At 42.4% G+C, this 72089-nt stretch overlaps 2 protein-coding genes across 2 annotated transcripts; both read right to left on the bottom strand.

Moving 5' to 3' along the window:
- Positions 1-25239: 25239 nt before the first annotated feature.
- Positions 25240-41504, bottom strand: LOC306928814 (uncharacterized protein; the record flags this gene model as incomplete). Its single annotated transcript, XM_079509085.1, has 5 exons — positions 41381-41504; positions 29211-29288; positions 28944-29151; positions 28392-28733; positions 25240-25250 (listed from the first exon to the last, which is right to left on the bottom strand). Exons 2-5 carry the CDS (start codon positions 29226-29228, stop codon positions 25240-25242), a joined length of 579 nt encoding a protein of 192 aa, XP_079365211.1. The 5' UTR covers positions 29229-29288; positions 41381-41504.
- Positions 41505-61124: 19620 nt separating this feature from the next.
- Positions 61125-65293, bottom strand: LOC306928815 (uncharacterized protein; the record flags this gene model as incomplete). The annotated part of the gene is made up of 10 exons (XM_079509086.1): positions 61125-61442; positions 61746-61876; positions 61981-62155; positions 62632-62858; positions 63182-63296; positions 63525-63618; positions 63742-63878; positions 64171-64325; positions 64527-64670; positions 65206-65293. The coding sequence occupies 10 exons, from the start codon at positions 65291-65293 to the stop codon at positions 61125-61127; spliced, it is 1584 nt and encodes a 527-aa protein (XP_079365212.1).
- Between the last annotated feature and the right edge of the window lie 6796 nt (positions 65294-72089).

Raw genomic sequence — 72089 nt, forward strand, 5'->3', positions numbered from 1 at the left:
ATTGTGCCAGCCCTACAGAACAGAACATATTAAAGAAAGGAAGAGAACATGAGACTTACGGAGGTGTGGCTGGTCTTCAACTTCCTGTTTAATAGAAACGTCTTCAGCTTCCTGTTTAATAGAAACGTCTTCAGCTTCCTGTTTAATAGAAACGTCTTCAGCTTCCTGTTTAATAGAAACGTCCCTGGCTGAGTCTGGAGAGTTCATCTTCACCTGGGAGTGATGCATCATGGGTATTGTAGTTCTTATGAGTCTGGAGAGTTCGTCTTCACCTGCACCTGTCTGGACTCCGGTCTGAAATCAAGTGAATAAGGAAGGACTTTAATAACTGGAGACCTATAGTCCGGCAGCCGGGGGTGTGGAGTGGGAAATGCGTAACATATTGCCTATTAATGAGTCCACTTGCTGACCAGCTGTCGGTATTGAGCAATGTATTTTATAAGGTTTTATATGTGACCATACCATTTAGTAAGGGCATTTTATCAGGTATTTGACCAATCTGGGAACTAAATCGTTACCAAGAAGTTTGTTCACCAATGTGTTTCTAAAGGTGTCTAATAACATGTACTAAAAGTTTGAAATTCAACTCCCGTGGGAAATTGAGTTATTAGCATAATATGTGACCATACCCTTAACATACTATATAATGCAAAAAAGTCCAAATTTCATCATTCTTTAAGTAGCATGTGACATATGAAACTAGGGGGTTTTCATGATTCTGAATCCATTCCAAGCATTAGTTTTGCACAAAAAAACACTCCTTGGGCTAAATTAGGCCATATCCACTTGACCAAATGTGCTGACCTCATCACGTTTGTGAGGCCGTTTTCCTCCCAAGGAGTGTTTTTGTCACATATTATTGTCATTTGTCATTATTTTGACACATATTATGCTAATAACTCAATTTCCCACGGGAGTTGAATTTCAAACTTTTAGTACATGTTATTAGACACCTTTAGAAACACTGGTGAAGAAATTTCTTGGTAACTATTTAGTTCCCAGATTTTCATAGATTTCTCTTACTAATTACCTCTATATGGCAAGATGTTAACATTTAATTATGCTTTAAAACGCTTAGGCTGTAGCCAGACCGGAAGTTATGATCTTATGTTAGGGTGTGTGACGATGCATCATCATTCCATGTTTACTGCGGGTGCTGCTAAAACATAATGGAGGCGCATCACAGCGCCGGCTCTGGGCCGTGGAATAAACCTTGTTTGGACCAAAAATGCCATCTGGGACAAGGATACAGGTGATTTAAAGAAACAGATAGAATGGGTGTTTATGGGCACGACGATCAAGATGGCGCGATTCAGTGTTATTGACAACACCAACTAGCAACCAGATGCTAACGTGAGTAGCATTATGACTTGATCAATCACAAGCACTATAAAAGACCAATTGCCGTTGATCTACGGCAATGGCGGACTAAGTGTTAAGTAGTATGTGATGTGTCAAACTAGGGGTTTGTCATGATTCTGAATCCATTCCAAGCATTAGTTATGCACAAAAAAACACTCATTGGGCTAAAAACGGCCATAGCCGTCATCACAAATGTGATGCTCTTTCACTCATCATCACAGATGAGTGAAAGAGCGCCACCCTTTGGTCAACAATTTGTTGAAAGATTGTTGGACAACAACTTCAGAAACTTTATACATCCACGTATGTTAACAGCATCCTAAGGTTAGCAAGGAATATCACCTCTAATAGTAAGCATGTGTTGTATGGAGAATATAGGTTGCTACCTTCAGGAAGGAGATATGGTGTACCAGCATACAATACGGTCAGATTAAAGAGGTCCTTTGTCCACCAGTCGACCTTGAGGCTGTTGAGTGTAGTAGCCACAGGATAATCTAAGCGGTGGATATTGTTCTGTCTTTATGTATGTAAATTGTCTTGTTCTTTGGGTTGTCAAATGTGTGTATATGTGTTCTGCATAGGCTACTTGGCTGCCGTGTCACAAGACAAATTTCAGTGTGAACTGACAATAAAGTACTATATCATATCATATCAATAAAAGTACAACCAATTAATCTATTTAGAAACACTTTGGTTTCAAGGAGTGTGGTGAGGAACAAGAAACCAATACCGTGTTAAGATTTGTTACAATGGTGTGTGTTAGGGTTACATTTCAATGGTGTTTGTTAGGGTTACATTTCAATGGTGTGTGCACCACAACACAATAGGGCAGTAACCAAAGTCGACTTTTCAACAAGTCAACTTCATTGTCACAAGTCAACTCCCACCAGGAGAAGTCGAAAAAATAGTTAAAAAATCAGATTGACTAAGATGTACGTGTTAACGTTACAGTGGGTAACACAATCCTGCTCATTTATAAACTACGTTTTCACCTTTGACAAACTGCAGCTTGAAAAGGCCTTCAGCTCAGCTCTGAACTCAGTAGAATCTGCACCTGGCTAGCTGATAACAAACTATCATTACACCTGGGAAAAACTGAATCCATTCTCTTTGAATCAAATAGTAATCTCAGCAAGGCAGATGTTTACAAAGTTTGTGGGTGACAATATTATCACAAGCAAAGAGGAAATTACCTACCTAGTACCTAGGTTCCAATCTGAGGGAAAATCTTTCCTATGATAAAATGTAATGTAAAAATGTAAAAAATAAATTAAAAAAGTCAACAAAAGAACAAGATTCCTGTACAGGATCTCCTCACTGGTCAACAAAAACACATTGAAGACCCTAACAGGAGCCCTCGTACAAGGTTTCTTCAACTATGCATGCACCTCTTGGTATCACAGCACCTCAAAAGGCCCTTAAAACAAGGCTCCAGGCTTCACAAAATAAACTGGTCAGCTACTACTTGGCCTCACTCCCAGAACCCACCTCACCCCTGCCCATAGGTTGCTGCTGGAATGGCCTACAAGATTCACTACACCTTAAGCCATGTACCTGTCTAAATACTTCCTTAATTAATGTAAATGAAGTCCACAATGTCAACACCAGAGGGAGTTCAACAAACCACATGCAACCCAGATTTGGCTCAAACAATAGAATAAATTAATTTAGCTCCTATGCCACTAAAATGTGGAGCGCCCTACCAACAGCAATTAAGAAATGTGAATCTCAAATTCCTTCAAAACCTATGGGCGTCTGCAGTTCGAAACTGGTCCCCACATCAGAACATGTAGAGACATACACAGATACACTTCTATATAGTAACCAAAAACAGGAAATCATCATAAAAGGAGGTAAAAGTGGAAAAACATCTAGGGCTCCATCTTGCGCCACCCTTAACCCTTATCCCTAAATGTATTTGCCATTTTTTACTATTTTGAAAAACATTCTAAAATAGTTCAACTAGCCGATCTACATCTACACGTTGTGAGCTTGTAGATCAGCTATTTGAACGATTTTAAAAGGTTTTTTATAAATAGTAAAAAAATGGCTAATTAGTTTAGGGATAAGGGATAAGGGGTGGAGCAAGATATAGCCTATAGAGCGTCGCAGTCCCGCCTCCTACCCTGGACCAGGAAATGAAACCCAATGCATTATTCTCATAGACATTTCTTAAAGTATTTATTTAAAGACGGTTACGCCGCGGACAAAGCCAACTCGAGTCGTGACAACTCATGACAACACAAACAATATTTTGGACCAAACAAATAATTACAAAGAAGAAAAACAACAAAAAAAGTGTTGTAACCTACCGTTTTTTTCTTCTTTGTAATTATTTGTTTGGTCCAAAATATTGTTTGTGTTGTCATGAGTTGTCACGACTCGAGTTGGCTTTGTCCGCGGCGCAACCGTCTTTAAATAAATACTTTAAGAAATGTCTATGAGAATAATGCATTGGGTTTCATTTCCTGGTCCAGGGTAGGAGGCGGGACTGCGACGCTCTATAGTGAGGGGAAAAGGGGGCCAGTTTCGAATTGCAGCCGTCCGTAGGTGGCCTTAAAACAAGTTACAATATTATTACTTACTGCTGCTAGTATTAACTACTGCTTGTTTATAACAAGTTACAATATTATTACTGCTGCTAGTATTAACTAGTGCTTGTGTTCAGGATCATTTATAACTAACAAGCAGATATGAGGGAAATACTCGTCGTGTTGTTCCATGTTAAAAGATGAGTAAATAATATAAAAGATAAATGTAATAAAAACAAGTTGAATCAGTTCATCTTACCTGCTGTGTTTCAGGGTTGAGCTGCTTAACGACCACTGTTTTCAAACTAGCACAACAATACTTCCCAACAACAGTATCTGTTAATCAAACAACATGGATGGCTAATTTAGAGACTTATATCAAGTGGATTATTCAGAGAGGGTGGATTTCACTCCTACCTCGCAGCGAAACAACATCATGAACTAAAATGGCCGCCCCCAACAATGAGGTCACCAGCTGCACAGAACAGAAACAATGGAAAATACCACAGTGCCCTCTGGTGGCAGAACCAGTCAATTCACCTCCTTACATTTGTATTGTTGTAATTAAATGAGGTGAGATTAACTTTATAAACCCCACAAGGTTTTCTAAATCTCACCTGCACAACCCTACAATATGCTCTTGTTCCAAATGTGTTGTTTTTAAATGTGCAAATAATAAATAATAATCTATGCAGCATAGGAATTGTATGATAGCGAATACATTACACCAATATTTCCTTTATTCTAACTCCAGCTAATCCAGCTCTTTCCATTCCCTCCTTTCTTCTGTATACTTCCTGCAATATAGAAATATATGCTCTACTGCAGTGGTTTTCAACCAGTGGTCCTTGAGGGGTTCCAGGTGGTCCCCAGCTCAATGATGGAGAGTTGCTAACCAAATGGACCCTTATTACATATTTAACCCTTATATAACTTTAACTCTTGAATAAAATGCTCTGAACCCAGCAAGTGGCAGTGTGCGGGTGTCCCTCCTTTCACATTGTATATGCCTTGTCATCATCGCACCTGCTCCAAACCTACCGGGTGTGCGGAAGTCATCTCTCTATAACTCTTGGGAGTGTAAAATTAAACCAAATGGACCCTTACGCGTCCATTTGGTTTCACTTCATGCTCTGAAGAGTTAAATGATTGTTAATGAAATGAAATGAGGGCATATTTACCCAGGGTATCTGGGCTAAGCTCAAGAACTTGTTTCCAGCCAGGCCCTGCTCATAGAACACATTTCATCGTAGTGGTTGATGCCTTGTTCAAGGGCATTTCAGCGGTGGTAATTTTTAACGTGTCGGACGGCTGGTTCGAACTGGGAACCTTCCGGTATCTAGACCGCGCCGCTATCCGTTCGGCCACCGCTGCCACAAAACATCTGCATTACTTAATGTACAAGAAGTCTACACAATTAGAGAATACAAAATAATTGTTATTTTGATCAACGTTTGCCTGTTATCTCTCCTAATGGTACCAACATCAATACAGCATGGAAATGTGGACAAAATCATATCCAACCACACTAACCTATTCTTTAGTTTGGGGTCCAAGAGGCTAAATGTCTCTCATCAGATGGTGGTCGTGGCTCAAATGCAGAATAAACTAGAAAAAGTGCCCTTCTGGGCACAGGTCTCCACCAGGAGGATAGGACTGTGTGAGATGTTTGGCAAAATGTTTAGGAGTAATATAAATAAGTAATATGTTTGCCTTTGATGGCAATTGGATGATTTGAGGCATTTTGTTCCAAAAATGTGTTTTGCAAAAATCAACCTGTTGGTGGCGCTATAACAGGCCAATGTGAAAAGGGTGGGATATATTCCTCAGCCTAGTAAGAAAATGTGTGAAAGATTTGACGTAAATTGCATGCTGCGTTCATGATTTAAGGCTTTTGTTCAAAACGGGGCAATCTTGCAAACTGTGAAAGCCAATTATAGCCAATTAGGATGGAATATGAAATATCGGACAGATCCGACTTGAGCACATGACCATAGAGATACTGTGTAACGATTTTTGGACAGAATCTGGAGGAGTAATATCCAAAAATGTGTTTTACAAAATTCGGCCTCCTGGTGGCGCTATAAAAGGCAGATGTGGAAAATGCAGGTCAATGGTTTGTCCTTGGCCTCTAGGGAGTGTGCATGCAACGTTTCACGCAGATCGGTGCAGTTTTAGGTAAACAATGTGAAAAGCTGGCTCATGGTGGCGCTATAACAGGCCGTTCTGGAAAATGCGGGGCAGAGGTTCATCGTTGGCATCCAGGGAGTGTGTGTGCAAAGTTTGGCATCGACCGGGTTAACGGTGCCGGAGATTAGCTGGTAACGGACGGACGGAAGGACACACACACGGACGGACACACGGACGGAGTGCAAAACATACTCTCTCCCCATGCCTTCGGCCTGGTGGAGACAATAATGGGTAACTGGATAACTCAACCCTTTTCCAACTCAGTCAAAAGTGCGGACATCTCAACCTGAAAGTCTGGATAACTCACCGGTCATGTCGCCCGAAAGGCCAGAAATGTCGCCCGAAAGTCTGGACATGTCGCCCGGGGTGAGATGTCTCTACTTTCGGGGTGAGTTATCCACTTGTCCCAAAAAAAACAGTGTGTGTGACAGAGAGAGAGGGAGAGAGAGTAGTATTTTGTTTTAATAGTTTACTGAATATTTCTACTTTTTTCTACTCTACTAGTTCAACACAGATATATCAAATATGATGTAATTGGATGATCAAACTTTATACAGAGATCCTTTCTCCCCTAATGAGGTATGAGTAATATTTTCAGATATATTTGCATGCGTACAATTGCAATGTTTCATTTCAACAATGCTGTGCATTTCATTTCCGCAGGTAAAGTATAATGTAATATATTGAACAGGTCGAACCAATCAGACAAGTATTAATCTTAATGAATACACATACTAATGTATTAATCAAAACAATGCATTGGAGGAAAAAAAACATTTTAAAACAAATTAGTAACAATTTAGTAATTTATATGTTCTATTGATTGGACATAACAGCAACAGAGTTCAGTCAAACACTGATTCCAAAAGGGAAAACACAAAAAATAAGTCCTGGCAGTCTCGTTTCCATTCAGGTCCTATGCAATCAATTCATAGACATGAAGAATAACAACAATACACTTGTGTGAAGTGCTCTTATCATCAGGGGTGCACACAAGTGGTACGCCAGTGCGCATGCGTTGTCAAAATGTATTCTGCGCTGTCAATCAAGCGCCGGGAATCGCTTCTGCGTACCTGGGGGCTGGGGCCGCCCAGAATGATTATTATGGCCAGAATACTAGTACATTCTGTGGCGAGAGCATTTCCCACCGACTGCCACTCAAAGTGGCTACTGGCAAGTCACAGCACGTCTTGCACTAGTGCACTGGCCATTGTGGCCAATCACAGCAGGTCCTTACTCAAACGAGGGAGGATTCCATGCTGCTCTGCTCGCTGCTGGGAGGAGAAGGACGACAGGAGTTTACTAGTACGGAGAAAACCTGACACAAATGGTTCGGCTTCTCCGGTGTAAAATGGCATGCTGGTGGATGCTTTGCACTCTTCCCATTCGCCGCTGTGCTTGTTTGTTTTCCGGGTGCTGGAGCAGCATGGTTGCTCGTGTGCGATTCCGTCTCTCACAGCCTAGGCACCGACCACCTACTTTTTACGGGTACAGGTTTTAGTTCCGACGTAGTGGAATGGGAAGAGTTTAAAGCATTGCGGACTGGCACTGCTCCTGCACAACATGAAGCTTATCAACACCGTGTCCCAACATACTGTCCCTTATTATCGTAAAGTCGGGTAGTGTACACTGTTTATTTTTGCACTGAGGATCCATGTGTGTCTGACTGTCTGACTGTACGTCACCTCGGCTAAAAACGAAAGGGAAGCCTGACGTATGCTTCGCCGTACGATGTGTCGCATGTTAAAAAAAATAGCTGATCTGCAAGCTCACAACGTGTCGCCTCCGCAACACGCTGTGAGCTAGTAGATCGGTTATTTAAATACAAAATAAAAAATGTATCTAAATATTAGTATTAAGTATTACGTTGTTTTTATTAGAATATGCATTCCATAGGGCTGGACCACACATGGACCTAGAGGCAATTTGCAACTCTAGATTTGTTTTAATAATGGGATGAATCTAGAATTGCAATACGGAGGGTATTGCAACTCTAGATTCATCCCATTATAAAAAAAATCTATTGACTCCCCACTCATCCAATAAATATCGTTTTGCTATAAGTTATTCATGCATCCCTCTTTTATCCATCCGGCGAGACGGGTCGCCGCATTTTAGGAGGACCAAGTAACTCCTCCTACTCCTCTGAGTACTAGACCAAAAAAGTTGTGTGCACCCCTGCTTATCATCATACATTACATACCATGCTCAGCCAATCAAATCATCACAAATGTCATTCCAGCCAATCACTTTTGGCGTCTACACTTTTTCTGCCCTCACTGTTTTTATCCTCAATATGTACATCAGCCAATCAAATCATCGCTATGGGATGATGATCAGCCAATCAAATCATCGTGTTTGTGTTCACACAAAGACAAAGCCCAATAGGAGGAGCTAGTCACCTGTTTAAAGGAGAAGTGATCATTTCCTCTCCATTGGGCCTGCTGAAAGGTGGACTTTCAGGCCTGTTTTAAAAGTGAGTGTAAGTGATCTGCATTTTTTGAGGGAAGGGTGAGGGCATTCCACACCTGGGTGGCCGTGCTGTAGAAGGAAAATGTAGCCATATTTGTTTTGAAATATAGGAGCAGTATAATAATCCATAATATTGTCCTTGTCTATCGACCTCCCTACGAACATACAGCTGTTTAATTTGATCCTCCCAGTGAGCTCATTTTTCATTCATTGAAGTTTTGTTTATTCTCGAAATTACACGGAGTAATCAAACTCATGTTCAGTGTTGTCAAGTAATACAATATATAGAAAAAACATCACAATACATCAGAAGATCAGGAAAAGAAAAACTAAAGATATACATGTGAATTACATAGGTTCACAAATAAAAAGATAAGACAAATTTCAAAACAATCTAAAAACAGTTATATATTGTGGGGGTCTGTATGCTCACCAAGGTTTTAAAACGACTTAACACTTACTAATTCACGCCAGCATTTTCCCATTGAACTCTGATTTTGAAAAGCCACATTTCCAGACTACCGGTACTGTACATAAACTAGGAAGTCAAACGGGTGGGTGATTATGGCCACAATGATTTTAATGCCGCGATCCTGTGTTATTGAGAGCACCAGCAGCAACCAGATGCTAACGTAAGTAGCATTATGGCTTGATCGATCAAAAGTGCTATAAAAGCGCAATTGCCATTGATCTACGGCAACGGCGTTGAGGGTTTTATTAAATTATGAGCTTTAATTGACGTAGATCTCGGCCAATGGCAATCTAAGTGTTAAGGGTACCAATGTCAGTTTCAATGTCGTTTGCAGGTCATTCCATGTATTAGGGCCACAGAAGCCAAAAGCAAGTTCAGAGCTAACTTTTGGTACCTTGAATTTGGGGAAACTACTTGACCGGGTGCGGGTGTAATTCAGAAAAGATGAGATGTATTTAGGACAATCTCCAAGCAGGGCTTTATACAAGAACAGGTGCCAATGCAGTTTCCATCTCTCTGTCAGGGAGGACCATCCAACCTTGTTATATAAGATACATTGGTGAGTACCATAGCTATCACCCGTAATAAATCTAATCGATGAGTGATAAACAGAGTCTAGGGATTTAAGAGTGGATGCTGCTACATGTCTATAGATTATGTCTACATAATCCAAGACAGACAGAAGCACATAGTGGAAACTTTCTTTTTTTACCCCATGGTGTGAATGCAATGGTGTCTTAGCAAGTGGCCCGAGTTATTTAAACTTAGGTGACATCGTTTAAAGTGGACATCTTTTTTATTGTCCTGTGAGAACTGTGGACACAAAGGTGGTAACGGAAATTTCTTGAATCCTTGTAACTCTTGTCACAATGTTGACATTGGAAAGGTTTTTCTTCAGTGTGGACACGAAGGTGGCTCTTCAGATAACTTGAACACTTGAAACTCTTGTCACAATGTTTACATTGGAAAGGTTTTTCTCCAGTGTGGACACAAAGGTGTGAATTCAGATTACTTGAAACGTTGAAACTCTTGTCACAATGTTTTCATTGGAAAGGTTTTTCTCCAGTGTGGACACGAAGGTGTCGCCTCAGGTGAGATGAGTCACTGAAACTCTTGTCACAATGTTTACATTGGAAAGGTTTTTCTCCAGTGTGGACACGAAGGTGTCGCTTCAGGTGAGATGAGTCTCTGAAACTCTTGTCACAATGTTTACATTGGAAAGGTTTTTCTCCAGTGTGGACACGAAGGTGTGACCCAAGGGAACCTGACAAACTGAAACTCTTGTCACAATGTTTACATTGGAAAGGTTTTTCTCCAGTGTGGACACGAAGGTGTGACCCAAGGGAACTTGACACACTAAAACTCTTGTCACAATGTTTACATTGGAAAGGTTTTTCTCCAGTATGGACACGAAGGTGTGTCTTTAGGGCACTTGACTGACTGAAACTCTTGTCACAATGTTTACATTGGAAAGGTGTTTCTCCAGTGTGGACACGAAGGTGTGTTTTCAGGGAAGATGATGCAGTAAAACTCTTGTCACAATGTTTACATTGGAAATGTTTTTCTCCTGTGTGGACATACTGGTGTCTTTTCAGGTCATCTGGCCTACTGAAACTCTTGTCACAATGTTTACATTGGAAAGGTGTTTCTCCAGTGTGGACACGAAGGTGTGTTTTCAGGGAAGATGATGCAGTAAAACTCTTGTCACAATGTTTACATTGGAAAGGTTTTTCTCCTGTGTGGACATACTGGTGTCTGTTCAGGTAATCTGGCCTACTGAAACTCTTGTCACAGTGTTCACATTGGAAAGGTTTTTCTCCAGTGTGGACACGAAGGTGTATTTTCAGGTAAGATGACCCTGTGAAACTCTTGTTACAATGTTTACATTTGAAAGGTTTTTCTCCAGTGTGGACACTCTGGTGTGTTTTCAGGGAAGATAATGCTTTAAAACTCTTGTCACAATGTTTACAGTGGAAAGGTTTTTCTCCAGTGTGGACATACTGGTGTCTGTTCAGGCCACCTGATAGACTGAAGCTCTTGTCACAATGTTTACAATGGAAAGGTTTTTCTCTAGTACGGACACAAAGGTGTGTCTTCAGGTTACCTGACTGTTTGAAACTTTTGTCACAATGTTTACAGTTAAAAGGTTTTTCTCCAGTGTGGACACGCTGGTGCTTCTTCAGGGAACCTGAGTAACTGAAACTCTTGTCATCATCATCTTCACTGGTCTCCTCCCAATCATCACTGTCTTCCGTGACTTCAGTGTCAGATTCAAGTTCAACTTCAACCTCAGAGCAGTGGGAAGATATGTATTCTTCATCATCATTTTCTTCTTCAACTTTCACTGCTAGTAATGTAAATGTTGACCCAACAGGTTCCTCTGGTTTTTGAAGTAGTTCTTCCTGTTCCTCTTTAAGCTCCTCCTGTTCCTTTTTAAGCTCCTCCTGTTCCTCTTTAATGTGTGGAGGCTCTGGCTCCTCCTGGATCAGACTGGGGCTCCTCTCCTGTTCAGGAAAAACCTCCTCTTTACACACAACCATGTGCAGGATGTCTAGGAGCAGAAACATAACATGATGGTCAAAACTGGATTACTAAAATGTAAATCCATTCTTCTTCCATGTTCCATGTACAAAATGAGCTATTACCTACCAAGATAAGATTGACTGAACCGTTACTAACTGTATTATTACTGTTCTGGAATTTTTAGCAAGATCTTAGCAACATACTAAAAAAGTAATGTGAAGTAATATATTTAGTTACATTAACACCAAGATGAATAATGATGTTAAAGCAAATATTTCATTTAATTTTGAATCATGAAATTCTGAAACAATGTTAAAATCATGATACTTCTCACCTGGGCTCTGATTTGGAAGTAAATTAGTCATGCCACTCAGTGCATGACGTAGAAGCACTTCTGACAATGAAAGCTTGAAATGTGGACCGATGGTAGCTTAACAATCTATGTAAAATATTTCCACTCTTTTACATAGATTGTTAAGCTACCATCGCTACAGCAGTTTGTGAGATTTCATTGACCTAAATGGCTGTTATATCAACAAGCATAGTACGTCTGTAAATGTGTCTGTGAGTCTGTGAATCTGTCTGCCTGTGTGTCTGGGTGTCTGTGAGTCTGTCTGCCTGTGTGTCTGTAAATGTGTCTGTGAGTCTGCCTACCTGTGTGTCTGGGGCAAACGGGGGGGCTGCGCATCAGCGTACCAAAACCCGACTGTTGACTGGCCTAAGTAGCCTACCTGCTGCGCTGCTATAATATTATATCAACATAATGTCATATCGTTGACCTAAATGGCTTTATATCAACAAGGATAGTAGGATTCAAATAGGGTTAGGCAGTCTTTTGTCTTTTTTCAGAAATTACTTTGGTCATGTGGAAAACTTTGGTTAAACATGCAGCACTCAGGTAAAGCGGTTACATTTTGTTCTGATCAGTTCAATGTTTTGACATCAAATAATAATCCCGTACCATGTGGTGTTTTGTTTCATTAGCTCAAGCGTGACAAAATAGGCTACAGCTTGTTGTTGTTCCGCTGCTGCTGCTCTGAACACACGTGAACTGTAAATATACAAAGGATTCGACAGTGACGTCACTGTTATGCTACGCAACACGAAAGTAACACGGACTCGAAGCAGTTTATAAACCACAGTCAGTGACGCGTTGATGACGAATCCTTAGTATTTTCATTCAACCGGACAGAGTCAACTTTGGAAAAGGTCCTGGTGACGGTCGGGAAAACGTGGGATATTGGATTCCCTTCTCGCGTACCAGTGGGACATGTACCGGCGTTTGGGAACCTCTGGTGTAAACCATTGGGAATATCTTATCTACAAGCCCACTGGAGCCAGGGGGAGCACCCCACACCCATCCCTCCTGCCCCCCATACCCCTCCACCCCCTGAGCCAGGGGAGCACCCCACACCCATCACTCCTGCCCCCCCATACCGCTCCACCCCCTGTGCCAGGGGGAGAACCCCACACCCATCACTCCGGCCCCAATACCCCTCCACCCCCTGACTACCATCAGCTATGCAAGCAGGTGTGTAACTGATGACAATTAGGATAATGGAAACAGGTGCTCCCAATCTGATTAGCCAGAGGAGGCAAATCTACACCCTCTGTACTTAAACACTCTATACTTAGTGAACTAACCATCAACCACACAACACACAGACAGAGATACCAAGTCAAACTGAATTTGTACTATTTATACTACTATGTTTTGGCTTGCAGCCAGCCCACATTGTTTCTTCAGGAACAATATTTTCTAGTTTGACATTGTTATTGTACAGTGAAAATAAGACATTGTGGCAGCCATACAGAACAGAACAGAACAAGGAAGAGAACATGAGACTTACTGAGGTGTGGCTGGTCTTCAACTTCCTGTTTAATAGAAACGTCTTCAGCTTCCTGTTTAATAGAAACGTCTTCAGCTTCCTGTTTAATAGAAACGTCTTCAGCTTCCTGTTTAATAGAAACGTCCCTGGCTGGAGAGTTCATCTTCACCTGGGAGTGATGCATCATGGGTATTGTAGTTCTTATGAGTCTGGAGAGTTCGTCTTCACCTGCACCTGTCTGGACTCCGGTCTGAAATCAAGTGAATAAGGAAGGACTTTAATAACTGGAGACCTATAGTCCGGCAGCCGGGGGTGTGGAGTGGGAAATGCGTATCATATTGCCTATATACTTAAACATACTTAAATTAATGAGTCCACTTGCTGACCAGCTGTCGGTATTGAGTAATGTATTTTATAAGGTTTTATGTGAGACCATACCATTACCTCTATATGGCAAGATGTTAACATTTAATTATGCTTTAAAACGCTTAGGCTGCCAGCATTTATAGATAACTTGTGATATAATTCACTCCAGCATTTTTCCCTGTTTAACTCTTATCTTGAAGAGCAAAAAAACCAGACCGGAAGTTATGATCTTATGTTAGGGTGTGTGACGATGCATCATCATTCCATGTTTACTGCGGGTGCTGCTAAAACATAATGGAGGCGCATCACAGCGCCGGCTCTGGGCCGTGGAATAAACCTTGTTTGGACCAAAAATGCCATCTGGGACAAGGATACAGGTGATTTAAAGAAACAGATAGGGTGTTTATGGGCACGACGATCAAGACGGCGCGATTCAGTGTTATTGACAACACCAACTAGCAACCCGATGCTAACGTGAGTAGCATTATGACTTGATCAATCACAAGCACTATAAAAGACCAATTGCCGTTGATCTTCTCCGCTCCCTCCATTGGCTCCCGGTCGCTGCCCGCACAGAATACAAAACTCTTGATGCTGGCATTCAAAGCAACCAAAGGCATGGCCCCCCCATATCTCACAAGTATGATCGTACCCTACAAACCCTCCCGCGCACTCAGATCAGCCAACGCAGGGAAGCTGGAGGTACCTTCACTAAAAACGCCGGGACAACGCTCCACACGTCCCAAACTCTTCTCCCTTCTGGCTCCAAAACTATGGAATGCACTTCCCATCACAGTCAGAACTGCAGCCTCACTCCCAATCTTCCGCCGTAGTCTGAAAACCCACCTCTTCAGACTCCACCATGGCCTGTAGCACTTGCCCTAGCCTAGCCCCTTAGATAGCACATTATGTAGACTTAGATAGTATTTTAACACATGTATAATATATTATATAGTATAGTATGTATAGTTAACATAGATACTCCACTGTTACGTTCTTAGTTTACGCATGATTCATGATAACTACTTTTTATATATGTGATGTATGCCATGCTTTTGTTATTGCTTAATGTAAGTCGCTCTGGATTAAGAGCGTCTGCTAAATGCCTAAATTGTAAATTGTAAATTGTATCTACGGCAATGGCGGACTAAGTGTTAAGTAGCATGTGATGTGTCAAACTAGGGGTTTGTCATGATTCTGAATCCATTCCAAGCATTAGTTATGCACAAAAAAACTCTCATTGGGCTAAAAACGGCCATAGCCGTCATCACAAATGTGATGCTCTTTCACTCATCATCACAGATGAGTGAAAGAGCGCCACCCTTTGGTCAACAATTTGTTGAAAGATTGTTGGACAACAACTTCAGCAACTTTATACATCCACGTATGTTAACAGCATCCTAAGGTTAGCAAGAAATATCACCTCTAATAGTAAGCATGTGTTGTATGGAGAATATAGGTTGCTACCTTCAGGAAGGAGATATGGTGTACCAGCATACAATACGGTCAGATTAAAGAGGTATTTTGTCCACCAGTCGACCTTGAGGCTCTTGAGTGTAGTAGCCACAGGATAATCTAAGCGGTGGATATTGCTCTTGTCTTCATGTCTTTATGTATGTAAATTGTCTTGTTCTTTGTGTTATGTTAAATGTGTGTATATGTGTTCTGCATAGGCTACTTGGCTGCCGTGTCACAAGACAAATTTCAGTGTGAACTGACAATAAAGTACTATATCATATCATATCAATAAAAGTACAACCAATTAATCTATTTAGAAACACTTTGGTTTCAAGGAGTGTGGTGAGGAACAAGAAACCAATACCGTGTTAAGATTTGTTACAATGGTGTGTGTTAGAGTTACATTTCAATGGTGTGTGTTAGGGTTACATTTCAATGGTGTGTGCACCACAACACAATAGGGCAGTAACCAAAGTCGACTTTTCAACAAGTCAACTTCATTGTCACAAGTCAACTCCCACCAGGAGAAGTCAAAAGAATAGTTAAAAAATCAGATTGACTAAGATGTACGTGTTAACGTTACAGTGGGTAACAAAATCCTGCTCATTTACAAACTACGTTTGCACCTTTGACAAACTGCAGCTTGAAAAGGCCTTCAGCTCAGCTCTGAACTCAGTAGAATCTGCACCTGGCTAGCTGATAACAAACTATCATTACACCTGGGAAAAACTGAATCCATTCTCTTTGAATCAAATAGTAATCTCAGCAAGGCAGATGTTTTCAAAGTTAGTGGGTGACAATATTATCACAAGCAAAGAGGAAATTACCTACCTAGGGCTGGGTGCAATAACCGCAATATCGCCATACCGCCGGTATACAACGCATACCGCGGTATCGGGTTCATTACCGCGGTAAAAAAAAAACCCTAACCCTAGTTCTAACCCTAACCCTAGGTTCTAGGCCTAAGTGCATATGGTTGATATGAAATAAAGTGTATAATAATAAACAGTGAGGCTCAGTCAGTCTAATCATGCCAGCAACACCAGAGGGAGTTCAACAAACCATGTGCAACCCAGATTCGGCACAAACAAGTATTGATTGATTGAACTATTTATTAACAGTTTGCAGAATTACAGTAGCCTACATTTCAAGCACAACCCAATACAAAGACTGTTAACTGCGAGTGGACGACCAATAAAGCATTACACTTGTTTACAAGAGGGTCCACCTAAATTCATTTCACTCCTATGCCACAAAAATGTGGAACGCCCTACCAACTGTCATTGAGACATGTAAATCCCTTGACTCCACCCACCCCTTTTCCCCCTCACTGTATATGTTTTTCCCTCTTTTTACCTCCTTTATGATGATTTCCTGTTTTTGGCTTTATAGAAGTGTATAGTGTACAAAATGTTATGATGAATTGAACAAGGTGGACCCTCTTGTAAACAAGTGTAATGCTTTATGGTGTCGTCCACTCACAGAGTAACAGTTAACAGTTTTTGTATTGAGTTGTGCAAATGTACTGTAAACTGTTAATATAAACTTAAATCAATCAATCAAGCAATAATGTTAACTCATGGCTTGGGGACTGGGGATGCGCGCAGTTGCTGCGTGGTGTGGAGCGGCTGGAAGTTGAACCTTTCAATTCATCATATATTAAATCTATCAGTTAACTTGGAATTTGTTTAATATGTTTAAGATTTTAGGTTCCATGATGAGGGGACGTTTTTGAATGGTGAGGTGTTTGTTTCATGCGATGCGCTGCTGAGCGGGCATTTCATTGGAGTGAGAATGGTTGCCATTGCGATTCCAAGTGAAGACAGTGTGCGGGTTTCTTTTTACCAGCTGATTCGAAGAATCGGCAGGTCAGTATTAGCATGGGAAACTTGCAACACTGGTAGTCGACCGGTAGATCATTCTGCTGAGTGTTGCCAAGTCTGCATATTTCCAGCCTGCATATTTCCAGCCTAACGTGGAGGCTGCTTAGCTTATTTCTGTCACGACAGTTGGCAACACTGGCAACCATACTGCAGAGTACTTCTTGCTGAGTGTTGCCAAGTCTGCATATTTCCAGCCTAACGTGGAGGCTGCTTAGCTTATTTCTGTCACGACAGTTGGCAACACTGGCAACCATACTGCAGAGTACTTCTGATTGCTGATTGGCTGCCTCGTCTCCAGCAAATTACTCCAGCAAATTACTTCACCATACTGCCGAGTACTTCTGATTGCTGATTGGCTGCCTCGTCTCCAGCAAAAAGTCACAAACTCCAAACGCCAGCATTGAAAGCAACAACACAAGAGTCACATTGCCGTTCATTGCCTCGTCTCCAGAAAAAAGTCACAAACTCCAAGAAAAGTCACAAACTCCAAGAGTAACGCCAGCGACAGCAAAGCATTGAAAGCAACAACACACTGGGACTGGGAATTTGGCCAACAGTCACATTGACGTTCAGAACCACAGGTTAGTGTGACATACATTCCTCCCTTCCAAATGCTATGTCCTCCCTCCTTAAGCCCCCTCCCCCCACCCAACCTTCATCCCTCACTGCTGATGTTTTTGTCAACTACTTCGAGAAGAAGGTTGACGATATCAGCAGCTCCTTCCCCCCCCTCCCCCATAAAGTGGCATCTGACTCAACCAACACTAACCCCAACACACCACGCATGTCCTCCTTCTCTCCTCTTTCCCCAGACGAGGTCCTACAACTAGTGACTTCCACTAGACCTACCACCTGTCCTCTCGACCCTGTCCCGTCTCCAATCTTCCAGACCATCGCACCTGATCTGCTCCCCTTCATCACCTCCATCATCAACACCTCAGTAACCTCAGGCTGCGTCCCATCTGCCCTCAAGTCAGCCAGAGTAACACCACTCCTCAAGAAACCAACCCTTGACCCCTCAGATGTCAAGAACTACAGACCGGTATCACTCCTTTCATTTCTATCAAAAAGCATTGAACGTGTTGTCTCCAACCAGCTCTCTCTCCATCTCTCACATAACAACCTGCTAGATCCCAACCAGTCCGGATTCAAAAAAGCCCACTCCACAGAAACTGCCCTGCTGGCAGTCACAGAAGCACTACATGCTGCCCAGGCTGCTTCCCACTCTGCAGTCCTGATTCTCCTAGACCTATCAGCAGCATTTGACACAGTGAACCACCAGCTGCTCCTAGACACCCTAGCGAATCTAGGCATCGGCGGGACGGCACTAAAGTGGTTCTCCTCTTACCTCACCGACCGGACCTACCAGGTCTCCTGGAAAGGTCTGTTATCATCCCCCCGAACCCTCCAAACTGGGGTCCCACAGGGATCTGTACTTGGTCCCCTCCTTTTCTCACTGTACACTAAATCCCTTGGCACTATCATCTCTGCCCACAATATATCCTATCACTGTTATGCCGATGACACACAACTGTTTCTATCCTTCCCCCCCTCTGCCACCCAGGTGGAAGAGCGCATCACTGCTTGCCTGGCTGACATCTCACAGTGGATGTCCTCCAACCACCTCAAGCTGAACCCAGACAAGACTGAGCTTCTCTTCTTCCCAGCTAAGTCCTGCCCGATGCGGGAGCTAACTATTTCCGTAGACAACGCCCTGGTAACGTCTGTCCCAACAGCCAGGAACCTTGGTGTTGTCCTGGACAGTCAGCTCTCGTTCAAAACTCACATCACAGCTGTCACTCGATCCTGTAGGTTCACACTCTATAACATACGACGAATTAGACCGTTCCTCACCCAGGAATCATCCCAGCTCCTAATCCAGACAACAGTCCTGTCAAAACTTGACTATTGTAACTCTCTCCTTACTGGCCTACCGGCATGTGCACTGAAGCCTCTCCAACTGATCCAAAATGCCGCAGCTCGCTTGGTCTTCAACCAGCCAAAATTCTCACATGTCTCCCCCCTGCTCCGCTCCCTGCACTGGCTCCCGGTCGCTGCCCGCACAGAATACAAAACTCTGATGTTGGCATTTAAAGCAACCAAAGGTATGGCTCCCCCATATCTTGCCAGCATGATTGAACCCTACAAACCCTCCCGCGCACTCAGATCAGCCAACGCAGGGAAGCTGGAAGTACCCTCACTAAAAACGCCGGGACAACGCTCCACACGTCCCAAACTCTTCTCCCTTCTGGCCCCAAAACTGTGGAATGCACTTCCCGTTGCAATCAGAACTGCAGCATCACTCCCGATCTTCCGCCGTAGTCTGAAAACCCACCTTTTCAGACTCCATCATGGCCCATAGCACTTACCCTACCCCCTTAGACAGCACTTCTTAGACTTATATAGCATTTGAAACAGACTTATAGCATGTCATGTAGACAGCACAATAAGTGCATTGTATGTAGTCATAGCACTTCATAGTATATATGTACAGCATAGTATAGCACATATGTGTAGTTTATATGTATAGTGTCATTATATAGATATGTTCTAGTTATAGTTTATATGTATAGTGTCATTATATAGATATGTTCTAGTCACGGTCTTAGCTTACGCATGTTTCGCGATAAATGCATTTTGTTACATATGTGATGTATTCCCATGCTTTTTGTTCTTGCCTATTGTAAGTCGCTCTGGACTAAGAGCGTCTGCTAAATGCCTAAATTGTAAATTGTAAATTGTATGTCCTGTTAAAACGACACACATCAACGGCGTCGACACACATCAACGGCGCGCCATTATTATGATATTATGTACAATTGTACACTTCTCTAGTAATGCATTTCCAAGGGGCTGTGTTTGTGTGTTTGTGTGTGGTGCGCGTGTGTGTGTGCGCACGCTGTCACGACAGAGGGTGTCGTGTGCATGCGTGTGTGTGTCTCATGGAAATTAGCCATTTACTGCTGTGAAACAATTGATCTACATGCTCACAACACTACACGTGGCCCTTAAATCATACCCATTCCATGCGTAACTTAGCGCGTGCGTGCGCCATTATTATGGTATGTACAATTGTACACTTCTCTAGTAATTCATTTCCAAGGGGCTGTGTTTGTCTGTGGTGCATGTGTGTGTGCGCGCGCGCTGTTAAGGTTTCACGACAGAGGGTGTCCGTGTGCATGCGTGTGTGTGTCTCATGGAAATCGTTTTTGACACAGAGAGCCACACATAAAACTAACCATTATGCCTACAATACTGGGGAGACATTATCTGATCACACTAGTGTGACATTCCTCTCTGCAGATGAACAATAGATAATTTGCTAATGTGTGTGTTGAGAGGAGTGGGGGAAGTGGAGAAACAACTGAGGTGTTTACATGACACTCCAGTCATACTGTCTTTCAGCATTCCATCTATTCTAGGCTACAATTTGTGGTTACCTCTCATTTCGCCACTTTCTATCATTGGGCATATCTGCTAAATGCCTGAATTGTTACCTCTAGTTCAAAATGTGACTGAGTACAATATATTTATATAACTGAACTGACCATAACAAGCTTACCGACCAAGGTTTGTTTACCATCACTAAACTTTGTGTGTGTGTGTGTGTGTGTGTGTGTGTGTGTGTGTGTGTGTGTGTGTGTGTGTGTGTGTGTGTGTGTGTGTGTGTGTGTGTGTGTGTGACACAAGTTGCAACTTTGATCTGCTAGGTGGTTTGTAATGGCTTATGTTATTACAGTATGATGTACACTTCTCAAGTAATTCATCTCCAATGAGATCTTTGTCTCTGTGTGCACGGGGAAGTCGAGGGGCGCCGGTCCATTTGGACACTGTCAGAGTTACAGACCTCTAAGGGTCCATTTGGCTACATGTATACATTCTCTCTGTGTGTGAGTGCAGTGTGTGTGCTGTCAAAGGTTTCAGGAAATGGGGGGGGTGAGAACTTATTCAGTCATGGAAATTAGCCATTTACAGTTTATCTACACGCTCACAACACTAAACATTGTTAACTTAAACTATACCTCTTCTTATTGTGTCTTACAAAAATATTGATACGTACCCAGTGCAGTTATCGACAGAGGTAGTAGTTGTTTGCACCAGTAATTGTGTAGTTTTCGAAAGGACATCACATTAGTGAAGTGTCTTGTTTTTCTCCTAGAAGCCAATAAGGACAAGCAAATGAGCCTATAACAGTCCCTCTCCCTCTCTCTCTGACAGACATCAATACAAAGTTGAAACCGTTGCGCCCTTATCCATAGGCTACACGTTTAGCCTAATGTCTCTCTCTCTCTCTCTCTTCTCGTCTCTCGCTGACAGACATCAATACAAAATTGAAATCGTTACAACGATGCGCCCTTATCCATAGGCTACACGTTTAGCCTAATGTCTCTCTCTCTCTCTCTCTCCCTTTCTCTTCTCGTCTCTCGCTGACAGACATCAATACAAAGTTGAAATCGTTACAACGATGCGCCCTTATCCATAGGCTACACGTTTAGCCTAATGTTTCTCTCTCTCTCTCTCTCCCTCCCTTTCTCTTCTCGTCTCTCGCTGACAGACATCAATACAAAGTTGAAACCTGTTACAACGATGCGCCCTTATCCATAGGCTACACGTTTAGCCTAATGTTTTTCTCTCTCTCTCTCTCTCTCTCTCTCTCTGACGGTCTGAGCAATGCACGATGCACCTGGCTGTTACAATAGTGCGAGGTATTAATATTCGCTCAAAACAAAGTCGGACAGTGGTTTAAATCAGGCTACTCCAAACCAGACCCACCTATAAATGTTGTCTGTTGTGACATCAATGGGATCGCAGGAAAAAGACGCTCAACACAACTTGTCTTGATCTGAAATTATGTGAAATTTGTTCGCTTTTTTATTTCTTTTTTTAACAGCGGGCTGCGGGAGATGTCTGACGCAGTTGATTTGATTGACACCAGAACACGTGTTGCGGCGTTGACATGCCAATATTTTTATTATCGCCATACCGGCGGTATGGGGGCCGACAATAACCGCGGTAATAAAAATCCCATACCGCCCCAGCCCTATACCTACCTAGTACCTAGGTTCCAATCTGAGGGAAAATATTTCCTATGATAAAATGTAATGTAAAAATCACACCTGTGTGAACTGAGTGGTGTAAGGTATTATATAGCCTGATCAGCTCTGACGTAATGAAATCAGCTCTGACGTAATGAAATCACACCCGGGTGAACTGGGTGACCGTAGCAACCATGCTAATTTTTTCTGCACTAACAAAGCCAGTTGTAGGAGTGGTTTACACCACTCAAAAATGTAAAAAATAAATTAAAAAAAAGTCAACAAAAGAACAAGATTCCTGTACAGGATCTCCTCACTGGTCAACAAAAACACATTGAAGACCCTAACAGGAGCCCTCGTACAAGGTTTCTTCAACTATGCATGCACCTCTTAGTATCACAGCACCTCAAAAGGCCCTTAAAACAAGGCTCCAGGCTTCACAAAACAAACTGGTCAGGCTACTACTTGGCCTCACTCCCAGAACCCACCTCACCCCTGCCCATAGGTTGCTGCTGGAATGGCCTACAAGATTCACTACACCTTAAGCCATGTACCTGTCTAAATACTTCCTTAATTAATGTAAATGAAGTCCACAATCTCAACACCAGAGGGAGTTCAACAAACCACATGCAACCCAGATTTGGCTCAAACAATAGAATAAATTAATTTAGCTCCTATGCCACTAAAATGTGGAGCGCCCTACCAACAGCAATTAAGAAATGTGAATCTCAAATTCCTTCAAAACCTATGGGCGTCTGCAGTTCGAAACTGGTCCCCACATCAGAACATGTAGAGACATACACAGATACACTTCTATATAGTAACCAAAAACAGGAAATCATCATAAAAGGAGGTAAAAGTGGAAAAACATCTAGGGCTCCATCTTGCGCCACCCTTAACCCTTATCCCTAAATGTATTTGCCATTTTTTACTATTTTGAAAAACATTCTAAAATAGTTCAACTAGCCGATCTACATCTACACGTTGTGAGCTTGTAGATCAGCTATTTGAACGATTTTAAAAGGTTTTTTATAAATAGTAAAAAAATGGCTAATTAGTTTAGGGATAAGGGATAAGGGGTGGAGCAAGATATAGCCTATAGTGAGGGGAAAAGGGGGCCAGTTTCGAATTGCAGCCGTCTGTAGGTGGCCTTAAAACAAGTTACAATATTATTACTTACTGCTGCTAGTATTAACTACTGCTTGTTTATAACAAGTTACAATATTATTACTGCTGCTAGTATTAACTAGTGCTTGTGTTCAGGATCATTTATAACTAACAAGCAGATATGAGGGAAATACTCGTCGTGTTGTTCCATGTTAAAAGATGAGTCAATAATATAAAAGATAAATGTAATAAAAACAAGTTGAATCAGTTCATCTTACCTGCTGTGTTTCAGGGTTGAGCTGCTTAACGACCACACTGTTTTCAAACTAGCACAACAATACTTCCCAACAACAGTATCTGTTAATCAAACAACATGGATGGCTAATTTAGAGATTTATATCAAGTGGATTATTCAGAGAGGGTGGATTTCACTCCTACCTCGCAGCGAAACAACATCGTGAACTAAAATGGCCGCCCCCAACAATGAGGTCACCAGCTGCACAGAACAGAAACAATGGAAAATACCACAGTGCCCTCTGGTGGCAGCACCAGTCAATTCACCTCCTTACATTTGTATTGTTGTAGTTAAATGAGGTGAGATTAACTTTATAAACCCCACAAGGTTTTCTAAATCTCACCTGCACAACCCTACAATATGCTGTTGTTCCAAATGTGTTGTTTTTAAATGTGCAAATAATAAATAATAATCTATGCAGCATAGGAATTGTATGATAGCGAATACATTACACCAATATTTCCTTTATTCTAACTCCAGCTCATCCAGCTCTTTCCATTCCCTCCTTTCTTCTGTATACTTCCTGCAATATAGAAATATATGCTCTACTGCAGTGGTTTTCAACCAGTGGTCCTTGAGGGGTTCCAGGTGGTCCCCAGCTCAATGATGGAGAGTTGCTAACCAAATGGACCCTTATTACATATTTAACCCTTATATAACTTTAACTCTTGAATACAATGCTCTGAACCCAGCAAGTGGCAGTGTGCGGGTGTCCCTCCTTTCACATTGTATATGCCTTGTCATCATCGCACCTGCTCCAAACCTACCGGGTGTGCGGAAGTCATCTCTCTATAACTCTTGGGAGTGTAAAATTAAACCAAATGGACCCTTACGCGTCCATCTGAAGAGTTAAATGATTGTTAAACATTACTTAATGTACAAGAAGTCTACACAATTAGAGAATACAAAATAATTGTTATTTTGATCAACGTTTGCCTGTTATCTCTCCTAATGGTACCAACATCAATACAGCATGGAAATGTGGACAAAATCATATCCAACCACACTAACCTATTCTTTAGTTTGGGGTCCAAGAGGCTAAATGTCTCTCATCAGATGGTGGTCGTGGCTCAAATGCAGAATAAATAATGGGTAATTGGATAACTCAACCCTTTTCCAACTCAGTCAAAAGTGTGAAAAGACTTTCTCAACCTGAAAGTCTGGATAACTCACCGGTCATGTCGCCCGAAAGGCCATAAATGTCGCCCGAAAGTCTGGACATGTCGCCCGGGGTGAGATGTCTCTACTTTCGGGGTGAGTTATCCACTTGTCCCAAAAAAACCAGTGTGTGTGACAGAGAGAGAGAGAGAGAGAGAGAGTAGTATTTTGTTTTAATAGTTTACTGAATATTTCTACTTTTTTCTACTCTACTAGTTCAACACAGATATATCAAATATGATGTAATTGGATGATCAAACTTTCTACAGAGATCGTTTCTCCCCTAATGAGGTATGAGTAATATTTTCAGATATATTTGCATGCGTACAATTGCAATGTTTCATTTCAACAATGCTGTGCATTTCATTTCCGCAGGTAAAGTATAATGTAATATATTGAACAGGTCGAACCAATCAGACAAGTATTAATCTTAATGAATACACATACTAATGTATTAATCAAAACAATGCATTGGAGGAAAAAAAACATTTTAAAACAAATTAGTAACAATTTAGTAATTTATATGTTCTATTGATTGGACATAACAGCAACAGAGTTCAGTCAAACACTGATTCCAAAAGGGAGAACACAAAAAATAAGTCCTGGCAGTCTCGTTTCCATTCAGGTCCTATGCAATCAATTCATAGACATGAAGAATAACAACAATACACTTGTGTGAAGTGCTCTTATCATCATACATTACATACCATGCTCAGCCAATCAAATCATCACAAATGTCATTCCGGCGTCTACACTTTTTCTGCAATCACTGTTTTTATCCTCAATATGTACACCAGCCAATCAAATCATCGCTATGGGATGATGATCAGCCAATCAAATCATCGTGTTTGTGTTCACACAAAGACAAAGCCCAATAGGAGGAGCTAGCGCCCCTCAACAAAAAATTCAATATAAAAAACAACAACAACAAAATATATCATTACAGGATATAATAAAACACTATATGTACAGAGTGGGAGAAAGTTAGGAGGGGGGTTGGTCACCTGTTTAAAGGAGAAGTGATAATTTCCTCTCCATTTGGCCTGCTGAAAGGTGGACTTTCAGGCCTGTTTTAAAAGATGTAAGTGATCTGCATTTTTTGAGGGAAGGGGTCAGGGCATTCCACACCTGGGTGGCCGTGCTGTAGAAGGAAAATTTAGCCATATTTGTTTTGAAATATAGGAGCAGTATAATAATCCATAATATTGTCCTTGTCTATCGACCTCCCTACGAACATACAGCTGTTTCATTTGAGCTCATTTTTCATTCATTAAAGTTTTGTTTATTCTCGAAATTACACTGAGTAATCAAACTCATTTTCAGTGTTGTCGAGTAATACAATATATAGAAAAAACATCACAATACATCAGAAGATCAGGAAAAGAAAAACAAAAGATATACATGTGAATTACATAGGTTCACAAATAAAAAGATAAGACAAATTTCAAAACAATCTAAAAACAGTTATATATTGTGGGGGTCTGTATGCTCACCAAGGTTTTAAAACGACTTAACACTTACTAATTCACGCCAGCATTTTCCCATTGAACTCTGATTTTGAAAAGCCACATTTCCAGACTACCGGTACTGTACATAAACTAGGAAGTCAAACGGGTGGGTGATTATGGCCACCATGATTTTAATGCCGCGATCCTGTGTTATTGAGAGCACCAGCAGCAACCAGATGCTAACGTAAGTAGCATTATGGCTTGATCGATCGAAAGTGCTATAAAAGCGCAATTGCCATTGATCTACGGCAACGGCGTTGAGGGTTTTATTAAATTATGAGCTTTAATTGATGTAGATCTCGGCCAATGGCAATCTAAGTGTTAAGGGTACCAATGTCAGTTTCAATGTCGTTTGCAGGTCATTCCATGTATTAGGGCCACAGAAGCCAAAAGCAAGTTCAGAGATAACTTTTGGTACCTTGAATTTGGGGAAACTACTTGACCGGGTGCGGGTGTAATTCAGAAAAGATGAGTATTTAGGACAATCTCCAAGCATGGCTTTATACAAGAACAGGTGCCAATGCAGTTTCCATCTCTCTGTCAGGGAGGACCATCTAACCTTGTTATATAAGATACATTGGTGAGTACCATAGCAATCACCCGTAATAAATCTAATCGATGAGTGATAAACAGAGGCTAGGGATTTAAGAGTGGATGCTGCTGCATGTCTATAGATTATGTCTCCATAATCCAAGACAGACAGAAGCACATAGTGGAAACTTTCTTTTTTTTACCCCATGGTGTGAATGCAATGGTGTCTTAGCAAGTGACCCGAGTTATTTAAACTTAGGTCACACCGTTTAAAGTGGACATCTTTTTTATTGTCTGTGGACAAAGGTGGTAACGGAAATTACTTGAATCCTTGTAACTCTTGTCACAATGTTGACATTGGAAAGGTTTTTCTTCAGTGTGGACACGAAGGTGGCTCTTCAGATAACTTGAACACTTGAAACTCTTGTCACAATGTTTACATTGGAAAGGTTTTTCTCCAGTGTGGACACAAAGGTGTGACTTCAGATTACTTGAAACGTTGAAACTCTTGTCACAATGTTTACATTGGAAAGGTTTTTCTTCAGTGTGGACATACTGGTGTGACTTCAGGGCACTTGACTGAATGAAACTCTTGTCACAATGTTGACAGTGGAAAGGTTTTTCTCCAGTGTGGACACGCTGGTGTTTCTTCAGGGAACCTGACACACTGAAACACTTGTCACAATGTTTACATTGGAAAGGTTTTTCTCCAGTGTGGACACGCTGGTGTTTCTTCAGGGAACCTGACACACTGAAACACTTGTCACAATGTTTACATTGGAAAGGTTTTTCTCTAGTGTGTACACGGAGGTGTGTCTTCAAATGGCTTGAATTATTGAAACTCTTGTCACAATGTTTACATTGGAAAGGTTTTTCTCCAGTGTGTACACGGAGGTGTGTCTTCAAATGACTTGAATTATTGAAACACTTGTCACAATGTTTACATTGGAAAGGTTTTTCTCCAGTGTGTACACGGAGGTGTGTCTTCATATTACTTAACTGACTGAAACCCTTGTTACAATGTTTACAATGGAAAGGTTTTTCTCCAGTGTGGATACGCTCGTGTGTTATCAGTGAAGATGATGCAGTAAAAATCTTGTCACAATGTTTACATTGGAAATGTTTTTCTCCAGTTTGGATAATACGGTGGTGTTTTTTCAGGTGACAAGACAAACTGAAACTCTTGTCACAATGTTTACAGTGAAAAGGTTTAACTCCTGTGTGGACACTCTGGTGTTTCTTCAGTTCATCTGACTGACTGAAACTCTTGTCACAATGTTTACATTGGAAAGGTTTTTCTCCAGTGTGGACACGAAGGTGTCGCTTCAGGAGAGATGAGTCTCTAAAACTCTTGTCACAATGTTTACATTGGAAAGGTTTTTCTCCAGTGTGGACACGAAGGTGTGACCCAAGGGAACTTGACAAACAGAAACTCTTGTCACAATGTTTACATTGGAAAGGTTTTTCTCCAGTGTGGACACGAAGGTGTCGCTTCAGGTGAGATGAGTGTCTGAAACTCTTGTCACAATGTTTACATTGGAAAGGTTTTTCTCCAGTGTGGACACGAAGGTGTGACCCAAGGGAACTTGACAAACTAAAACTCTTGTCACAATGTTTACATTGGAAAGGTTTTTCTCCAGTGTGGACACGCTGGTGCTTCTTCAGGGAACCTGAGTCACTGAAACTCTTGTCACGCCGTTCGTCATCATCGTCTTCACTGGTCTCCTCCCAATCATCACTGTCTTCAGTGACTTCAGCGTCAAATTCAAGTTCAACTTCAATCTCAGAGCAGGGGGAAGATATGGGTTCTTCTTCATCATCATCATTTTCTTCTTCACCTGCTAGTAATGTCAACGTTGACCCAACAGGTTCCTCTGGTCTTTGAAGTAGTTCCTCCTGTTCCTTGTTAAGCTCCTCCTGTTCTTCTTTAATGTGTGGATCCTCTTGGAGCAGACTGGGGCTCCTCTCCTGTTCAGGAGAAACCTCTTTACACACAACCATGTGCAGGATGTCTAGGAGCAGAAACATAACATGATGGTCAACACTGGATTCCTAAAATGTAAACACATTCTTCTTCCATGTTCCATGTACTAAATGAGCTATTACCTACCAAGATAAGATTGACTAAACCGTTACTAACTAGAGGTTATTACTGTTCTGAAAGATTTTAGCAAAATACATTGTTTCCTCAGGAACAATATTTTCTTTCACATGAAACTTACTGAGGTGTGGCTGGTCTTCAGCTTCCTGTTTAATAGAACCGTCTTCAGCTTCCTGTTTAATAGAAACGTCTTCAGCTTCCTGTTTAATAGAAACGTCTTCAGCTTCCTGTTTAATACAAACTTCTTCAGCTTCCTGTTTAATAGAAACGTCTTCAGCTTCCTGTTTAATAGAAACGTCCCTGGCTGAGTCTGGAGAGTTCATCTTCACCTGGGAGTGATGCATCATGGGTATTGTAGTTCTTATGCGCCTGGAGAGTTCATCTTCACCTGGGAGTGATGCATCATGGGTATTGTAGTTCTTATGAGTCTGGAGAGTTTGTCTTCACCTGCAGTCTGGACTCCGGTCTGAAATCAAGTGAATAAGGAAGGACTTTAATAACTGGAGACCTATAGTCCGGCAGCCAGGGGTGGGAAGAGTAGGAAATGTGTTTTTATTGGCCTAAAATATTGCCTATATACTTAAAAATACTTAAATGAATGAGTCCACTTGCTGACCGGCTGTCGGTATTGAGCAATTTATTTTATAAGGTCTTATATGTGACCATATCATTACCTATATACGGCAAGATGTCAACATTTTATTATGCTTTATTATGCTTTAACGCTTAGGCATTTGATAACTTGTGATATAATTCACGCCAGCATTTTTCCCTGTTCAACTCTTATTTTGAAGAGCAAAAAACCCAGACCGGAAGTTATGATCTTATGTTAGGGTGTGTGACGATGCATCATCATTCCATGTTTACCGCGGGTGCTGCTAAAACATAATGGAGGCACATCACAGCGCCGGCTCTGGGCCGTGGAATAAACCTTGTTTGGACCAAAAATGCCATCTGGGACAAGGATACAGGTACCCTACCCTAACTGGGTCGGCCCGAGGCTCGGCCAGACCCTAACAATTACCATAATGTTAACACTTTCATCGCCCCCCTGGTGTCCATGTGAAATTACTGCAGGCAGCCAGGCAATATCTGTGAATAAGCGCCAACTACTTCCGGCCCACACAGCCCAATACAACGAGAGGAGGAGCAAAACGTTTTACAAGCAGCAGCCGACATGTCTTAGTTTTCACCACAAGCAGTAATATGGCTTGCACGATGCGATCAGAAATCACTATTTACATCTGAACGTTGGGCGGATTGGACTAAAACAGCAAAGAAACGACAATGAGCAACCCAATGCTAACGTGAGTAGCATTATGACTTGATCAATCAAAAGCACTATAAAAGACAAATTGCCGTTGATCTACGGCAATGGCGGACTAAGTTTTAACACTAGCACGTCGGAGCGGTCTGGCTGACCGATTTTGAAATTTTGAAGTGGATTTTCTTTGCCCATGAAGTCCTGAGAAAGTTCCCCTTCCATGACTTTTTCTAAATGTTCGATTCAAATCATCTCTGTTTTTTTTTTCATCTGAAACGTTTTGGAAATATGATATTAGACGTACATCTACCTACTAAACCTGCTCTTTTTCGGTCCGTCGGACCGGCCTCAGACTCCTCACCCTTTCTCCCCCCGCAAGCAGTGCTGTTCATACCTCCCTCCTGGCTGGAGACGGGCATTGTTCAAGCTAATGTGTCATTTGCATTCGAACTGCCACATGTAGGCAAACTTACATTACGAATGTACTCACAGCATAGACAAAATGTTGTTTAATAATAAAGTTTATAGCATGGTCTGTTTGACCCGACCGACATTTCCTTTCCTTGGAGCGAGAATGCTTGCCGATGCGCGATTCCAAATAATAAATAATTGAAATCGCGATGCGTCACATGACTTCTTCTATCCTATGGTGTATATATAAACCGTGCTGCTATAAACCTTCTGCTACGGACCTCTTTGCTGGCACAATCAATCAAATATATATACATTACATCGATCATAGGCAGCGGGTCTGTAAGGCTAGGCAAGGCTTCGCCTTCCCAAAAAAAAGAAAGAGAAATAAACAGACATTGTTTGTGACTTTATTTTTCGGAGGGCACGCTAAACGAACAGTGTAAAAATGACATCAATGACATGAATCATTCCAACGCGATAGACCTCCCTCCCTATAATGTTTCCCCTCTATATAAAAATGACAATATATAACGCTAATGTCGTATTTCTCTGTGTGTGCCTAGCTCTGGCTGTTACAATAACGTGTAGCCTATTGTATTGTCTCAATACAAAGTCGGACAGTGTTTGCTGCGCAAGGGTAATTAATTATAGTGACGATGTGAGCGCTATATTGAATATATAGCGCTCACATCGTCACTATAATTATAGTTTGGTAAACTGAAATGAAAAAAATAAAAAATAACTTGAGTTGTCCTGTCAGTTGAAACTGCTGCCTTGAATTAGTTGGAATGTAACATTTAGAAGACAATGGCAAGCCGTCAACGGGTGCAGGGAGGTGCAGCCCGACCGTTAGCCGTCTTACTAGTAGAGATTTTAAATCAGGCATGCTAGTGTTAAGTAGCATGTGATGTGTCAAACTAGGGGGTTGTCATGATTCTGAAACAATTCCAAGCATTAGAACGGCCATAGCCGTCATCATAAATGTGATGAGGTTAGCACATTTTGGGCACATTTGGACAAGTGGCTATTGCTGTTTTTAGCCCAAGGAGTGTTTTTGTGGATGGAATGGATTCAGAATCCTTGCCTTATATAGGTTGTTAATGGTATGGTCACATATATCCTCCTATAAAAAAACTATTGTTCATTACCGTCAGCCAGTCAGCAAGTCGACTCATGAATGTATGCATATAAACAATATAAAAAAAAAAAAAGAAAAAACCATATAAATGTCCCACTTTAAACAAAAGAAGCCTGTTGGCTGCCCAATTCCAAGTGTGTGTGTGTGGTGTGTGCGCATGTGTGTACGTGCGTGCGTGCGTACGTTAAAAAGTATATAGCATTCCAAAACTCAGTGAGATGTTTAGTTCAGATCTAGCCCAGATGAGTGAAAGAGCGCCACCCTTTGGTCAACAGGAAAAGTACAAGGTAATCTATTTGGAAGCACTTTGGTTTCAAGGAGTGTGGTGAGGAAGAACAAACCAATACCGTGTTAAGATGTGTTACAGTGGTGTGTGTTAGGGTTACATTTAAATGGTGTGTGTTAGGGTTAGATTTCAATGGTGTGTGTTATGGTTAAATTTCTATGGTTTGTGTTAGGGTTACATTTCAATGGTGTGTTAGGGTTACATTTCAATGGTGTGTGTTAGGGTTACATTTCAATGGTGTGTGTTAGGGTTACATTTCAATAGGGCAACACAATAGGGCAGTAACCAAAGTCGACTTCTCAACAAGTCGACTTCATTGTCACAAGTCTACTGCCACCAGGAGAAGTCGAACAAATAATTTAACTAGAAAAAGTGGCCCTCGGGGCACAGGTCTCCACCAAGCCAGGTCAGGTTGTGGCTTCCTGGTGGCGCTATAACAGGCCTATGTGAAAAGGGTGGGATATAATCCTCAGCCTAGTAAGAAAGTGTGTGAAAGTTTTCACGTAAATTGCACGCTGCGTTCATGATTTGAGGCTTTTTGTTCAAAACGGGCCAATCTTGGAAACTTGGAAAGCTAATTATAGCCAATTAGGATGGAATATGAAATATCGGACAGATCCGACTTGAGCACATGCCTGTAGAGATACTGTATAACGATTTGCGAGATTTTTGGACAGAATGAGGAGGAGTAATATAAAAAGTCGGCCTCCTGGTGGCGCTATAAAAAGCAGATGTGAAAAATGTAGGTCAAACTTTTGTCCTTGGCCTCTAGGGCAGTGGTTCCCAAAGTGGGGTCCGGGGACCCCTAGGGGCACTTGAGGGAGTTCCAGGGGGTACCTAGCTCAATTAGAGATAGTTAGGAACCAAATGTACCCGTATGGGTCTGTAACTCTGAGAGTGTACAAATGGAACCAAATTTGGTTCCATTTGTACACTCTCAGAGTTAAATTACCAGTGGTTTTACTATATAAAGTGGGGTACCAGAGATAATGCATAATGCGTGTGAAACTGGGGGTCCTTGAAATCACTGCTAGAGCCGTAAAAACCCTCCCTTATCGGGGTCACTGGCATATGTTTTCAAATGGGGGGTCCATGGCCTAATAAATGTTGATTTGGGGGTCCTTGACAGGAAAAAGTTTGGGAACCACTGCTCTAGGGAGTGTGCATACGTTTCACGCAGATCGGTGCAGTTAGAGGTAAAAAATGTCAAAAGCTGCCTCATGGTGGTGCTATAATAGGCCGTTCTGGAAAATGTGGGGCAGAGGTTCATATTTGGCATCCAGGGAGTGTGTATGCAAAGTTTGGCATCGACCGGGTTAACGGTGTCGGAGATTAGCAGACAGAGTGCAAAACATGCTCTCTCCCCATGCCTTTGGCCTGGTGGAGACAAAAATCAGATTGACTAAGATGTGCGTGTTAACATTACAGTGGACAAATCCTGCTCATTTACAAACTACGTTTGAACTCTGGCTCTAGAATCTGCACCTGGCTCGCTGATAACAAGCTCATTACACCTGGGAAAAACTGAATCCATTCTCTTTGGATCAAATAGTAATCTCAACAAGGCAGATGGCTTCTCGGTTAGAGTGGGTGACAATATTATCACATGGAAAATTACCTACCTAGGTTCCATCCTGGGGGCAAATCTTTCCTGTGATATAAAATGGCCACCAATGTAAAAAACACTCAACCAAAGAACAAGATTCCTATACAAGATCTCCTCACTCTCACTGGTAAAAAAAACACCATGAAGACCCTAACAGGACCCCTCATACAAGGTTTCTTTAAATCCTTTAGCGCCATCTAGTGTTAAGGCTCATTCATAGTCTGGATTTTCGGTGGTGACGTGACCACCGTTCCGGTGGTGAGCTGACCACCGGAGCTGAAATAACGTTGAACGGTTGTGAGTAAAAAAAACGGGCTGGGGCGGTGGCGGTGGTTTGCTCTTCACCGCGGCTCGTGACGTCATGTTGTAGTTCGGTGGTCACCTAACCACCGAAAATCCAGACTATGTATGAGCCTTTAGCATGCTCACACTGCAGAGGTTCCGCCCGTCTGCCACGGAGCTTGTTTCCTTTCCGGGTTAAACAGGAAGGTAGGGGCCTCTGTGAGGACGACAACACCACTCGCATTAGCTCACAGCCTTTAGCTAGCAGTACAACTAGCTACAATTTCTCAACGATGCGGTACAAACTCAAAAATGATTTACGATCGCCAGGTGCGTGGCGGCCCACCATGGACAGCTCTCGAACCTTTGGAAATCAGGTTATAATGGAGGCTCAACGGAGCTGGATTTAAAAATGGGGAAGGAGGAGCTCCATATTAGCCAGAGCAATGCTAAAAGGTAAACAGACGGACGGAGCGTTCATATATGGAGTAAACGGTCGTCTACGAACATACGCGAACATACACGAACATACGCATAGATTGTAGGTTGATGACAGAGTACAGCATTTTGCAATGGGCCTGGCCTACAAGATTCACTAACCCCCCCCCAACAAGTTACAATATTATTACTGCTGCTATTAACTACTGCTTGTTTAGGATCACATTTATAACAGACTGATTGATTGAAGCGAAAATGGAAGCTATCGTTCTCACGATAATACAAATCTAAACATTTTTGTAAGAAAAAAACGTGTTAACATTTCTGCCTAATGATGATGTAACTGGAGGACGGTTTCTGAACTGCCCACAGCCCTCCTATGAGGCACAGACTGAGTAGAAAACAATTGTGCCATTTGTATCATGATTATTAGTGAGGACCTATTATATGAAGATAGGTTGAAAAGTGGTGAAGTGTGTAACCAACATCTGAAGTGAACTGAGCTCCTGACCTCTGGCTAGTTGAGTATAGTAGCATTATTTTGTTATTTAGCAAGCTGCTAGTAGTGGTACCCTAAGTGCTTTTCTATTAGTATTGTATTATTAGCTTGTGTGGTAGTCTGTAGTTTATAGTTGTATTGTTTGTGTGCTTCAAGCAGTAGGCTATTGGCACTTTGTAGTAGTATAAGTAGTTTCACCCTGTATAGGCCACTTGATTGCCTTGTGAAGTGTGTGGTTTAGCCAGCACAGCTCAAGGGATAAGTAGGCAGGTTGAGAGTATTCTATTCAGTGTGTAACCAACATCTGAAGTGAACTGAGCTCCTGACCTCTGGCTAGTTGAGTATAGTAGCATTATTTTGTTATTTAGCAAGCTGCTAGTAGTGGTACCCTAAGTGCTTTTCTATTAGTATTGTATTATTAGCTTGTGTGGTAGTCTGTAGTTTATAGTTGTATTGTTTGTGTGCTTCAAGCAGTAGGCTATTGGCACTTTGTAGTAGTATAAGTAGTTTCACCCTGTATAGGCCACTTGATTGCCTTGTGAAGTGTGTGGTTTAGCCAGCACAGCTCAAGGGATAAGTAGGCATGTTGAGAGTATTCTATTCAGTGTGTAACCAACATCTGAAGTGAACTGAGCTCCTGACCTCTGGCTAGTTGAGTATAGTAGCATTATTTTGTTATTTAGCAAGCTGCTAGTAGTGGTACCCTAAGTGCTTTTCTATTAGTATTGTATTATTAGCTTGTGTGGTAGTCTGTAGTTTATAGTTGTATTGTTTGTGTGCTTCAAGCAGTAGGCTATTGGCACTTTGTAGTAGTATAAGTAGTTTCACCCTGTATAGGCCACTTGATTGCCTTGTGAAGTGTGTGGTTTAGCCAGCACAGCTCAAGGGATAAGTAGGCAGGTTGAGAGTATTCTATTCAGTGTGTAACCAACATCTGAAGTGAACTGAGCTCCTGACCTCTGGCTAGTTGAGTATAGTAGCATTATTTTGTTATTTAGCAAGCTGCTAGTAGTGGTACCCTAAGTGCTTTTCTATTAGTATTGTATTATTAGCTTGTGTGGTAGTCTGTAGTTTATAGTTGTATTGTTTGTGTGCTTCAAGCAGTAGGCTATTGGCACTTTGTAGTAGTATAAGTAGTTTCACCCTGTATAGGCCACTTGATTGCCTTGTGAAGTGTGTGGTTTAGCCAGCACAGCTCAAGGGATAAGTAGGCAGGTTGAGAGTATTATATTCAGTGTGTAACCAACATCTGAAGTGAACTGAGCTCCTGACCTCTGGCTAGTTGAGTATAGTAGCATTATTTTGTTATTTAGCAAGCTGCTAGTAGTGGTACCCTAAGTGCTTTTCTATTAGTATTGTATTATTAGCTTGTGTGGTAGTCTGTAGTTTATAGTTGTATTGTTTGTGTGCTTCAAGCAGTAGGCTATTGGCACTTTGTAGTAGTATAAGTAGTTTCACCCTGTATAGGCCACTTGATTGCCTTGTGAAGTGTGTGGTTTAGCCAGCACTCCTGGCAGACGATTAGCAATCGTTTGAAGTGGCCTTATACCACCAGCTGAAAGCGTCAGCTTTTAAGCGGCGTCCAGCAAACTAAGGCCAGGCGAACAAAGGCGACAGGCGACTTTGTCAAAGTCCGAACAAAGGCGACAGGCGACTTTGTCAAAGTCCGAACAAAGGCGACAGGCGACTTTGTCAAAGTCCGACTTCGTCACTGAACGATAAGCTGTATCATTGATTAGTGACATATATAGTAGTGTGATAGATATAGTAGTGTATAGTAGTATATGTTTAGTGATCTACAATGTGTTTTCTTCCTATTCCTGTCCTCTCTTCTTCCTGGTGGTCGCACAAACACTGGGTTACACCCAGATGTCGCGACACAACTAATCTCATCTATCCTACTCTTTCAACTCACGTCGAGCAAGTGGTAACGGGAGGGCTTTGGAATTGCCACTCGGCTGTGGTGGAAGGCAAATCTGCTTTCATCTCAGCCTACGCATCCTTGCTCTCCCTTAACTTCCTTGCTCTGACTGAGACCTGGATCAGACCAGAAAACACTGCTACGCCCGCGGCTCTGTCAGATGTGTACTCTTTCTCTCACACTCCCAGAGCCGTGCGGACAGGTGGTGGGGCTGGTCTGCTAATTTCCAGAAAATGGAAATACTCTCCTGTTTCACTGTCACAATTCTCTCCTACCTCATTTGAATTTCATGTGGTCACTGTTTCTCATCCAGTCAAGCTCACCATTGCAGTTGTTTATCGCCCACCGGGCCCTGCTGGTGGCTTCCTGGAGGAGCTGGACCATCTAGTCTCCCACTTCCCTGTCGATGGCTCTGGATTCATCCTTCTGGGTGACTTCAACCTCCCGACTGAGAAGCAGCTAGACCCACTACTTTCGTTTCTCGCCGCCTTTGACCTAGTTATTTCCCCATCTCCTCCTAACCATGAGGCGGGCAACCAACTGGACCTGATCTTCACCAGAGGCTGCTCTATTGCTAACCTGTCTGTCACTCCTCTTTCCAGTGAAAAGGGTAAGAAACTCTCTGATCACTACTTCATGTCCTACTCTCTCTCTCTCCTCTCCCCCCTCACAGCCCCTCCCTACCCACATGATTTCCTCACGTCACAATCTTCGCTCACTTTCCTCCACTGATCTTTCCTCTTCTGTTCTCTCTGCTCTCCCTGCCCCTGAATCCTTTGCTCTTCTATCCCCTGATACCGCCACAGATCTTCTTTTCTCTACTCTATCCTCTTCTCTCGACCATCTCTGTCCCCTCACCACCAGGCCTGCACGCCAAACTCCACCTGCCCCCTGGTTGTCGGACTCAGTGCGGACTGAGAGACGGAGCCTGAGAGCGGCTGAGCGCAAATGGAGAAATGGCAACCTCCTGGAGGACCTTCTCACCTTCCAATCTCTCATTTCTACTTTTTCCTCCTCTCTATCAGCTGCTAAAGCTGCTTTTTTCTGCACTAAAATTCAGGCTTCTGCTTCCAACCCTAAAAAACTCTTTGAAACTTTCTCCTCTCTCCTACAACCACCACCCCCTCCTCCCTCCTCGTCCCTCCTCCCTGACGATTTCGCCAACTTCTTTGACAAGAAGGTGAACGATATCCGATCCTCCTTCCCTCCTCCCCCGGCTGGTGCCCTGCGCACTACCCACACCCGTCTGCCTGCCACCCCCCCCCTCTCTACCTTCATCTACTCCTCTTCCCCCCCCCATCCCCTCTCTATCCCACTTCTCTCCCCTCTCCCCTAACGAGGTCCTTCTCCTTGTTACCTCTAGTCGCCCCACCTCATGCTCTCTGGACCCGGTCCCATCCACTCTGTTGCAGTCTATTGCACCTGAACTTCTTCCCTAACCCACCTTATTAACACCTCTCTGACATCTGGCTACTTTCCCTCTACTTTCAAGACTGCCAGAGTCACCCCCCTCCTGAAGAAACCGACACTTGACCCCTCTGAGATCAAGAACTACAGACCGGTTTCCCTTCTATCCTTCCTATCTAAAACTCTCGAACGTGCTGTCTTTAAACAACTGTCCTCCTATCTCCACCAGAACAACCTCCTGGACTCCAACCAGTCTGGGTTCAAAGTGGGTCACTCGACAGAGACTGCCCTGCTGGCAGTGACGGAGTCGCTCCATGCCGCTAGAGCGAACTCTCTCTCCTCCGTCCTGATACTCCTGGACCTGTCTGCAGCGTTCGACACGGTGAACCATCAGATCCTCCTCTCCACCCTCGAGGGGATGGGTGTCTCAGGCTCTGCACTCTCCCTGTTTGCATCCTACCTGACGGGTCGCTCCTACCAGGTGATGCTGAGAGGGTCTGTGTCAGATCCACACAGGCTCACAACTGGGGTTCCCCAAGGCTCGGTTCTGGGTCCTCTTCTTTTCTCTCTCTACACTACATCTCTGGGTGCTGTCATCCACTCCCATGGCTTTTCCTACCACTGCTATGCCGATGACACCCAGCTGATCCTCTCATTCCCTCCCTCTGATACCCAAGTGGAGGCACGCATTGCTGCTTGTCTGGCTGACATCTCGGAGTGGATGTCGACAAACCACCTGAAGCTCAACCTGGACAAGACCGAGCTGATGTTCCTCCCGGGGAAGGGCTGTCCGCACCAAGACATGGCCATCACCATTGATAATGCTGTGGTGACCTCAACTCGGACTGCGAAGAATCTGGGTGTGACCCTGGACGATCAACTGACGTTCTCGGCAAACATCGCATCAGTGACAAGGTCCTGCAGATTCCTCCTCTACAACATCAGGAGGATTCGCCCCTTCCTCACGGAGAAGGCAGCCCAAGTGCTCATCCAGGCTCTCGTCATCTCCCGCCTGGACTACTGCAACTCCCTCCTTGCTGGTGCTCCGGCATCTGCCATCAGACCTCTGGAGCTTGTTCAGAAACCTGCGGCTCGTCTGGTGTTCAACCGCCCCAAGTTCTCCCACACAACCATCCTTCTCCGTTCTCTACACTGGCTCCCCGTAGCGGCTCGCATCCAGTTCAAAACCCTGGTGTTAGCCTATAGGGCAGTGAAAGGAACAGCTCCTTCCTACCTCCGGGCTATGGTCGATGCCTACACCCCTGCCCGACCACTTCGGTCTGCCACCTCGGGGCGACTGCTTGCCTCGTCACTCAAGGGTCCTTCTGGCCGATCCACATGGTCACGACTCTTTTCTGTTCTGGCCCCACAGTGGTGGAATGAACTTCCCACTGATGTTAGGACAGCAGAGTCACTGCCCATATTTCGCCGCAGGTTGAAAACCCACCTCTTCAGGAAACACTACCCTTCCTCTCTGCCTGACCTACTTGTTGTTAACTAGTTGTACGAACGCTTGTTTTCTATTGTTGTATTGTTTATTGGATCTTGTTTAGTCGATACACTTAATTGTTTTAGCTCATGCTCATTTGATTTAGCTATTTTGTCTCATCTGTTTAAGGAAATAGGTAGCTGATATATTGCACTTTTACCTTAGCGCTAGGTATACTCTTGGTTGCTTGTTTTTGCAGAAAATGCACTAAAGACTTCTGGTGATTAGTAGTTTTTGTTCCCTACCTATGTTGAATACACTTATTGTAAGTCGCTTTGGATAAAAGCGTCTGCTAAATGACTGTAATGTAATGTAATGTCCTTTAACAGTTTGCAGAATTACAGTGTAAGTGTCCCTGACACTTGATTTAACTTCAATGTTTACCTTTATTTTGAAACTTCCTGTCTTTTGGTCAACTTTTACTTTGACACTTCCTGTTACCAACACAAAGCCTGTTAGCTTCACTCACCTCAGAGCCACTCACCACACTCAGCCAGAGTGACACAGGGAGAGAGATGCAGCTTGTAGCAGCAAAGCCACATGGTATGATATGTTTGCAACTTCATGTTTGCCCAGTTGATTCGATATTATTGAAATGTTTGTAGCTTCAGTATACAATATGTGAACCGTTTACCCACAGTGCCCATCACAGTACTGATCGTTTGGTGACACAGTGCCTGCTTGCTGGCTTCTTATATGAAGCTCAAGGTGGCCTTTCCAGCCCTAGCACCCTCTATAGGCGGAGTGAGGTACAGCAGTGTTTCTTTGTTTGTGTTTCATTTGAGTTATTTATGATTTCATTTATGGTCTATTGTATTTTGTTGGGGTATTTCGTTTGGTCTCTGGTATACCTTGATTATGGTGCAATGTGCATTTGCCTTGGTATTGGTCTTGCATTGAAATTAACTTAAGTTATTTAATATACAATACAATTGTTGATTGTATACTGAAGTGATTAATCTAATGCACTGATTTATTATTGAGTGAGTGAAACTATGAAATGTATGATTCTGAAAGTATTTATTTATTCCATTTATAGTTTTCACGGTGTTCAAATGACCTTCGTCCATGTCCGAAGAAAAATAAACAGCACCAGTTGAGACCATCCACTTCTGATTTCTTTCACAATTCGAGGGGCATACAGTACATTTCAAGTACAGCTCAATACAAAAACTGTTGACTGTGGACAACACCAGAAAGCATTACGTGTTTACAATCAGGTCCACACTTTTCAATTCATCAGAACATGTAGAGACGTACAGAGATACACTTCTATATAGTAACCAAAAACAGGAAATCATCATAAAAGGAGGTAAAAGATGGAGCCCTAGAAAAACATCTAGGGCTCCATCTTGCGCCACCCTAATCCCTTATCCCTAAACGTATTTGCCATATTTTACTATTTTGATTTTTTTTTAAATAGTTCAACTAGCTGATCTACATCGACACATTGTGAGCTTGTAGATTTTAAAATGTTTTGTTTTAATATTAAAAAAAATTAGTTCAGGGATAAGATAATACAAGATATACCCCATAGTGAGGGGAAAAGGGGGCCAGTTTCGAATTGCAGCCGTCCGTAGATGGCCTTAAAACAAGTTACAATATTATTACTGCTGCTAGTATTAACTACTGCTTGTTTATAACAAGTTACAATATTATTACTGCTGCCATTATTACTTACTGCTTGTTTAGGATCATGTATAACTGACAAGCAGATATGAGAGAAATACTTGTCGTGTTGTTCCATGTTAAAAGATGAGTCAATAATATAAAAGATAAATGTAGTAAAAACAAGGTGAATCAGTTCATCTTACCTAATACCTGCTGTGTTTCAGGGTTGAGCTGCTTAACGACCACACTGTTTTCAAACCGTTTCAAACCTTTTACTACTATTATTATTAGGCCTATTGTGTTTTCAAACTACACTGCTAACAGGCTAACATCTAGCTGTGTGTGAACGCACATAGACCTACTGTACAAGCATGCGCACTAGCCCTGCTGCTGCAGAGCCATATGTAAGACAGAGTTACGACAACTCTGTTCACTTCACGGGGCTTCACGGAATGCATTGGAGTCTATGGGCTCGCGCGAGAACATGAACCACGTGACCAGGCTGTTTTCTGCACCTTCAATGTCGCAACTCTCTCTGTGGCTCTGCCCTGCTGGAGCCTGGAGCGTGCACGGTGCACGTACCATAAACGGTCACTAGGGAGAGCCATGGTACAGTGTAATTCTTCACTTGCACAATGTAGGAGGTGGGACTAAGGGGGACTTCCTGTTGGGATTTCACCCCTGTGTTTGCTTCCTGTCCATCGGGAATGCATGTAAGTCAGTCATTTTCTACGGACAATTATAGTATTTTCTCGTCACTTGTAATTTTTTAAATTACGTTTAAAAAAACCTTTTATTCATATGGTTCATTCATTTACCATTCGTTTTTATCGTAATGTTTTATTTAGGGTTTTTTTCTCAAGGGGAAAGTTGTATGCTCCAGTGCCTGTCTGTGCTGCTGCACTATACAGTACAGTACAGTACAGTACAGTACAGTACAGTACAGTACAGTACAGTACAGTACAGTACAGTGGAATACAGTACAGTGGAATACAGTACAGTACAGTACAGTGGAATACAGTACGGTACAGTACAGTACAGTGGAGTACAGTACGGTACAGTGGAATACAGTACGGTACAGTACAGTGGAATACAGTACGGTACAGTACAGTACAGTGGAGTACAGTACGGTACAGTAAAGTACAGTACAGTGGAATACAGTACAGTACAGTACAGTACAGTGGAATACAGTACAGTACAGTGGAATACAGTACGGTACAGTACAGTACAGTGGAATACAGTACAGTACAGTGGAATCCAGTACGGTACAGTACAGTACAGTGGAGTACAGTACAGTACAGTACAGTGGAATACAGTACGGTACAGTACAGTACAATACAGTACAGTACAGTGGAATACAGTACGGTACAGTACAGTACAGTGGAATACAGTACGGTACAGTACAGTGGAATACAGTACGGTACAGTACAGTACAGTGGAGTACAGTACGGTACAGTAAAGTACAGTACAGTGGAATACAGTACAGTACAGTACAGTACAGTGGAATACAGTGCAGTACAGTGGAATACAGTACGGTACAGTACAGTACAGTGGAATACAGTACGGTACAGTACAGTGGAATACAGTACTCCACTGTACTGTACTGTACTCCACTGTACTGTACTCCACTGTACTGTACTGTACTCCACTGTACTGTACTGTGTTCCACTGTACTGTACCGTACTGTATTCCACTGTACTGTACTGTACTGTACTCCACTGTACTGTACTGTACCGTACTGTATTCCACTGTACTGTACTGTACCGTACTGTATTCCACTGTACTGTACTGTACTGTACTCCACTGTACTGTACTCCACTGTACTATACTGTACTCCACTGTACTGTACTGTACTGTACTGTACCGTACTCAACTGTACTGTACTGTACTGTACTGTACTGTACTGTACTGTACTGTACTGTACTGTACTGTACCGTACTCCACTGCACTGTACTGTACCGTACTCCACTCTACTGTGCTGTACTCCACTGTACTGTACTGTACTGTACTCCACTGTGCTGTGCTCCACTGTACTGTACTCCACTGTACTGTACCGTACTCCACTGTACTGTGCTGTACTCCACTGTACTGTACTGTACTGTACTGTACTGTACTGTACTGTACTGTACTGTACTGTACTGTACTGTACTCCGCTGTACTGTACTGTATTCCACTGTACTGTATTCCTGTATGTATAGTGCAGCAGCACAGACAGACACTGGAGCATACAACTTTCCCCTTGAGAAAAAAACCCTAAATAAAACATTACGATAAAAACGAATGGTAAATGAATGAACCATATGAATAAAAGTTTTTTTTAAACTTAATTAAAAAAATTACAAGTGACGAGAAAATACTATAATTGTCCGTAGAAAATGACTGACTTACATGCACTCCCGATGGACAGGAAGCAAACACAGGGGTGATATCCCAACAGGAAGTCCCCCTTAGTCCCGCCTCCTACATTGTGCAAGTGAAGAATACAGCGGGGAGCAGCTATGGAAAAGCTATAGAGCTGAAAACTCTCCCATAGAGATTTACTAAAATATTTATATCAATTATTCTAAACCTAGAATCAATCCATCCAGAATCTTGGTGAGTCATGACCATAACACCACTGATTATGTGAGAAAACAAACAAACAAGATTGCATATTTAATTATATGATTTACTACATTTAATAAATGCTCTTTGTTTAGCGTCTTTCATTTTCATTTATTCACAGAATCAGAGGTTTTATGGTCATGATTCACCAGGATCCTGGAAGGCTTGATTCTAGGCTTAAAATAATTGATATAAATATTTGAATACATTTAACTCTTTCAGAGTTTCAAGTCAAATCAATGTAGTTATAGACTTCTCTATGGCATAATGCCGTTTATTGAAAATTCTCTGTTGTGACTGTGCGACAACAAAAGACCTTCAGAGAAAGCTTGACTTGTCTGCTTCCAGGAAAAAAATTAACTGAGTTGATAAAATGTTTAGTCTTTGTGTTGGAAGCCATTTAAAAGAGCCTGCATTTACACTGTGTAGTGTTTCTAGAAAAAAGTTATGGCCGGTTGAAGTTTTATTTGCTAAATAACTTTTTCTCTGCTGGGCGTACACACCCATGCCATATCTCATTTTAAAGGGTGAGTTGTCTAGTTAAAAAAAGAAAAAGAAAAAAGTTTCTCACATGTACCACTGTAGATATTTTTCCATCTATAAATAGCATGGTCAGTCATGACCAATCTGACCTATCCAGCTAAAAGTTCCCATAGCTCTGCATTGGAACGTGATAGAAACTCAAATTCTTTTTTGGGTAAATTTAGACATTCTAACGCACATTTTGATATATACCATGTTTACATAGTCTTACCAGTACCTTGTCTATTCATGCATGAATCTCAAAAACCTGTTATGAAGAAACACAGTTTTGATAAAAAAACACATCCAAGGACATTGTTTTGATATGACTTGGTGCCCATGATCGTGTATCAAAATATAGACTTGAATGTATACTGTATTATACAAAAGAAATGGGGTTCTTACCATCTACCATTACAGAGTAAATCACAGTTGAAACTCGTTTAGTCAAACCATAAACCTCAGAATAGTGTAAAAATAGCCAGACAGGTATCTCAAATTGGAAAAGTGCACTTTTATTTCTTCATAACATAAAAACATTATAATTACAGAAAATAAATACTAATGCAATAGAGTACAGTAAACTTCCTATTGACGTTGACATTGAAAAAAAAAAGAGAACAGTTATTCAAAGTGGTGCTTGATATTCTTTTCCTTGTGGTAAATGAAGAAGCATGGGAACAAACAGGCACCTCACAATCAGGGCAGTAATACAGGGTCATATGCCGGATCGGTCTACCATTGGGACCGTTACTGAGCAGGTGGAGCCTGCAGGTTCTCTTATCGACTCTCACTGGCACATGGCCACGCAAATGCACCTCAAGTCTCCTATTGTCGTCACCTGCTCTTGCCCTGAGTGGACGATCACCCCCCACTGCCCTCTCCTCCTCATCCTCCTCCTCCGGCCTCCCTGGTCTCAGTGATGTCCACCTCTCCACCACCAACATTAGATAGTCCAGGAGAGTTTTTGTCCTGCCCTGCTTGAGTCTGTGCAACACGAACGCATTGTACATCGCCATCTGAAACATGTAGAAGACAAACCTCACAGGCCACTTGTAGGACTTACGGGCAAACGGGTAATACGAGATATGTTGATCTAGTTTGTCCACACCATTCATGTACTTGTTGTACTCGTTAACACAATGTGGCTTAATTTTGTTATCCCTGACTGGCTGGCCTGGCGTCACTTTGCCTTTCTTACGCCTCTCAGTGACTGTGACCATCGTGTGTGGGTGGATGGTGCTGCACATTTTGACAACCTTCTTGTCCCGCCAAGCCAACAGCATCACCCCGTCGTTGTTGTGGCGCATCAGAGTCTCGCCCAGCTTCATGTCGCCAGGTTTGCTAAGCCGCTTCATCTCCGGTGGTTCCCCCCTGTTTTTCCTCATCGTCCCACATACATGGGTTCCCAAAGACAGTAGCATACTACACCTGTTCACTGAGTTGTACAGATTGTCCATGTATAAATGGTAGCCTTTGTTGGACAACGGTCCGAGAAGCTCCATCACGGTCGTGTCAAGCCCACAGCCTACTCCTGTATATGGCTTCATGTTCCAGAGGTAGCCCGTCGCTGAATCTGCTAGACAGTAGGATTTTATACCCCATTTAACCGGCTTCAGCGGATTATAGCACTTCCAAGCCAATCTTCCCTTCCATAGCATAACACCTTCATCGATCGATATGTTTTTCTCAGAGACTGAAACCGGGCCAGAAGGTAGCTCAGAAGATATCTGACTTTGTACATGCGGTCCGCTGTGTCTGGAGTCTCCTGGTCACTGAAGTGAAGGAACCGCTTGAGCAGCAGAAACCGGGCCAGTCTCATGGTGCGCCTGAACTGCTGTGTCTCATTAGCCTTACGCCGGGACCAGTATGACACGATGGTTGGCTTCCTCACAAGGCCCGTCAGGAAATAGAGCCCGAAGAAGTTCTTCAGCTCTATCACAGAGACATCCGTCCATTTCTTCACTCTGGAGTGTGGGAGTGGGTCCTGGATCTAGATAGATATATAAGTTAGATTTATTTGCAGAAATTACAACAAAGTCATCAATTTGGGAAAACATCAATGTGGAATATACACAATACACACCATTGCGATGGACTGCGCTGCATATCTGTTGGTCTCATCGCAGATGTACTGGAGCAGCTCATCTGTCAGCAACAGCTCAAAAAAGTCCACTGGATTACTCTCTGCACTGAGGTTACAGTGAACTGGCTCTCCAGTAAACGGGATGTCCTGTGGCTCCCACCCACCAGCAGACCACCCTGGCGAAGCCGTTGAGTTGGCATCACCTACATTACAGGAATACACAATTATTAGCATAAAAAACATTTGTTTTTATTCATGTAGAATACATCTGGTGGAGCTGTAACATGTGATGAGACTATAAAATGATATACATGATTTTGTTCTGTGCATTGTATTTATACCTGCTTCCATGGGCACAGGGGCAGCATCTGCAGCTGTCGAGATGACGGGCTGTTCATCATCTGTAAAACAACAACAATTTCAATCAATTAGAGGCATGGTGTAGCGTTCTCCATAGTGCCAAATGCAGACAGACTTTAGCCACATCCACAAGTTATTTAGCTCTCTAGTTACTCACCTCCATCCACATCACTGTTCACCTCATCTTCATCGTGCCACTCCTCATCACCCGGTTCTAAATATGTACAAATAAATAATCATTTAGCTGGAGTGCACGCTACAATTACATTCCTTCATACAAAAATGTAGCCAATCACATACGAATTGTGGCCAACACATCCATCTATTCAGTGTTGATCCATTTCAGCCAACACATTGTAGCCAACACACATCAAAGCAAAGCAAAGTGTCCATCGTTGTATGCTACAGCGGTGGAGTCCTAAGCAAACCAATGGGGCTTTCAAATAGATCTGTATTGAGCTTGCATGATGATCAAATGAACGTATTGTACCGTGGTTTATATGCTATATATTATGAGAAATGTTGATCATCCATTTTATTATCACAACAAAATGCCCGTCATTGTTTTTTTTAGTTTCCACGCCGCTGGGGGAAGGGTGGTGTAATGCAGGCCGCAAAGCTAAGCTAATTTATTATACTACTAAATCTATATAGTATTGCGCTTGCATGATAATCAAAATAATGTATTGTACCGTGGCCGCTGCTGCTGCGGCTTATGCAGCAGCATGCGGCTGCTGCATAAGCCGCAGCAGCAGCGGCGGTTAGCAGCCTCCTCCTGAAAACCTTCGTCATCGTCAAAATACATTTTTTATATGATCGTTTTATCGTGCATGCTACAGAATCCAAATCATTTATTTCTAGCGATCATCTTATATGATTTTGCCTATAAGCCACGGTACAATACATTATTTTGATTATCATGCAAGCGCAATACTATATAGATTTAGTAGTATAATGAATTAGCTTAGCTTTGCGGCCTGCATTACACCACCCTTCCCCCAGCGGCGCGGAAAACCCCTTGGAAAACCTGGTAACCCGTGTAGATCGGCGGAGCACGGTGTCGTCGCTCGAGCCAGGCCGGGGAGAGGGCCCGCTAACACTGGGCGCAGGCTTGGGGCTAGTAGATGTGGGTTACGCACCGCCATTCCGAAGGTTCACTTCCATATATCGGAATGGCGATGTTTCCCCATGGAAGAATTCGACCCGCCATTCCGAAAGTTAAATCTCCGGAGCGCACAGAGCTCACCATGTGCGCAAGTTAAATCTCTCTCTCTCTCTCTCTCTCGCGCGAGCTCTCTCTCTCTCTCTCATATTCCCCTGAGTGACCTACTGCCGCCACCGCGCAATCAATCAATCAATCACTCCGCACCGATTTCAGTAACAACCCCTCTCACCCCTCTCTCTCTCTCTCCCCCTCCCTCTGTATCTCTCTCTCTCACCCTCCGTGTCTCTCTCTCTCTCTCTCTCCCTCTAATAATAATAATAATAATAATAATAATAATAATAATAATAATAATAATAATAATATAGTCCTCACCTTGGACATTGGCCTATAGCAGCCGTGCGTCATTTCTTGAAAGCGGAACAGCACTGCTTTCTTTTTTGTCTCCAATTAATTCTGGGCCTTTGGAGAGAGCTATAGTTTTAACCCAGAATTTACCCAAATCTCAAGCGCAATAGTTCAAAGTTCTCTCTAATTTCACAACACATCACAGCGCGACAACTTGTGAACTAGGAGATTAGATATATTCGAAGAAACTAGCATTTAGGAACCACTGGAAAAAATAACAAGCATCCGTGCGCAACTTGGAGCTCTCCAAATAGCCACATTCAGAAGGCTGTCTGTGATTCTAATTACTCCGTAACCACCAGAAGTATGATGAAACTTTCATCTCATTAATCATTGGCATGCAGGATTGACATAGCGTTATTTAGGCTATAATGATCAACTTGTGCATGATAATTTTATGTATCAAATATTATATTAACTCAAGGAAAAGGTAATGTTACAGCTTTGAATAAAAATGTCGGAACTGGTGTAGAATGGAAAATAAGACTGTGCCTGTTGCTCACTGCGCAATTGGAAAGAAAACCAGCATGAGCATGGGGTGTTTATGATAATCTGTCCATAATAGTCCACATATGCCCATAATTGAAGTCTTCAGAAGGAATCCATGAGATGAGATCGCACAGCTGTCCAGTCTGGTCTGGACTAATATCAAACCAAAACGAGGCTATGTGCGTAAATACTGCACTTAATAATAACAGCGCAGCAGCAATAAATAAATGATTAACGTGCATGAGAACGCACTATATGCCATTGGTAGCACAATGCAAATCCTCAAAGAAAATGCGTCTTCCTAATGGATACATTTGGAATGGATATTTCACAATATGATAACGGAAGCAATATGCGGGGGTTTCGCCGTTCACCGAGGAACAAGAGGCGTGCAGAAGAGGGTGCTTTAAACATAGTCATGGTAGATGAAGCCAAACCAGAGTCTGTGAGCTTCTTTGGGGCGCTATGCTACAGCTACACAATAGCCTATTCAGCTCTTAAGTTCAGTACAAAAGTAGCCTACTCTCAGTCCCATTCAAAGGGTGGACATATATCCAAATTAACCCATGGCCTATACCTTCAGAACGATTTGCACAGTGGTGGAAAAGTTTTGCTTAAGTTAAAGTATCAATATTGCAATGAAGAAATAAGTCCGGTACTCAACATTTGAGAAAGGCCTTTACTGTTCCTTGCATGTTCCTTGCAATGACATGACATCAGCAGTTACACATCGGTATAAAAAAACAAAACAAAAACAGTTTGCAAATGTAAAAAATGCAAAATAGGCATTAAATAGGCCTAATTTTACTGCAGTAAAGTGGACATGTAGTGGAGTAGAAATAAAAGTAGGCCCATATTAAAACAGAAAATTATCCACTAGAGAAAAAAAAACTCAAAATCAAAGCACGTGAGGTCGGCGGAAAAAAGCTGGGGCGAGATGGAATTTGCTTACAGTAGGTTATGACTTGTTATAAATTAAATAAAACCTGAGTGAGTGAGTGAGTGAGTGAGTGAGTGTTGTGGGACTGTGCGCTCCGGCCAGGTGGAGATCTACGGATTGGGCATACAGCCAGCTGGTGATGCTGTGCGTCTCTGGTCGTTCTGCTGGTTCGTTCTATACTATAGGGTTATTTGTTCAAGGCCCATTCCCGAGTCAATGGGCGCTCATTAGACACGTTGGGTTTATGGACGCACACGTATTGGGCTCCGAATGAGCGGCCATTGATAGGGTTCATTAAATAACAGCTCCGTGGGGCCGAATGAGCGGCCATTGATTGACATGAAAATAGACAATTCACCGTGGGGCAGAATGAGCGGCCATTCACAGACTAGCGTATACCACCCTTTCGGAATGGCGGTGTTTCGGAATGGCGGGGTTTATGCCCCCCTTTCGGATTGGTGGTGTTTCGGAATGGCGGTGTTTCGGAATGGGGGGCTGTCCCCGTAGAGGTGAGAAGGTCCTGCAACCCGCTGCAACCGGGCTGGGGACCGGGCAAAGGCGCTTGCCTGCTCTTCTTCTTGACGGGGGACGAGAGGAGCTTCACATCGGGGACGACAGTAGGCTCGACATCGGGGACAAGGGGCTTAGCATCAGGCCCGGGGGGGACAAGAGGCACCACCTCATCTCCTGGCTTCTCTCCGTCGCTACCAGAGAACTCATCGCCGGTCTGAGGTGGAAGAGGATCCGGATTACGGGGCCGGCCCTTCTTCCCGACGAAGATCATGCGGAGATGTTCCTCCATGGTTGTTTGACGCACACCACCAGTGGAGGTAGAGGGAGATGGACGCTTTTTGGAGGTTTTTTTTGGTGCCATGTCGAACTACACTGACTAAACTCGTATTATAAACTAACAGGACGTACAGACAAACCAACACTCAACCAACAGACAGACACACACTAAACAGGTAAAAATAAACACACTAAACTAAACACTATTCTATATCTAAACACTAAACTAACGATCTAAAGCTATACTATACACAGATAAGATGGCAAGACGCGGACCCTTTTTTTTTTTTTTTTTTTTTGACAGACAAAGACAGACACAGACAACAGACTACTAACTAATAAATATAAACTAAATATAAACCTAAATTACTACAACTAACTACTACTATTACTACTACTATTACTACTACTACTACTACTAATATACTAACTACTACTACTGCTGCAAAACTCGCTCAATCCAATATAATACTCACTCGCTTTCGACACGCACCATAGACTACTCCAAAACTGTCTCCCCACGCAGATCCCGGGGGGGGGTGGCCAGCTTTTATAGCAAAGGATGCAGGTGTGTCACGTGACACGGGTTTTATGGGTAATGTAGTTGGAATATAAGCTCAGGAATTTAAACAGCGCTCCGGAGCATATTAATGTTTAGATTAATAAAAAACGAGAAAGACGCCAATTGGCGTCATTGCTCTCGTCCGGAATGTAATTACTTGACGCCAATTGTCTTTGCTCTTCTAAGGGTTAAGTATATTTTTTAAATACATGTATACATATTTTTGGGGGGAAAAACGAACCACGCCCACTTCTATGTTATATACTGTGATGTCATCAAAGTCTATCTTCACTAAATCCTTTTACATATAAACTTAAAACCATTTGATGAATCACATCTAACAATTCAATGTCAGTCTCTTCCACACACACTACACATACACTTTACATTTCTACTAATATGTATTTTTACTTTTTCATTTATACTGTGTATCCATTGTTGTATTATTTATGTTTGATTTTTATGATTTATTTTGTTAAATTAGATTAACCTTATAAATCCCCACAGGGTTTTCTAAATCTCACCCTACAATATGTTGTTTTTCCAAATGTGTTGTTTTAAAATGTGCAAATAAAAAATAGATTAATCCTATGCATCATAGGAATTGTATTATAGCAAAACATTACACCAATATTTCCTTTATTCTAACTCCAGCTAATCCAGCTCTTTCCATTCCCTCCTTCCTTCTGTATACTTCCTGCAGTACAGATTTCTTGATGAATTGAAAATGGAGGACCCTGATGTAAACAAGTCTTGGTTTACAACACTGATGATGTGTCCAAGTTCATGATGTTTAATTAACTGAAGAACTCTGGAAGTGTTGCAGTACCAGTGACAACCAGGAACAGACTGAAGAACTCTGGGAGTTGTAGTATCAGTGACAACCAGGAACAGACTGAAGAACTCTGGGAGTTGTAGTACCAGTGACAACCAGGAACAGACTGAAGAACTCTGGGAGTGTTGCAGTACCAGCCAAGAGGAGAATTAGCAAGAGAGGCCAACTTTGCTTTACTTCCTGTATCTGCGTGAGGTGGGCGGTAACATTATTAGGAGACAGGAAGAATGTTGGAGTCTATTAATTTCCAATAAGAGAGTGAACGTGAACACAGCTTCTGAACCATTCCTTAACTCCATGGTCACTGAACTAAATACTGGACCAAATCATCACAAGGCACACAATATTCACAAGATATTCATAGTACAATGGCTTCTTTTAGCGAGACAAATCAGGAGAAAATCTACTTTGTTAATGACATTTCTTTATCCCAGCAACAAACTCTCGCGAGATTTGAGATGAGTCCGGAAGCCTCTCTCTGTCCATCTGCAATTTCACGGACAACACATAGGGGGCTCTGACCCCATATTTAAGATGAGAATATGTGAATATTATAATGTGAAATGAATGGACATATTTAAAACGATTAGAAATTATTGTCATGGAACATATTCCCTGTTTTTGCTTTACTGCCACTAGGTGGCATAGTTGCTACCTCTTTCTTTAAGTTAGTACCTCCCTGTCTCCAGGGGGCGCTGTTTATTTTAATGTGCTGCAGTCCTTAGTACAGGAAGTGATCCTGGTTCTGCCATTTTCTACATGTTGGCAACACAGCAACATGTTTGTGTGTTTTCTGAAGTTCCATCCAAAGCCATCTGCTGGTTTCTAGCCCTTTGAGTGGCAAAATGTGTAAGTGGATGTATTGTCTACCATTGTGACATTATAATTTGGGACATATTGTGACATATGTTCTACCTGCTTGTATACTTTATTGCCATGCATAGCAGGGATGTTAGTTTAGGCTTTGAGCCTACTTATCATTTTTGTGGGATGCTATTTACATTACTTGTCCTTACCTGCTGATTCTTTACAGTTGTACCAAATACCTACATTATACTGCCTTGTTGTTCTTACCTGTAACAAGCGGTTTGTATTTTGTGTATTTATATGTGCTCTCTGTATTTCTTTGTTGCAGTTTTACACTTAACTATAATAAATCCGGTCCATGTACAACACATTTGCCTGTTCCTTGGAGGAGACTTATAGGAGAGAGTTTAGCTGGCTGTGAAGCCCAATTAGGACGCAGAGTCACGTTGGGTGTAACAGTACAGTAAAAACATTGCACTCTGCGAGGAACCACAACCAGCTATTGGACATTGGCTAGAGAGCCAGTCACCCCTTTGAGTGGCTAGTGCAATCATTAGCACTCTGCGAGGGACGTCAACCAGCCTGTCCAGTCAACATAATGGAGACATCACAGGTATGGAAGCAAGTCAATGAGGAAACAAAGTCATCCTCCACTCACTCAAAGTCATCAGGAAAGCTGACTGTTGGATCATCAGCACGATCTTCAAGATCATCTGCATCAACCCAAGCCAGAATGGCAGCAGCACGAGCAATGGCTAAAGCACAGGCCGCTAAAGTCAGAGCATCCTATGCTTACAAAGAAATGAACATTAAGATTGAGATGGCCCGCTTAGATGCAGCTATTGCATCAATTAAATTCCATAAAGTAGCTGATGTTGTCAAGGCCAAAGCAAAGGTATTGGCGTCGGCTGTCGCTCATCGTGATGACATCACCCACAGATTCCCTCAACGTGAGGCCAGCACCGTCATGCCTGCTCACCATGACCACATCATCCACCTGTCAACGCGTCGTGATGACATCAGCATCGCTCCCGCTCATCACGATGACATCAGCCTCGCTCCCGCTCATCACGATGACATCAGCATCGCTCCCGCTCATCACGATGACATCAGCCTCGCTCCCGCTCATCACGATGACATCAGCCTCGCTCCCGCTCATCACGATGACATCAGCCTCGCTCCCGCTCATCACGATGACATCAGCATCGCTCCCGCTCATCACGATGGCATCAGCATCGCTCCCGCTCATCACGATGGCATCAGCATCGCTCCCGCTCATCACGATGGCATCAGCATCGCTCCCGCTCTTCACGATGACATCAGCCTCGCTCCCGCTCTTCACGATGACATCAGCATCGCTCCCGCTCATCATGATGACATCAGTTGCATGCCTGTTCTTCACAATGTCATCATCCATGCGCCCGATCAACGCGATGTCATTACTCACGGGTCCCCTCAACGTGATGACATCACCCACAGGTTCATTCAGCATGATGCTATCATCACCCATCAGAAATGCCACCAGGAAAAAGACGACGACATCACCGTCAAGTGTATAGAGTGTTCAAGTGAAAGGCACTTGGCATTTATTCACCCTGCTCCACCACTACAGACACCCAATTCCCCCTCTTCCCGTCAAGAGCATGGCGGGGAGGAGGCAAGCTCTTCACCACAGTTACAGAGACTCAAAAACGCTCTGTCTTACCCGGACCAGATTGGGGTCCACATCAACGACTTGGTGTATGTGAACACACCAGGTCAGAGTCACCACATCACCCTGCACAGCATGTCAGTCAAGAACATTCTCTACAATACAAGATTTCCTGCCCAGCTTCAAACCAAGCAACCAGCCTCTGCATTCCCCGCTGCTGCTGATGCCACAATCAGCACACTGACAGTCCTACCCCAGCCAACTACCGCCACGTTAAGCATGGCTCTCCAGTCTTCTGCCCTGACCCCTAGCAGCCAAAGTAATCATACGGTCCCTTCCTACACTTTCCCATGCCCGCTGCCTCCTCCTGCTCCACCCCCATTGCAGAACCAGTCAGTAGAGTTTCAGCCAAATACATAAGGTCATCGACTACGTTTCACGTCTACCAGGACTTTCTCCAAGCCCATTCCAGAGTGTAGTATGTGTTTAGTTATTGTGGCATTTTAATTTTAATATAATGCCAGGCGGGGAGTGTCATGGAACATATTCCCTGTTTTTGCTTTACTGCCACTAGGTGGCATAGTTGCTACCTCTTTCTTTAAGTTAGTACCTCCCTGTCTCCAGGGGGCGCTGTTTATTTTAATGTGCTGCAGTCCTTAGTACAGGAAGTGATCCTGGTTCTGCCATTTTCTACATGTTGGCAACACAGCAACATGTTTGTGTGTTTTCTGAAGTTCCATCCAAAGCCATCTGCTGGTTTCTAGCCCTTTGAGTGGCAAAATGTGTAAGTGGATGTATTGTCTACCATTGTGACATTATAATTTGGGACATATTGTGACATATGTTCTACCTGCTTGTATACTTTATTGCCATGCATAGCAGGGATGTTAGTTTAGGCTTTGAGCCTACTTATCATTTTTGTGGGATGCTATTTACATTACTTGTCCTTACCTGCTGATTCTTTACAGTTGTACCAAATACCTACATTATACTGCCTTGTTGTTCTTACCTGTAACAAGCGGTTTGTATTTTGTGTATTTATATGTGCTCTCTGTATTTCTTTGTTGCAGTTTTACACTTAACTATAATAAATCCGGTCCATGTACAACACATTTGCCTGTTCCTTGGAGGAGACTTATAGGAGAGAGTTTAGCTGGCTGTGAAGCCCAATTAGGACGCAGAGTCACGTTGGGTGTAACAGTACAATTATCCTTATGTGCCCAAATTAGAGCTGGCATACTTGGTCTGCATATTGAGACAGGCAGATATGTAGGCACGGTTGAGGAGGATAGATTATGTAGTCTGTGTGATCTAAAGGAAATTGGAAATGAAAAGCATTTAGTTTTTTATTGTCCATTCTACAACTCTATTAGGGAGAGACTTTTTAATGAGATAGATCCAAATCATGAATTTATATGGTTGGAGGACTTCGAGAAACTAAAACGACTATTTCAAAAGTACACCTTGTTTTCAATGTACTTTGTTAAATGACTTGTCAGTGTTGTTGTCTTCTTCTTCTATCGGGTTTCATGGCGGTTGGCAAACCTAAATGGTGCATTACCGCCACCTACTAGACTGAGTGTGGAAACAGTGTTGTTGTCAGGGGGGGAGGGTGGAGGTCGGGGAGAAGCAAACCACGCCTACTATATTTAGGAGACCATTTGTAGGCTTTGTGTACCATTTCGCCTCTAGTGGCTCCAATGAAGTTGGCCCATCTTCATACATAAACCATCTTTGGTACCAGTGACAACCAGGAACAGACTGAAGAACTCTGGGAGTTGTAGTACCAGTGACAATGACAACCAGGAACAGACTGAAGAACTCTGGGGGGACTCACCCTGAAGGAAAGTGGGTGGGCGCGGATATTGGTCGAGGGGTGATGGCGACGAGTCGGAGGACGGAGTCGGAGACGGAGCGCGAGATACGAATGGAAGAAGATAAGAGAGGAACAGACAAGAACAAAAGGAGGAGAAGGGATGAATCCAGCTCGGGAAGTGAAACGCTATTAACGAAAGATAATGTGGTTGGCATGATAACGGTATCTTGGAGAGACGGAGTGTTCAGCGATCCACATGAAGTGGGGAAGTTATTGGTGGGAAAAGTTGGGGAAATCGGATCAGTGAGGGTAACACGGAGTGGAATGGTCATAATCGAGTGCAGAACGAAGGGGCAAATGAAGAAGCTTTTGAAAATGAGCGAGTGGGATGACGGAAGGGCAACGACAAGGGTGAAGTGTTTTCAACTTGGAGAGAAAACAAGGAAGAAGGGAGTGATCAGCAGCGTACCAAAGTCAGTTTATCCAGGATCGTTTGAGAAGGTTGAAGGGGTGTGCGAGGCAAAGAGGATGATGCGGCGGAGAGACGGAAATTTCGAGGAAAGTGGGTCAATTTGTCTGACATTCGACATCGAGGGTGAACTACCAGAGAGGGTGTACCTACACAGGAAATTTTGCAGAGTAAATTTTACTCAATTTGAGTAAAATTTTACTCCCAAAAAGATAGTATTTGGTCCCAGTCCAAATAGAGTAAAAGTTACTCTGGTCACAGAGTTAGATTTTCAGAGTTATTTCTACTCTATTTAGAGTTTACATTTAACTCCACTCCACGACATTTTACTCCATTTAGCATAAGTAGGAAACAACTCCAACACCATTTTACTCTGTATGAGAGAAGTAATTCCTCAATATAGAGCTGTATTTTAATCAATACAGAGTAATATTTCACTCAATATAGAGCTGTATTTTAATCAATACAGAGTAATATTTCACTCAATATAGAGCTGTATATTAATCAATACAGAGTAATATTTCACTCACTACAGAGCTATATTTCACTCAATATAGAGCTGTATTTTAATCAATACAGAGTAATATTTCACTCAATATAGAGCTGTATTTTAATCAATACAGAGTAATATTTCACTCAATATAGAGCTATATTTCACTCAATATAGAGCTGTATTTAACCCAATACAGAGTAATATTTCACTCAATATAGAGCTGTATTTAACCCAATACAGAGTAATATTTCACTAAATATAGAGCTGTATTTTAATCAATAGAGTAATATTTCACTCAATACAGAGCTGTATTTTAATCAATACAGAGTTATATTTCACTCAATATAGAATCAGATTTCACTCAATATAGATGAACTCATTAATAAAATAAAAAAGGTCAATCAGAAATGAGTATTCAACATTGCAATTTTATTTCTCTTACACATGTGCAAAATAATAACTGAACACTTGATACAACCACATTAGAACCACATTAGTTCCATTAGAACTTGAAAAATAAAATACAATAAAACATTTGCCTCTAAAGTGACAGCAGCATCTGTATAAAACTTTGGCCTCTGTAAAGTGACAGCAGCATCTTTTCACACAGATGTATAGTTACACATACATATAGTTAAACCAAAAAATTACTTTATATCATGGATTGAATTCATGGAGATGTTTGTCGCATTACTGAGCCAATAACTGGATGACCGGTGGAGTCTCCAGGAGACTCAACCGATAGGAGACCTCATCTCTTTAACCCTGAGATTCACCTTAGTGTTAGCAGCATCAATTTAGTAAACAGCGGTTTGCATGAAGTTGTAAACATTGGCCAGATCCCTGTTGTACAAGGTACCGAAGACAAAATTAGCTTTGAATGACAATGAAGTATTTGTGAAGTCTCTTACTCCACCGGTCATTAAATTATTGGCTCAGGAATGTGTGCGAGAAAACAATTTTAACAGAGTTGGATCAAAGATGACGGCCTATTAAAGACATGGATCAATAGATGATCGATAGAACAACTATCTGCACTACACTGCACAGGACTGTTAATGATTTTATCAATATTGGGAGGGGGAGGGGGGGAAGCAACAAACATCTCCATGAATTCAAGGCTCCATGGGGTGAGTAATCGATGGGACAAGTTAGTCAGAGGGTGACCATCCCTTTAAACACAAAATAAAAACAAAAATACAATATGGCAACCAGGGATGCACACCATCAGTATCTGCAGATAAAGGCTTTAATATATTGCAATAGCCATGTACACCCAATTGGTGGGCCATCACAAATACGATGCATAATGTGCTCTTTGAAATTGGGTGGAAAGCATTGTGCATTAATTGTATCAGCGAAAAGGAGAAAAAAGAAAATAACTGAATTTCGGTTATGGGCAAAATAGTGTTCATCCCCAGTGCAATAGTTCAAGCGCTTAGTGATTCTCTTTTTTCACAGGAAACAATATGGAACAATAAATGAACTTGAATCGTCATTACTGTATGACATCTGCATATCGAATGCTTTGTAACACAACAGCTCTTTGACATCAACTACATGAGGGCCATCTGCAGTACACACAACTTTAAACGCATACAAATGCTCATCCAGACACACCGTTTGTAGTGCAAATGTGAACAGCAGTAACCTGTCCTCTTTAAGAACAACATGGTGGATTTTGTGAAAAACTGGCATCTCACTAAGGACTTTAAGACAAACAACTAAACCTGGGCGGTACATATTTCCATGGTGTTTGGCCCATCTAACATCTAACACCTTAGTGTCACTTGGTACCTGAAGAGTCTCTGCTATCTCACGGCCTCTGTCCATCACATTTAAAGCTACCATTTTACTTGGACCAAGCACCAGTCTGTTGGGGTCAAATGTCTGCCAACTGTATGCTACTTGACTTTGGTGTTTCTTTGCCAATGTTTTAGTTACGTTTTTGAAGCTTTTTAGTTGTTTTTTAAAGAAATTATGTTTCGCTTCATAGCGCATGCACCAAATATGCAAAAGTGGTCCAATTTTACGAATACATGTTGGATAATGCACCATAAAATGATGCTTTGGAAGTAGCCTCTTGTTGGGAAACAAATGCTTGAATAACCCATGATGCTCTGCAATCAAATGTTTCAAATAAATAGTAATGCCAGTTGATAACCTGGGAGAAAATACAATATCTGCTATTTGAAGTAACAGCAGAAGCAAATACCAGTGTTGATCATTTGGACAAACCAAATCTCCAAAGATAAGTGGTAAATTGCGAAGCAAGCACCAGGATTGGATTGCATTTAAACCCAAGTCATTCGAGTCCGCTACTAACTTCAATGCAGGTGGCTTGTTGTTTTGTTCCATGTAACCATAGTTAAAGCTCTTAATTCTCCGGTCTATTTCTTTTGATGTTGTGTAGTTTTGAATCAAGTGTAGAATTAGCAGTTTCATTTCATATTGTGCCACACCCTCCAAGATATCGTGCATAATATCGACAGCGAAGTTGTCACATGTATTGAAGTACTGCAAGGAATTTAGAATGCAAGAACGTTTAACACCCATCACATAGGGAAGACCAGGAGTTGTCTCCATTGTTTGGCAGTGTTCTGCATGAAGCGCTTTAGTTCGCATAACTATCTTGGGTGAATCTTCTTTGAATTCTGTCTGAAAGTCCTCTTTCTCAGCAAGACAAAAGCGGCAACAATATCTGGCACTGAATGATTCTACGAAACCAAACAAACCGTGAAGGCCAAGGTTGTCACCAGTAACTTGGACAATAGTTCCATACACATTTTGATCGTACAATGGGACCCGAATTCCATTCGTCTCCAGTTCTTTAATGTCTTGCACAATTGGATCAAGTATTTTAGAAAAGCCATATGTTTTAATGTCTTGGGCATGGAATAAAGCGACCAAATGAATATTGAGCAGAATAGAGTTGTGCTTTGGAGAAAAATTACGCAAGGTGAAATAGATTGCTCCTATTTTATGTATTCCCTTTTTACTCCCCAATGGATTGGCGCATTCAAAATCATCATAGAACATTTGCAACTGAATTGCATGCTTCTGTTTTGAAAATAAAGGATGACTCTTGAAAAGATCTCCATCACACAAGTCATTCAGACCTTCTCTTGAACTGGAATCAGTCTGCAGCATCTCTTTTATATTAGGGTGTTTGTAAATGAAGTCTAATGTTTTCAAAATTGGGATATAAACAAATTTATCGGTAACAACAGCTGGATCATAAGTTCCAGTAGTCCGATTGCGCCGTGTATCAAATCTTGTACCAAGAACACATTCAACTGGGTCTACCTTTCCCCACCTCTCTGTCAAATATCGGCTTCTCTTAGTTTCAGAATTTAAGACACCAAAAGGATTTTCTATTTTTTTAAAGCACTGATCAATTTTACACTCAACCTCACTTGTGATAGGTTCCAGTAAAGATAGACACTGCTTCACAGATTCTTTTGCTTGATTATGGATATCATCAACAATCTCTTCCATTGAATTAACCAAAGAGTTAATGATTGTTTCACCTACACCTGCCACTTTAAGTTCAGCCACTGTTGTAGCGCAGCTGTCTACAAGACTCTTATTAAGGAGGACTGGGTCAGAAAGGGCACTGTTTGATGGAAAGTCATCAACAAAACTTCCAGCTAAATCTTCAGATGTAGAGGGGCCTTCACCAGGATCATCACAAGGTTCATGTGCTTTATTAAGATGCTTTCGAAACCCAGAAAAGGTGCCAAAGAAATGAGAACAACCAGGCTGACCACATTTAAGACGAAGTCTCTTTCCTGAGCAAAGTCCGTGGATCAACTTCAAGTGCTTAATTAGTGCATTGGCATTCGCCTGAGGGCCTTTGCAAATAAAACAAAACATCTCAGTATCAAATTAGTGCAGCATCAGAGGCGAGCCCTCAAATAATATCTTCTCAGTATAGCATCAGAGCCCTCAAAGTCAGTGCAGCATCCGAGCCCTCATCTCTTTGACCCTGGGATTGACCTTGGTGGTTGCGGCATCAATCTGGTAAACAGTGGTTTGCACAAAATTGTACACGTTGGCCAGGTCCCTGTTGTACGAGGCACTGAAGACGAAATGAGCTTTAAAAAGCTCATCGAAAGAGGCAATAGAATCTGGTGACTTACAAGGGATTGCGTGTTTGTCAATCACAACGAAGTATTTGTGTATCGCACTCTTCTGGGTCCCCACAGCAAGTAGATAGGGTTGAAGGCTCTCTGTGATGCGGTCCAGATGCCCCTCGACACTGGTCCCAGTCTGTGACGACAAGAGAACTTAATTAGTCTCGCTATTAATATTAGTCACGGTTTGCAGACAGTTTAGAGCCCAACTGTTATGGGATATCCACCAGAATCTTATTGGCACAAAATGCAAGATGCTCAGCGATTTACAATAAGCAAGGTAATACATCGATAGAACTAGTAATCTAAGAAAAACGTAGGTAGACCAAGCACCGATTCAGTATTTTTTTAAATGCCTACCCTCATTGAGGGTAGGCAAGTGCTACGTTAAGTGCTATGGGCTGGAGTCTGAGGTGGAGTCTGAAGAGGTGAATCTTACCTTGATGAACTTCACCAGGTGGTCAATGGCATGTCTGGCCGACAGCTTTCCGGGTCTCTTGTTTTTGCCTTGTGGTGAAGGTGGCATGAGGTGGATCATGAGCAAGATGGAGGACATCTCACTGTCCCATCCTGGAAATACAAGAAAATTCACAAATACAATTTTTACTAAAATCGGTTTACATTTTGGTTTCAAAACAAATTCCCTCTTCCATATTCCTTTAATTCCAGCGTACCATTTTCCAGTTGTTCCGTTGCGGATTCAGCGTTATGAAGCAGATCTTGAAGGTCGGCTGTCTGGGTGAGGCCATGGCTTTCTTTCAGGACTTTCTGCATGTAGAAAGTAGGCCACTTCTCCAAGAACTTTGCAGAGATGTCATCACCAAACATCAGACTGAAATCTTGCTCTATCTGCAGATGGAATACAGACGACAACATGGTTGAATTGAGATTATTAATAGGTGCACCCTATGACCAGGGATGTGATCTGTTTAACCCATTCAGGACAGGAACCCTTTGTGTTTTAAGCATTATGTTATACTTTCGCTATTGAAAAATAGCAAATCTGCAAGCTCATAGCACAGCACTGAGTGCCGCGCTACGAGCTTGTAGATCTGCCATTTTTTTTAAATGGTGAAAATGTGGCGCAAACCTTTGAATATATATTCTTTGAGAGCGTTTTTAATTCAAATCTTTGCTTCTGGGGGGGCCCTGGAACAACATATTTTCAAATGGGGGTCGGCAGCCAAATACACTACAGAATCATAGGTTTTTCAGAAAACTGATGTGGAGAAGAATCTATTTATTAATCAGCTTCAGGTCTAAATGGGTTAGTTAATTTTCATTTCAGTTTTTCTTTAAGGCAAGGCAGTTGAAGAGCCACATACCATTCCTGCGATGTCAAGAAATCTTGGAAAGGTGGTGAATATTTCAGAGGACTTCACTGGATCATGAACCATTGCTTGGCGATGGGTGAATGTCTGTTTCATCTTCTCCTTGATGATTGCTTCATCAGTTGTATGCTTCATCAGTGCGATGGCCTCACGACACTGGGTTTCTGTGGTTAGCTGGTTTTCCTCACTGAAGGGGGATCTGTCGCCAGCATCTGGACCACCTGTAACAGTGTTGAAACCACACAATGCTGCAATACTTTCCAGTGATATTTACTATAAGGATGCATCTAGATGTTTGCCCACTGTCAGGACCCAAACTAGTGAAAACAAAACATCTAAAAACTCACAGCATGTCACGCCACGTTGAGCTTGTAGATCAGCTATTTTCACTACTTTATAAACACTTATCTTCTAATTTATGGAATTACTAAAATCACACCAGAGGGCCACTCTTGTTTATTTGCCACCACTGTAGCAAAAATGCACTGTGCACATTAAAAGGGAATTTAACATGTGAATTCTAACTACAATCAAAATCACTTACCCGTCAGTGGCTGAATGTTTCTGGTTCTCCTTTGTCCATCTGATGCATCTTTTTTAAGTGTTTTAACTCTCCATGCCAGAAACCCACTCCCATCTACTGGATTGTAAAACTGCTCCTAACAAATAAAATAAGAAAGTGTTTAATTTTCTCCTTAAAACTAAACACATGTCCTTCATGGAGAATTGCTAAAATCAAGGTCAAAAGGTCTGACATCTGCAGTGCTGAACTAGGAGAAAGCTCAGCATACAGAAATGTTAAATAATATTTTGTTGAAAACGCAGTCCTATTTTGAGCAATTTCATTAGTGAGGAGTAAAGAGTTTAGACTTGTTTTATCTACTTACATAGCCCAAATTGCCCTGGGGGTCTGCCAGATAAGGGAACAATGCAGTGATGCCCTTTGCATATTCCTCTTTGATACGCCTTGAAGGACTCATCCTATAGTGCATGCACACACACACACACACACACACACACACACACAAGATCCAAACAAAAGTATATTTGTGCCGATGCCTTCTGCATATATTGGGTGCTTATGTTTATATGCAGTGAACATACCCATGTTCACTCGCCATGTGTGCGACCAGGATCTTCACCAAGTCACGTCTCCTAGGATCTGTAATGCTTTTGGTCCGAGCATACTCGTTCATGATCCTCTCCCCTCCTGGTTTGTCCTTCAGAATCCTTTCAATCATCTAAGTGGGAGGAGACAAATGAGGGGGGGGGGGGGCACAGGGATAGACAGTAATATTTTTAAGCACTAGCGCAACAGGCCACCAAGGCCCTACATTCGGTGGCCAAGTATAGTTACAGTGACAAAAATGTAAACCATGCCCCCATCCCGTGACTCAGTTGCTCAGCTGAGAGACAATATTTCCACCTCGCTCAGGTGGGTGTGGGGGCTAGAGAAACGGGCAACTGGCATGAGAGTGGCCACCCTTATCAGAATCACCATCTCAATTTCAAACAGTCATCTGCAAAGCTTACCTGAGCGAGACGAGTCTGGTCAGCTCTGTTGCTTTGGGCAGGACTCGGCTGCAAAATGATGGTGTCATCAGAGTCCCCTTCATTTTCTGCACTGGAGCTGAGAAAGGAGCTGCTGCAGCTGGCAATGGAGTGCCTTGGAGTGGGGCTCACTGAATCTAGCAGTCATGTTGACATAACAGGTGTGATAATAATAACATGTGAGAGGGGATCGTTTGTGACAAGTGTAATGTAAAAAGATCACGTTGGATTAGGATGGATCCACACACAAAGCTAGTTCTTCCTCAGATGCTAAGTACAAAAATACATGACATTTTAGGTTAGCCAGGACTGTGTGGATTAATAAGTAAATAACTCACCTTCAAGATCTGGGCCTAAACGCACCTCAAGCACACCCAGGTCTGGTTTCTTTACAAGAAACTCAAACGCCTCCTCATCAACTTCCGTGTTCAAGTCATCATAGACTTTTAAATCTAAAATAGGAATTTCAAATTTCCTGGAAACTGTGAAGACATAACAAGATTGATCAGAATCAGACTTTGTCATTGTTACAGGTACAAGTACAACAAAATTGTGTTTGTGCTGAGAGTGCGCAGGCCGCAGCAACTTGGGTCACGCTGCCACATAAATCTGTTGTGCAATTTATTCGATTTTTATTAAAGGTCACGCATCTGTGTCACTTGAACCACTTTAACCATTATTTTAAAAATAGCTATTAAAAATATAGCTTTTCAAAATTAGCAGATATACAAGATCATAGCACACCACTGAGTGCTGTGCTGTGAGCTTGTAGACCTGCCATTTTAGAAAAATTAACATTTGTGCAAATCTTTGAATATATATATATATATTTTTTTAAAGCAAACATTTGTAACTCAAATCTTTCTCAAGGTCTCTGGAACAACATATTTATAGATGGGGTCTGCAGTCAAAATACATATTTTTTTTTTAAAAGCACCATTAATATAGAAACATATGACTCCCAAAGGCCCTATGCTGTTGCATAGGGCATGCCATTGTGAAATTTGTTTCACTTACCAGACTCCAAAAATGATTTGAAGGTCAGTTGCCCTTCGTAGCAAATGTACTTCTGTCGGTCTCTACACTTGACCCTTACAGCCTGCATCCTTTAAGACAAATAAATAATAAGAGTTACTATGATAGTGGTCTTCAACCCATTTCATATGAAGGCCCAATATTATTTCAGCTTTTGAGCCCTGGACCACCATTTCATGAGATTTAGCCTCTCAGACCCAACCCATTGATCAAAAATAATTCTACATTCTCGAAATTATGATGTATACTTGTAAATTAAGTAATGCAGGTGTTTAACAATAATTGAACTCTTGTGTGTAAAATGAAACCTCAGGAGTTAAATAAATATCTATATGGGTCCAGAGTTAAAGATCTATAAGGGTCCATTTGGTTTACCAACTCTCCATCATTTAGCTGGGGACCACCTGGAACCCCCTCAAGGACGACTGGTGGTCCCCGGACCACTGGTTGAAAACCACTGAGGGCACAACAATTCATTCATCGAGTAGTGTTACAAATAGAAACCATTAAAAGAAAACATCTACAGGTCGGCTCGACACCTATTTGCATGTGCATCTAGCTAAATCCTGTCAAAAGTCTCTTTCAACTCACATACCTAACGTTATGGTGTTGATGACGCCGCGACAGCACACGTCTATTACGAATCCCCCCCACACCCCATCTCTGAGCCGCTATTGAAAGAATGCGTGTGGAACCAGTTTCATTTGAGTTCGCCTCGTACACTAACCATTCAACCAAGCTTTTGTTGTGCTAGCAAAGCATAGTGTCACTGTGCTACTGGTAAGGGTGTGCGACCGTGAAAGGTCTGGGCGGAAACCAGTGAACCACTTTGGTTCCACATTAAGAGTCGATCCACAAACACAATAAAAGATACATTTCAAATATAAAGTGCTTTACCCCTGAGCCACGGATGTTACAGTACTGCAAGGTCCCACACAAATATCCCTATCGTCCGTATTGTGCAATAAAAAACATTTTAATCCAATCGTTGGCCATTTCCTCATAGAGTTGTAATGTATCAGGGTGCAGTACACATCGGAACCGATAGGTTGACGTAGTTGAAATCATAGTGGAAACCCCGGAGAAAAATGCCCACCGATCGGATTAAAATGCTTTTTATAAGACAATACGGAATATACGGGTCATTCTGTGGGCCCAAACAGAATTGTAACATCCATGGGGTAAGCACTAAGCACTTTATATTTGAAATCTGAGCGTGTATGTAGATGTACGGCCGGGGAAATATGGAGAACAAACAAAAACAAAATTACTCTGTTCAGAGTCAAACACACGTGTGTCTCGCCACTATCTCAGCAACGTCTGCTATTGTAACATAATTGTTCCGTCTCCTGTACTATGTGTACTTGTCTTGTTGCATATTGTATCGATGTCAGTTTGTTTGGATAGTTTTATGACCAAGCATGCATGCTCACGGACTACAGAATGGAAATAAGCTTCTCGGCCCCTTCACATGAATGTGAAAACCGACATGTTTGTTAATGTGAACCGTCCCTCCCTGGTAAATACATTAATGAATAAACATGATATAGCAATACTGTTCATAATGTAATACTCGTGTTGCACCGACGTACATGCAGTTAATACGTTAAGCTACTAATTAAAGGTTGTTTAATTAATAGCTTGCTGATAACGTAGCGTTAGCTAACATGCTAACATCCATGGCTAAGTAGCTGCAGCCAGCTGTAATGTTGCAAATCAGTTACAAACATTGCCGTTTACTAAGTAAACCAATAATAATCTTACCTGGTGTTTGATCCATCCACGTGAAGAAAAGTCTTCAATTAAATCCACTCCAATATCGCTGCCTACTGCTCTTAAGTTTATAGTACTAAAGTTTGTAATATATTGTGCGGGGGATCCGGAGAAGTGCCCACTGCCTACTAGTCGCAAAATGGCGCCTTCAGGATTCAAAAACCTTGGCATAGTAGGCGTGGCCATGCTGTATTACTCCAATAGAAATTCTTCTGGAATTTTGCTCTCACTCTATTGGTCACAGGAGAAGAATATTCCTCCAAAGGAGTAGATATTACTATTTGAGAGGAAATTAATTACTCTATAATAATTACTCTGGGAAAAATACTCCAGAGATTTTCCTGTGTAGACTACGTGAGCTACAAAGTCCGGCCGTTCGAAGTAGCACCTCTCAGGTGCTACCGCTGTCAAGGCTATGGACACGTTGCTGCTGTGTGCAGGGCGGAACGCAGATGTGGGAGATGTGGAGAGGCTGCGTGTGAAGAGAGGAAATGTGAAGAAGAGGGAATCGAACCAAAGTGTGTACACTGCGGAGGAGAACATAATGCAGGGTCGGCTAAATGTGCAAGAAGAAAGAAGGAAGGGGAGGTGAAGCAGTTGAGGACGCAGGGAGGTTTGTCATATGCGGACGCGGTCAAGAACCTAGAGAAGAATGAAAGCGGGGCAGAGAAAGAGGATGTGGTGGAGAAAAGTGGGCACAATAACATCTGCCTTGACAAGAGACGATTCCTCGCATTTATTGCGATGGTCATAAACTGTGCCGTTGAAATCCCGAGGAAATCGGAACGCATCAAAATGGTGCTAGATGCTGCTAGGAGGTTCCTGGATGTTGAAGAAGTTTCGGGAGAGGAACTAGATGTCATGCTGAGAGAGGGCGTTGCACCGACTCAGACATAGAATACGAGAACGGACAGTAAAAGAATAATTGACTGTGGTGTGGGAAATGGGAACACGCTGTGATGAGCACGGGTGGGAATTATTTTAAGTTTGTAAAGAGAGTTACTCTCAACCAGTGGAGGGCAGCAATGTGCCGATAAGGCATCCAGTCTGCCGGAAACCCACAAGAAGAAGAAGAAGAAGAAGAAGAACTCTGGGAGTTGTAATACCAGTGACAACCAGGAACAGACTGAAGAACTCTGGGAGTTGTAATACCAGTGTAGCAGTAGTGTAGCATGCCACTTGGACACAGGACAGAGACAGTGGGGGCTGTAGTGTAGCATGCCACTAGGACACAGGGCAGAGACAGTGTGGGCTGTAGTGTAGCATGCCACTAGGACACGGGGCAGAGACAGTGGGGGCTGTAGTGTAGCATGCCACTAGGACACAGGACAGACAGTGGAGGCTGTAGTGTAGCATGCTACTAGGACACAGGACAGACACAGTGAGGGCTGTAGTGTAGCATGCCACTAGGACACAGGGCAGAGACAGTGGGGGCTGTAGTGTAGCATGCCACTAGGACACAGGACAGACAGTGGGGGCTGTAGTGTAGCATGCCACTAGGACACAGGACAGACAGTGGAGGCTGTAGTGTAGCATGCTACTAGGACACAGGACAGACACAGTGAGGGCTGTAGTGTAGCATGCCACTAGGACACAGGGCAGAGACAGTGGGGGCTGTAGTGTAGCATGCCACTTGGACACAGGACAGACAGTGGGGGTTGTAGTGTAGCATGCCACTTGGACACAGGACAGAGACAGTGGAGGCTGTAGTCTACGTCAGGGGTTCCCAACCCGCTGGTCGCGACCCCTCGGGGGGTCACCAAATTATTTTGGGGGGTCCCCGAATTTTTTTTTGCAACTGAATGGCTGGAAAGTGGAAATGAAGAGTTTACATACAGTATAGTACACATCTTCCCTAATGATTATATCTGGTTTCAGTATTTGGGCGGGGTGGGGGTCCCGAGACATTGCCAAAGCATTTCCGGGGGTCCCCGGCCAAACAAGTTGAGAACCCCTCGTCTACGTAGCATGCCACTTGGACACAAGACAGACAGTGGGGGCTGTAGCATGCCAGCGATGCCACTTGGACACAGGCCGGGGTCTGATCAGCCATGGTTGGGTCGCATGGAGGAGGGTGTCTGTTGTAAGACCCAGAAACACCCAACAATCCCAGGTTTACAGCACTGATGATGTGTCCAAGTTCATGCATCAGTAGATGTTTAATTAACTGTATCTGCTGCTGCTTTGTGTATCCTGACTCAGACTGTATGCCAACTGCAACATGGAGACATCAAGGTGTCTGATTTCTCTTAAATATATCTACATGTTTTAGATTGAAATAAAATCACGACTGAACATCAGGACAACTCTCTAAAATGTCAGATGAGCTGCAGGAAAAGTAAAAGAACCTCTGTGTTTATATCAGATACATAAGTCCATGCTCCAAAATGCACATTAGGTGCCATGTCTGTGTAGTGAAAATATCCAGGAAAACATTGTAAACATTTTGTCACTTTATTTGTGCAAACTATTGGCAATACAGGGGCTATTTTTGGCATAGGCCTATTATCCAATTTTCACATTTCCAGAAGCTGCATTTTTTTACTTTGTTCTGCACTTTACAAAAACCAGGGCAACACAACAATACGCAAACATTTTCAGTCAGAGGAATGGATTAGCGACAGTCCTGACATTGCAGACACAATAGACGTTGCAAAATCTGAGCTGCTGGGTGATGTTTGCATTTGGATGATTTGGTTTATTACCAGTGTAATACATATCAGGCAAGTCAAAGCGAGAAGAGTCACTGGTCTCCAAGTGACTGGTATCCAAGCCGTCGATGTGCTGAAATACCTCGCCAATAGTTTGAATTTGATTTGCATAGCGCTGAAAGAATACTGGGATATTGCGTTTAATGTATGACATGTCAAATATCTTGGGACTATGTTCTACAACAGCATCAATGAGTTCTGTGCCAAACCCAGTGCAGCCTTTCTTTGAGGTGAACAGATGAGCATTTGCAGGAACCAAACTATCCCTGTATGACTCCAGCTTCTCTCTGATCAACATATTTTGTTCTGGCAGTACCTGCCTAGATCTAGTAGGAACCTCGACTTGCAACAACTCATAAATAGGCGTCGGTTCTTCACAACCTTCAGGAGTGCAAAAACAGTGGCAGTGGCAGTACGTGCAACATAAATGTTTAGGCTGTACATGTGTTGGGTGTTCCTCAAATGTTTTGTAAAGGGCCTCTCGAAAGCAGCATTCTTTTCTCCCTTTTAGCAAATATTTTACTCCCTCGTCAGTATTTCTTTGCTGTCTAACCACATACACTGCTGCATGTGACTGTGAGCCGTCTCTGCCTGCCCGGCCTGCTTGCTGGACAATAGCTTCAACGTCATCTGGTACACCAAACATTATCACATGAGATACATTTCTGAAGTTCAAGCCCAAGCCAAGCGCAGTAGTAATTGCTATTGCAATTGTCCTATCCACCAAGAGATGACAGCATTCTGCTTTTGTCATCTTCACCTGTGTCCCTGTGATACATTCCTATCAGTTGATGTTTCGACTTATGCTCAGGGTCTCTGTCAATCCATGCGTCTTCATCTAGCTCTCCTAGGAAATAATTAAAAACTCTAGAAACTGTGTGTCTTTTGCGGCAGTAAATAAGGATGTGAGACATGGAAATGTTCTTGTCTTTGACCTCTCTCACAACCCAATCTAGGCACTCCAGCGTTTCGTCAGAGACTGAAATCACTCCAAGTCTGATGTTTGTCCGGTTGGGGCTAGTTGTCACAGTTTTCATATTGTCCATGAGAAGGTCTTTCTTCACCCTTGATCTGGACCCTTTATCAGCTGACGCAGTCAGTGCCAGCACTGGTGTACCTGAAAAGACCAAAGAATGCACTGATGTTAGATTCCATTGACACATCATTTTTTAGACACAACTAAGTACTATGTAAACCAATTAGAAAGAACTAATGGTTTAAATTAATTAACTACATATATGCAAAGAAATAAAATGTATTCATAATATTTTCATATTCTATCATGTCTTAACCTGGGTCGGGATCCCCTTTTGGTGTTTTAAGCATTATGTTATACTTTAGCTATTGAAACAATAGAAGATCTACAAGCTCATAGCGTGGCACCGCGCTACGAGCTTGGAGGTCTGCTATTTATGAAAAATCGTGAAAATGTGGCGCAAATGTTTGAATATATATTCATTCACCGCAAACGTTTTTAACTCAAATCTTTGCTTCCGGGGGGTCACTGGAACAACATATTTTCAGATGGGGGTCGGCATTCAATTACATATCATTTTTGGGGTCCTTGACATGAAATATTGAGCATAGGTATTTCAGAAACTTTTTTTTTTTCTTCGACGATAGGTCTAAATGGGTTAATGTTACACAAAGATTCTAGGATTAAATTAGCCATTCTTTAAGCTCAGAGTGCATTACCATGAGCTGTGAGTGTATTTCTGCTATTTACAGTACATGTAACTCCCAGAATAGGAAAACTTAGCGGATTCGACCGTTATCACCCGACAAGACCGCAGTTATCATTTAGGATCAGCACGACTTTTTCGGACGAGTATGGGCATGCTCTGCCGACCCATGGCTCAGTCGGTAGTTCTCTGTGAGTAGTTCGCTTGATAATCACTGATGTCCTGGTCAAGGTTTCCCCCTGGTGGACGTGTCATTTCCAACTATTTTCGGGGCATGGGACTGGGACAATGGGTGAGTTCTCACAACAGGACGATAGGTCTATTCATTGTAACGGGTTTTGCCAAATGAATGTGCGACCATTTAGAAAACAAAGACGACTTGATGGAATGCTAATAGTAGCCTGGCTAAAAAGCCAGACCGAATCAGCCGTTGGCAAATAATACAAGAATACTAGTATCTCCGGGAATCAAAAGGCTGAACATTGCTTTGTTACATGAGATGGAGGAGTCCGTTAGCTTAGACATGCTAACCAAGACATGCTAACTAAGCATCCACTCGAAGCTAATGCTGCTTCTAGTTCAACACAATACACATACCGTAGGCATGAGAACATTTAGCAGCAAACACTTACCATTTGTACATAAGATGAACCTCATCAATGGCAATTCCCATTAAATTGACCTTGAACAGATCCGACTT

The sequence above is a fragment of the Electrona antarctica genome (genome assembly GCF_951216825.1).
Source record: "Electrona antarctica genome assembly, chromosome: 8".
Lineage (NCBI taxonomy): Eukaryota > Metazoa > Chordata > Actinopteri > Myctophiformes > Myctophidae > Electrona > Electrona antarctica.